A 72,089-nucleotide genomic window follows, 5' to 3' on the forward strand; every position below is an offset into this window, starting at 1 on the left:
GTAAATCTCCTGGGCTCTGGGGTTGGTGTGTCTTCCTCTTCAATGAACTGCTGTTTCAGTTGAGTGAGGTCCTCGGCAGTAAGCTCCTCTCCATGAGATGCCAGCAGCTCTGTGACATCCTCAGCCTCCACCTCCAAATCAAGCTGGTTACTCAACTCAACAACATTCTTGATGACAACCTCAACTGAATCCTCAAAGCCATGGAAATCATTCACAAACTGGGGACAGAAATTTTTCCAAACACCATTCAAGTTCATCTGCTTAACTTCATCCCTAGAATCAGAAATGTTTTTTTACAGCAGCAAGAACATTGTAAGATTTCCAAAAGTCATTGAGAGTCAACTCCTTATCCTTCTCCGTTGCCCTAAAAGCCATAGCAAATGTCCTTCGGAGGTAGTAGGCCTTGAAAGAGGCAAGGACACCTTGGCCCATCGGCTGTAAAATGGAGGTGGTGCTCGGTGGAAGGTAAACCACCTTGACATTTGGATGAAAGTCATTCAAATCAGCAGGGTGACAAGGGGCATTGTCCAGCACTAGCAACACCTTAAAGGGCAGCCCCCTTGAAGCACAGTAGTCCTTGACTTCTGGCACAAAATGGTTGGTAAATCAGTCCTCAAATACTCTGAGTGTCACCCATGCCTTGTTGTTAGATTTCCAGATGACAGGTAGTAGACCCTTCCATATGCCCTCGATTGCCCTTGGATTCTCGGCCGGACACACCAAGGGCTTCAGCTTGAAGTCACCAGCAGCATTAGCCCCAAGTAGCAAACTCAATCTCTCCTTGCTGGCTTTATGGCCTGATTCTGTCTTCTCTTTCTTGGCAATGTACTTACATGTAGGCATATGCTTCCAGAACAAGCCTGTCTCATGCACATTAAACACTTGTTTATCACGGTAACCCCCCTCCGTAATTATCTCAGCCAACACACTAGGAAAATCAACTGCTGCTTTGGCATCACCACTAGCAGCTTCCCCTGGCACCTTAAGATTATGCAAATTAGCACGAGCTTTAAAATGCATAAACCAACTTTGCTAGCCACAAACTCCTCACTTTCACTCCCTTCCCCCTTTTCATTTTTCAAGGCCTCAAACAATCTTTTAGCCTTCTCCTGAGTCAACATCAGGCTAACTGGGATATGCCGTTGATGCTGCTCATCCAGCCAAAGCACTAATAATCTTTCCATCTCAATAATGAGACCACTATGCTGCTCTGTAACCACAGTTGATTTCATAGGACCAGATCCTTTTGCATGTTCAAGTACACGCTTTTGATCGCTGATGACCCTCGAGACAGTCATGTGACTTAAGCCAAGCAACTGGCCAATGTTCCTCGGTGTTTCGCCCTTTTCCGAGCGTCTTATTATGTCTCCTTTCACTTCCATTGTGAGGGCTTTTCTTCTTTTTGTAGCACTGCCATCAGAAGAATCTGCCTTATGCTTAGGAGCCATAAGGCAGGGCAAAAAGTGTTCAAAATAACAATACAAACAAAAGAGAGTGAATGAAGCACAATCCAAAACGGCTTATCAACGGCGACTGAATGACAGCGTCTTCCTTGTATAGAGCCTCATGATGACTTATTCATCCACTCCACTGCAACTAGTTCCCGGGCGAACTTTGTGCAAACGCCTTACATCCAATGACAGAACTTTTTATTTTATATAAATAAATTGCAAATGGCAACATAACCACAAAACAACATATGTCAAGTCGGAAGTAACTTGAGGACTGTCGAGAGAGAGAGAGAGAGAGAGAGAGAGAGAGAGAGAGGGAGGGAGACATCTATTTTTTGTTCCATTAATTTTATACATTCTTTGATTAACTCTTGTAATTGATGTGACCAGGGTTGGAACTTGCAATCTTCCATTATTGAAATTATTCACTGACCCACTTAGCTGTTTGGCCTCGGTCAGACATATGTGACATTTTAAGTAACAACCCAATAATAATGTACCTGAGAATAGTTAGATACAAAAACCATCAGGATAACTAAGATAGTGGTGGAAGTCTAGAATACCATTCATGGGATTTCAAAAGTGTCTTTTTTTCCAAGGAAATATTTAAAGTAAGCTATATCAATGTCAGACTGTATTATTGCATCAATTATTTTATATGCCGAGAATGAAGCACTGATAAGGTCAGTAGGAACTTGGTATCAGCAAGGCAGGCATGATGGGAAACAACAAAAGTGTATTTTTTAATGTCCATTTTAAATAAATTCTACTTAAATCCATCTTTAGAAAAGGTTTAATCTTGATGCTTCCTAGGAATATGTCCATTTCCTCCAGGTTGTCCAGTTTGTTGGAATAGAGTTGTTTGTTGTATTTTTAACAATCCTTTGTATCTCAGCGGGGTCTGTTGTTATTTCACCTCTTTCATTTCTGATTTTGTTTATTTGGGTCCTCTCTCTTTGCTTCTTGGTGAGCCTGGCTAGAGGTCCATCAATCTTGTTTATCCTTTCAAAGAACCAGTTCTTGGTTTTGTTGATCTTTTGTATTGTTTCTTTGGTCTCTATGTCATTTATCTCCACTCTGATCTTTGTTATTTCCTTCCTTCTGGTTACAATGGGCTTTTCTTGTTGCTCTTTTTCTAGCTCTTTGAGTTGTAGGGTTAGGTAATTTATTACCATTGTTTCTTGTTTTTTGCAGTAGGCTTGTAGAGCTATGAACTTCCCTCTCAAGACTGCTTTCACTGTGTCCCATAGATTTTGGATTGTTGTGTTTTCATTGTCATTTGTTGCCATGATGTTTTTTATTTCTTCCTTGATCTCTCTGGTGACCCAGTCCTTGTTTAATAGCATGCTCTTTAGTCTCCATGTGTTTGATTTCTTTGGATTGTATTTATTGTAATTTATTTCCAGTTTTATGCTTCTGTGATCTGAGAAGATGCTTGATATAATTTCTATCTTCTTGAATTTGAAGAGACTTTGCCTGTGACCCAGCATATGGTCTATCTTTGAAAATGACCCATGTGCAATTGAGAAGAATGTATATTCTGTGGCTTTGGGGTGAAATGTTCTGAAGATGTCAATTAATTCCATCTGGTCTAGTGAGTCATTTAGGATTGCTGTTTCTTTGCTGATTTTTTGTTTAGAGGATTTGTCCAATGGTGATATTGGGGAATTAAAGTCTCCTACTATGATTGTATTGCTACTAATCTCTCCCTTGATATCCTCCAGGAGTTTTTTTATGTATTTGGGTGCTCCTATATTGGGAGCGTATATGTTTACCAGAATTATTTCTTCTTGTTGGATTTCTCCCTTTAGTATTATGAAGTGGCCTTCCTTATCTCTTGTTATGGCATTTACTTTGAGGTCTATTTTGTCAGATATAAGTATTGCTACCCCAGCTTGTTTTTCATTTCCATTTTCCTGAAAGATATTTTTCCATCCCTTCACTTTCAATCTGTGTGAGTCTCTTGTTCTGAGGTGGGTCTCTTGTAGACAGCATATATATGGGTCGTGTTTTTTTATCCATTCAGCTACTCAATGTCTTTGGATTGGAGCATTTAGTCTGTTTACATTTAAAGTTATTACTGAAAGGTATTTGTTTGTAGTCATATCTATTTTTGTGTCTGTATTCCTTCTTACCTGTTTATTTCTTCTTTTTACAGTATTCCCTTTAGCAATTCTTACATTGCTGGTTTGGTGGTGACAAACTCCCTGAGCCTTTATTTGTCTGCAAAGCTCCTGATTTCCCCTTCAATTTTGATTGATAGTCTTGCTGGATATAGTATTCTTGGATTCAGTCCTTTGCTTTGCAACACTTTGTATACCTCCTTCCATTCTCTTCTAGCTTGTTGTGTTTCTGTTGAGTAATCATTTGACAATCTGATGGGTGTTCCTTTGTAGGTAACTCTCTGTCTCTCTCTTGCCGCCTTTAGGATTCTCTCTTTATCATTTATATTTGCCATTGAAATTATGACATGTCTTGGTGTGGGTCTTTTGGGGTTGATCCTGCTTGGGACTCTCTGTACTTGCATAACTTTTATCTTTCCCATATCCGGGAAGTTTTCTGTCATTATTTCTTCGAATAGATTTTCTAATCCCTGCTGCTCTTCTTGTCCTTCTGGCAGCCCTATTATACGCATGTTACTTCGTTTCATGTTGTCCCGAAGCTCCCTTAGGCTTTCCTCCTGCTTTTTAATTTTTTTCTCCAATTGCTGTTCAGATTGAGCTTGTTTCTGTACCTGATCTTCTAACTCACTAATTCGGTCCTCTGCTTCTTGTAGTCTACTGTTGAAACTTTCCATGGTATTTTTTATTGTAGCTATATCACTTTTCATTTCTTCCTGATTCTTGCATAAGTTGTTGATTTTCTCATCCATCCGATATATAAATTCCATGACCATTACTCTGAACTCCTTTTCGGTCATGTTGCAAGCTTCAGTTTCACTAATTTCCTTTCTTGGCGACTCCACATTTTCTTTCCTCTGTGAGTTATTTCGTTTCCCAATTCTGGCTATTACCAGAAAGCTCAAGCTTCCATTTGCGTGGACCTGGGCCGTGTGCTGTGGGGACTTCGCTCCACCCTAGTTTCACTGAAGTGCTCTGACACTAGGATGTGTGGCTGCCTTTGGTTGGTGGGAACCAGACTTGCCCAGGATCATGAATGTATATTTTAAATCAATTACACTTACATCAAAGTTTAAAAAATAATTGAAACTTGCACTTCCCATTATTTTACTATTTTATCATGAAAGTTCTTGAGTATATTTGTATCTAATGCATCAGCATGTTTGTAATAATATATAATGATGTGCTCCTGAAATATCCTAGCAGGCCCATGTTCAGTGCCAACATTTTGTCATTTTGAAACTAATCATGATGAGAGTATTTACCACCAGGAATAAATGCTGGAGAATGTTAGCAACATAGATTTAACTTATAAGTGTATCATGCAATTGGGCATTAAGTTGTGCATAAGATAAAATGTGAGAAAAACAATTTTCCTTCCAGTATTCAAAACATATTGTATAGTTCCAAATGGAAAATAAACCAATTGAGTCCTTAAGGAATGGGTGAAGTGAATGGAGATGACTTAGATGCTGAACTGTGCTCCCATTGGTTAAATCCTAAATTCATTTGAAAAATTGAAAAAGTGAGAGCTCAGCTCGCCTTTGAGCCTGGCGACTTCCCATTGATCAGACCTAGGACTTGCCTCACAGCATGGTCCCCAAATGCCAGACCTAGTTCCCACCTCAAAGAAAGAAACCTAAACTGGCTCCAGCCCCCAAGCAGGAGAAGAAGCCGACCCCTCCGGACGTGCTGAGGGTGAAAAAGAACAGCAATAAGCGATTGAACATATTGAAGAGGTACAAAACGAAATAGACAACTCAATGAACAAGCCAGTGAGGAGATTTTGAAAGTAGAACAGAAATATAACAAACTCCGCCATTTTTTCAGAAGAGGTCAGAATTGATCGCCAAAATCCCAGATTTGGGGGTAACAACATTTGTCAACCATCCACAAGTGTCTGCACTGCTTGGGGAAGGGAATGAAGAGGTGCTGCATTATTTGACAAGAGTTGAAGTGAGAGAATTTGAAGATATTAAATCAGGTTACAGAATAGATTTTTATTGTGATGAAAATCCTTACTTCGAAAATAAAGTTGTCTCCAAAGAGTTTCATCTGAATGAGAGTGGTGATCCATCTTCAATGTCCACTGAAATCAAATGGAAATCTGGAAAGGATTTGATGAAATATTCAAGTCAAACACAGAATAAAGCCAGAAGGAAGAGACAGCATGAGGAACCAGAGAGCTTCTTGACCTGGTTTACTGACCATTCTGATACAGGTGCAGATGAGTTAGGAGAAATCATCAAAGATGACATTTGGCCAAATCCTTTAGAGTACTACTTGGTTCCTGACAGGAATGATGAAGAAGGGCAAGGAGAAGAAGATGATGATGCATGCAAGAATTCATACACTGGGCCTCTAGATATATATATATATATATATATATATATATATATATATATATACACATATATATATATACACATATATACACACATATACATATACATATTATTAAAGCTTGTTTTAAATCAAGTACACATATATCAAACTTTTAAAAATATTTAAAACTTATGTTTACAATAATTCAGCTGTTTAAGTGTGAATGTTCTTGTGCACATTCATTGCCCCTGTATCAGTATGCTAAAAATCTATTCATATGAAAAGCTAAGCAACTGCCCAAAGTCCTCACAGGTAGCTATGACTTGCATTGACCACCAGGGTGCAGACGCTCAACACAGGAGCTGCCCAGTGAGTTGTGGTTACCTGACAGCAGTGGTTCACAGGTAACGCACCCCATAACCAGAGAGGAGGGACCCTGATTCTGGGTTGTGTCACCCAAGAACTGCCCTCTCGAAATCCAGGACACTTCGGGGGATGTCGGAGAGCCTGTTTAAGCCAACTCTCCACAGGCCAGGCCCTCGTTTTGAAAGGGAGGAGAGGAACAGCAATCATCTACCTCCTGCACGACCACTCCAGGGGATTCAGGAAGGCATGTGCCCTGCCATGGAATCAAACCAGTGGCCTAGGGACCCCACCCATTACACAGATTCCCTTCAAGCCTCGGCAGTGCCAGCCAAGGAGGGACTGTGAGAGGTTGGCACTAGTGAGTGTGGGGCCGATCTCACCAAGTCCCGCCTCACCAGAGACTTCCAGCTTAATTTAATTTCAATGTGCACGCATCCATATACCTGGTCACTAGTAAAATATAATGATGTACTACTGAAATATCTTACGTCCATATGCAATGCCATCATTTTGACAGTTGAATGTGGTGAAATTGTCAACTACTGCTAACCTAGACTTCAATTAATGTATTATTAAATGCTTAGACTTAAAGAATACTGGTGGAGGATGTTAACAATGGAGATTAAACTTTAAGTGTATGGTACAAGTGGGCTATAAATAGTACATAGGGTAAAAATTGAGAAAAAGTATATTGTTTTTAGAATTCAAAAGCAAGAATTTCATATGGCAAAGAAGTCACTAGAGTCATTGAGGAATGAGTGAAATTCAAACATATGTCTTAGAGGCTGCACTATCCTCCTATTGGTTAGGATAATAAATTAACTTTACAGTATACAAAATCCTGAGCAGACATTTTAACAAAGGAGATAAAGACAATGTAAAGAAATGCATAAGAAATGATCACCGCCGAAACCGGTTTGGCTCAGTGGATAGAGCGTCGGCCTGCGGACTCAAGGGTCCCGGGTTCGATTCCGGTCAAGGGCATGTACCTTGGTTGCGGGCACATCCCCAGTAGGAGGTGTGCAAGAGGCAGCTGATCGATGTTTCTCTCTCATCGATGTTTCTAACTCTCTGTCCCTCTCTCTTCCTCTCTGTAAAAAAATCAATAAAATATATTAAAAAAAAAAGAAATGATCACCATCAAATATTTTTACAGAAATGGAATGAAAACAAAAGCAAGTTAACAATACTCGCTGATAGGGCTCGTATTTAAAAAGATGAACCTTCACATGTGTTGGCAGGGTTGCAGAAAAATAGAATTTTCATTACTGTGGGTGGGTTGGGAGGCAAACTGATTGACCATTTTAGATCACAGTTCCCCAGATGTTAAAATATAACATATTCACTGACACTGGAACAGTTTGGTAAGTAACACATATACCTGCAGAAAGAACTCAACACAATATTCCCAACTCTTTTATTTATAAAACCCCAAATATGGAAATCACTGAATCCATAGGCAGCTCAATAGTTAAAGTGGTTACCCATAGAATACAATATTTCCTGGAAATAAATATTTACATAAACATTAGTGTCGAATCTCAAAATATCTGTGTAGCCTGAAAAAAGCCAGTGTTTCTTAAAGAGAATACACCTTTTAATACCAATAAAATTATGAAAAATATGAATGACTCTATTGTACAGGAAGGTCAATCAATGCCTGCATGGAGGGCTGGGAGGATGAAAGATTACAAAAGGACTGGAGGTAAATACAGGGTGTGGCAAAGTAGGTTTAACGTTGTTGCTACTGAAAATAATACAATAATTAATAAAGAAGAACACAAAATATAAACTCTCCATGGCCACTGTGCCTCATTTTCTTGGGTGTGATCACATTAACGGAAAGCCACTAGTTTGATTCCAGGTCAGGGCACATGCCCAGGTTGTGGGCTGGATCCCCAGAGTTGGGCATGCAGGAGGCAACTGATCAATGATTCTCTCTCATTGTTCTCTCTCTCTTTCTCTCTCTCTCTCTGAAATCATAAAATTATATCATATAAAAAACTATTGCCATCAAATTCAATAGGAATGCTGACTACATTCAAAAGACATCCTGGGACAGATTGCAGGATTATCCTTCCTCTACCTTTGACTTCTTGCCTGTTGAGCAACTACATTATGTGAACACCCTAGAGGGGCCAGGGAATACACAATACCATTAGATTATTCTGCCAATGACGTCAGCTACAAGAATCAGTTTTGGAGGTCCTGAGAATGTCTACACATAAACGCCACACAAGCCACAGGCCCCAGAACATCTGTGGCCTTATGTTTAGAAGAGGCACTTATCATCTAATTTGCTGCAGGTTTTCCCACTCACTATTGAAACAGTGTTTCTGTCCTAATTGTGGTTCCACCTTAGAGACTAACGACAAATCACACCAGCCGATGAAATGTCATACTTCCTGGCACATGTCTCCTTTGCAGTACATGGAGAGCAGGTTCCCTAAACATTGCTGAGGCTTATGTAATACATACTGTGAACAGATAACATGATTCATATTGGTCACAGAAGCAGAGCAAAGGTCTCATTTTCAGACTGACCTTTGCCCTCACCAATAATCGAGGCACTAGGCTGAAAATTAAATGCACAAAGTCACGTGGTCTTTCTTTTCAGGCCATCGGCCTCAATAAGTAAATATTGGACAAAATGTGATTTCCAGACATTATGTTGTCCCATTCAAACCACATACACTTTTGGATAAATACAATATCTATTCATCTCTACATGCTGAAAGATCACATTTGTGTTTGCAAATCATCTGTGGCAGGGAATAAAACCAAAATTAAAGGTACAAATGTAAAAATACCTTTAAAAGACTCTAAACTAGAGCAGAGGAGAACAATGGGTTTGCAGGTTGGTGAATAAGAATCCCCCCAAAAGTATCAAAACATAATATGCGTACCACTATGTCCCTGAAAGAGGTGGCACTTCTTAGCTGAGAAGGGGTACTCTGGATGAATCCGGGGTCGGGTCCATTTTCTCGTCACAGAGAAATGAATGAAGATACTGCCAAGAGCTTGGAGGAACCATAATTACTTCCAGCAGAAGTGAGAACAAAGAATACATTCCCCTGAGCACCCAGGGGTGGTGACCGATGCGCACTCCTCAGGTGAGTCAGGTGTTAGAGGTGAAATCTCTTCAGCGACAAAGAGACAGTGACATCCTTTGGGTGGCAGGTCTGGGCATGTTAGCAAGTACAATGCAGATCCTTCAAGTCTCACTTGTACCTCAAATTTATGAGGAATCCAGCAGAGTGTATGTTCCCATAAAAGCGGTTTACATTCATGGAAAGGGTACATACTGTGAACAGAGAACATGATTCATAATAGTCACAGAAGCAGAGCAAAGGTCTCCTCTTCAGACTGACCTTTGCCCTCACCAAAAATCGAGGCACTAGGCTGAAAATTAAATGCACAAAGTCACGTGGCCTTTCCTTTATGGCCACGGGCCGAAATAAATAATGAGCCAACATTGGACAGAAAGTGATTTCCGGACATTATGTTGTCTCTTTCAAACCACATACACTTTTGGATAAACACAATATCTATTCATCTCTACATGCTGAAAGATCACATTTGTGTTTGCAAATCATCTGTGGCAATGAATAAAACCAAAATTAAAGGTACAAATGTAAAAATACCTTTAAAAAGATTCTAAACTAGAGCACAGGAGAACAAGGGGTTTGCAGGTTGGTGAATAACAATCCCCCCAAATTTATCAAAGCATAATGTGAGTACCACTATGACTCTGAAACAGGTGGCACTTCTTAGCTGAGAAGGGGTGCTTGGGATGAATCCTGGGTCAGGTCCATTTTTTCGTCACAGAAAAATGAATGAAGATACTGCCAAAAGCGTGGAGGAACCATAATTACTTCCAGCAGAAGTGAGAACACAGAATACGTTCCCCTGGGAACCCAGGGGTGGTGACCTATGCACACTCCTCAGGTGAGTCAGGTGTTAGAGGTGAAATCTCTTCAGCGACAAAGAGACAGTGACATCATTTGGGTGGTAGGTCTGGGCATGTTAGCAAGTACAATGCAGCTCCTTCAAGTCTCACTTGTACCTCAAATTTATGAGGAATCTAGCAGAGTGTATGTTCCCATAAAAGGTGTTTACATTCATGGAAAGAGTCTCATAGAGCCCCTTAAGTGTTCTTATAATAAGTGAGAAAAATAAACCATCCCTGCACATTTATGGCTTTTTTCCAGTATGAACTCTGCGGTGTTTAGTGAGGGAAGCCCTTTCACTGAAATGCTTCCCACATTCACTACACTCATATGGCTTTTCTCCAGTGTGAACTCTGTGGTGTATAGTGAGGTGAGACCTTCGACTGAAATGCTTCCCACACTCACTACACTCATATGGCTTTTCTCCAGTGTGAACTCTGTGGTGTTTAGTGAGGGTAGCCCTTTCCCTGAAATGCTTTCCACATTCACTACACTCATATGGCTTTTCTCCAGTGTGAACTCTGTGGTGTCCTGTGAGATTAGACCATCGACTGAAATGCTTACCACATTCACTACACTCATATGGCTTTTCTCCAGTGTGAACTCTGTGGTGTTTAATGAGGGAAGCCCTTTCCCTGAAATACTTCCCACATTCACTACACTCATATGGCTTTTCTCTAGTGTGAACTCTTTGGTGTCTACTGAAGTCAGACCTTTGACTGAAGGACTTCCCACATTCACTACACACATATGGCTTTCCTCCAGTGTGAACTCTGTGGTGTCTACTGAAATCAGACCTTTGACTGAAGGACTTCCCACATTCACTACACACATATGGCTTTTCTCCAGTGTGAACTCTGTGGTGTCTAGTGAAGTAAGCCCTTTGACTGAAGGACTTCCCACAGTCACTGCACTTATATCACTTTTCTCTAATGTGAACTCTGTTGTGTTTAATGAGAGCACGGCTTTCTCTGAAGATCATCCCACAATACATACACTCACAGGGCTTTTCTACAGTGTGAACTCTCCCATGTTGTAGGTGGTTAAAGTTTTGTCTGAAACACTTTCCCACATTTATTAGACTCATTAATCATATCTCCAGAGCAGAGACCTTTCTGAGAAGCAACTTTCTGTTTCTGGCTGGCAGCTGTTTCACATTCAACCCACTGGTGATGTCTTCTTCCACGGAGACATTCCTGTGAACTCTCATTGTTACTCTGTGGCTCCTTAGTGTTAAGAGTGGCCTGGTGTTGGAGAAGTCGAGTGGTGGCTGGGGAGTCCACCCCAGCCTCAGTACTAGCTTCAGGCACCCCAGAGAAGTAGAACCAGCAAGTTGTCACAGGCGAAGCACTCTCCATATCTTCTTTCCAGGGCTTCTCTCCACAAGCATCCTTCTGCTGCTGGTGAGGGTTTACACTGAAACACAAGTCTCTCACACATACATCACTTAAGAACACATTCTTCTCAAAGTATGCCACTTGTAACTCAGTCAGGTGCAAAATATCTTTTAACACTGAGAAGCACGGCTTACACAGCTGGGTCCTCTGGGTGGCTGCAGCTTTCTTGGAAGCCCTGACCTGAGAGTCTCCTACAGATACACTGTGCTCAGAATAGGCCTTCACATCATCCATTTTATGCCATGCACCTGAAAACAGAGGAATGATGTGGAAATGAATGTTGACTGTGGTGACAGAGGGAAGTCCCATTATAAAACTGTGTTGCACAAAAAAAAAACAACACACACACAAAAAAAAACAAAACACTGTGTTGCACATAATACATGGGAATCATTCAACTGGCTGAAAATAAAGGACCTGAAAGATGAAATAATAAGATGCACCTGTGAAGTTCTTGACCACTGAAGATCACAAAACAAGAGAGACTTCAATAGAAATAGAGCAAAATCATGGCAAGCACCACATGGAAGAGAAGCGGACTGTCCAGCTCATTCTGCTGCTAACAGCATTCAGTAGATCTTCTCTGCTGGTGACATGGGCAAGCTGTGCAGAAGGTTGGTTACATCTCATTCCAAGTAAAATTCAATAAACAAGTAGCTGGTGTTAGAGGGGTATTTAAGCATGTATGTGCTCCTTATAGCACTTGCATAGGTCCATGTTTTAGTATACTGAAGAAAGAGATGTACAGAGGAATAGGTGATGTAAAAAGGACACAAAGGTGAAGGTAGACAATGCTAGGATGTCACTGATGAAATGACAAGTCAGTAAAGTGTCAAGTGTGGAAAAGAAAGGAATAAATGAGGTGTGGCCATTAGAACCTGCACCAAACACTGTTGTACAGGAGCAGGTTCCCGGTATAATCTGAACACCATCCTGACATCATACCACCCCCCAGTTGCCACTCAGCCAGGCTAAGCATCCTCTAGCACCATCCTGTATGTTAACCCTGGAGAAACCCTGCGTTCTCCCTGCACCTCCTTTTCTAGAAGTATGTACAAACTAAATATTCTGAGTATCAATGAAATGACAACAGAGGTGAGCAGCCATCACTTGCCCATAGCATTCAGCTTGCAATAGCATCCAGGGAAGGTAATATTGCAAACAATAATTGGAGGGTCTTACAAGAACAGCCCATGGTTCATGTATGTAAAGAAGATAACTGACATAGGGTCTTTATCGACAGGAAAGGTGCAGAAGTGGAAGCCATGGATCTGGATAGAGTCACCCTCCCTGGAGTGGAAGAGCAGGAGGGACCCATTAAGCGGTCTGTAAGACTGCTGACACCCAGACACTTCCTGCAGTTTCTGAGGCAACTGGTGTTAGGGAGGTTTATAGAGTCTATTGCTCAGGGCTCTCTGCACAGCTCAGCACTGGCAGCCACAGCCCATTTGACAAGACAGTGGGGGAAATTACCTGAGCCCATGGTCTGGCTTTGAGAGAGAGAGAGTGCTAAGTCTGGGAATAAATAGAGTGGGCATCACCTCAGGACACGAGGAGAGATGTGAAGGTCTTACCTATGAATGATACAAGGGCAAACACTTCCAGCATCACATCACAGTACAGACGACTCTGAGCTTCATCAAGGATCTCCCACTCTTCCTGAGGGAAGGCAATGGCCACGTCCTCAAAGTTCATATCCTGTCATAATGGGCACAGGACATCCCATGATAAGATTCTTTCTTGAGATTCCAAGTTTGCCATACTACCCACCCTGTACATGCATATGCTCCCCTACTCCCCACATCAGAGAAGAAAGCAGCCCTTGGTCCCATTAAAGTCAATCTCTCCTTATATTCTTACTGATGCTGTGTCTTCCCACAACAATAAAGGCAGATGAACAGATACAAGTTACCTGTGCTCTCATCCTCAAATAGGAGTCACACTGCCCCCTTTCAATAATAGTTGGTATCAGGAACATAGGGTAGGAGGAGATGTTGCACATAGTGGAAATGTGATGGATTTGACTCTGGTCTTGTCAGGCAATACCCATGTTGTCCTCCAAATTGTCCCTCCAAGACACCAAACAACATAATAATGCCCATTTCACTTCTGACTCCAATCCCACTTTGCTGAGGCCATCACTCTGCATTACCCGCTGCCCATAGTTCTGTGATCCACACTTGTCTCACACAGCTTCATTCCCAAAGCACAACTTCAAAGGTAACACAAATAAGCCATGACGAGGATAGAGTGTTTTCTAATCAGTTTCTTAATCCAAATTCTAGTTCACCACCTCTGTAATACATTTCTCTCTCACCCTTCTCTCTTCTCCTTGCCTCATGCCGGTGGGAATATGAAGTGCCGGTGACACTGATGTATGCTGTCTCATTCCTAGTGTTCACTGGGTCAGCCCTCAACAAGAAATGGCAGGTGGGCACATATATGGCCTCTAAGCTCTACATTTGTCATGTAGCATCACAGAAACCCATCTTGTTAGAAATTATCCTAAAATGCCCCATATCATATCATATCATAAAGACACCATCAGAAATGGACTCCCTTTTCATTCATTGGTACGTCATTGTTAGTGTCCGGCCGCTTTGCTGTTAGTCCCAGGGACCACACTGATGTCATCATTCCCGGTGTGTGACTGTGCAGCTCAGCCCGGGTTCCCCACCTGCCACACTGACATAGAGGGCACCTCCCATACTGTTCTCTGGGTCACTGCATGCTCTGCCCTCAAGAGAACCTTGGCTGCTTGTCCTCACAGGTCCCTAGGCTGTGCTGGTGTTCAGATGTGTGTGGACTGACTAGGTGATTAAAACATATATACTTATTTCAAAGAGAGACCTTCCGGATATCCTTCTGTCTAAAGCCTGTGGCTTGGCTGTCCTGTAAACCATCCCCAAACGACTCTCAGCCCTTTGCCCAGCTGGCCCTCACCCATGCACTAAGCGCCTATCTATACTAAAAAAAAGGTATTATGCTAATTAGACTAGGAGACATTCCAGACATCCTTCCAGACAAAACCATGGTGGCGGGGAAAAGGCAGAGGCGGTTAGGGGTGATCAGGCAAGGAAGGGAGGGCATTTGCAGGTGATCAGGCCAGCAGGGGGGTCAGTTGGCCAGCGGCGGGGGCAGTTTGGGGCAAGCAGGCTGGCAGGGGACAGTTGGGGGCATACAGGTCGGCAGGGGGACAGTTGGGGGCAAGCAGTCCGGGAGGGGGCATTTGGAGGCAAGCAGGCGAGCAGGGGTGGAAGCTGGTGATTAGCTGGCTGGTGGGAGGGGGTGGTTGGGGGTAAACAGGCTGGCAGGGAGGGCCAGTTGAGGGCGAGGCCAGCGTGGCGGGATAGTTGGGAGCGAGCAGGTCAGCATGCAGAGTGGTTAGGGGCGATCAGGCAGGCAGGCAGGTGAGCGGTTAGGAGCCAGGGGTCCTGGATTACGAGAGGGATATCGTACTGCCGGTTTAGGCCTGATCCCACAGGGGATCCCAGATTGGAGAGGGTGCAGGCCAGGCAAAGGGACATTCCCCGCCCCCCATGCAAAAAATTCATGTATATATGAAATATATGTATTCATGAAATTCACTAGTATATACTGAGTGGCCTCTATACACTGAGTGGCCAGGTAATTATGACCTCTGAATGCATAATAATCTGGCCACCAAGTATATATCCTATAAAATAAAAGGTTAATATGCAAATTGTCACCTCGACCAGGAGTTCAACCAGCAGGCATGCGGGACAACTGCCCATGTCCCCTCCCCCTGGTCAGGCTGGCCGGGCCCCTGACGTTGATTCAGGAGAAGGCTAAAAGTATGTTTGAGGCCAAACACTGTTGTATACTATCATTCCTAACCATCACTGTGTCACCCCCAACTACAAAAGCCAGGTGGGTACATAAAGGTCATCCAAGCCCTGAACATGGCAGGCAGCACCAAAACATCACCCTTTCCAGGCATTATCCAAAAATTAACCTTATTTTATCGTCCAGACTCCACCAGAAATGGACTCTCCCTACTTTCACTCTTATGTCAATGTCACGGTGCTCTCACCATGCAGTCACACTCCCTCTCCAAGTGCTCATCACTCTTTCTACCACACCTCTCTCACACCTGCACTGCTACAGTCCCGCCCCCTGTAATCATCTCCTCACCCTCTTACTTATTATTCAGCATGTGTGGTCAAGAGAATGCTTGCCAAATTCAAACAGGATCAAGTATTGCCCAGACTCTGATAGTCCACACTCATAGAGGCATCCTGGAATCCTGCTCTGAAGGCCTCTCTCCATGACTGTTTTTCCCTTAAATCTAACCTATGAAGAACCACAGTCAGATCTCAGGTACTCAGACCTCCCCTCCCCTGGTGCTGCAGGGTTCAATGGGGTCAGGCTGAAAGAACGCTGTGAGCAGAGAGGAGTCTGGGAGGCACAGAGGCCCCACTCGGCCTGATGGTGCTTAAAAAGCTTCAGACACACTCTGCACAGCAAGGACGCTACCTCCCAGGCTTCCCCCTACTCACCACGAGTGGGCTGAAGCCTGTGAGTCCTGGAAGAAACTGAAGAGGTCAAAATGCCCGCCAGGAGGAGGAAGACGGAAGTCCCGCCCTAACCGGATGCACTGACACAAAGTGTCCTTTAGCTCCGCCTACCTTGTCACATTCCTTTCTGGGTAATGTAGTTTTTTCAAATGCCAAGGGGAGGGGTAGCATCCCAGCCAATGACATTGGTGAATAAAGGTGATGTGGTTCAGCAAGTGGCCCTGAGGAAGGACAAGAAGGGGCCAGAGGCCTGGTTAACTGGAACAGACGGGCAGACCTCCCAGGATAGGTGTGTGGGGAGAACCGGGAGAGATCCCCCTAAGAATATATGCACAGGCGAAAATGATAAGTGCCTCTTCTGAACATAAGGCCACAAATGTTCTGGAGCCTGTGACTTGTGTGGCCTTTATGTACAGATATTCTCAGGACCTCCAAAACTGTTTCGTGCAGCTGACGTCATTGGCAGAATAATCTAATGGTATTGTGTATTCCCTGGCCCCTCTAGGGTGTTCACATAATGTAGTTGCTCAACAGGCAAGAAGTCAAAGGTAGAGGAAGGATAACCCTGCAATCTGTCCCAAGATGTCTTTTGTATGTAGTCAGCATTCCTACTGAATTTGATGGCAATAGTTTTTTTTTTTTTTTAATATATATACTTTTGTGATTTCAGAGAGAGAGATCAATGAGAGAGAATCATTGATCAGCTGCCTCCTGCATGCCTAACTCTGGGGATCCAGCCCACAACCTGGGCATGTGCCCTGACCTGGAATCAAACTAGTGGCTTTCCGTTAATGTGATCACGCCCAAGAAAATGAGGCACATTGGCGATGGAGAGTTTATATTTTGTGTTCTTCTTTATAAATTATTGTATTATTTTCTGTAGCAACAACTTTAAACCTACTTTGCCACACCCTGTATTTACCTCCAGTCCTTTTGTAATCTTTCATCCTCCCAGCCCTGCATGCAGGCATTGATTTACCTTGCTGTACAATAGAGTCGTTCATAGTTAATTTTTACCCTATGTACTATTTATAGCCCACTTGTACCATACACTTAAAAGTTTAATCTGCATTAACATCCTACACCAGTGTTCTTTAAGTCTAAGCATTTAATAATACATTAAGTGAAGTCTAGGTTAGCAGTAGTTGACAATTTCACCACATTCAAACTGTCAAAATGATGGCATTGAACATGGACATAAGATATTTCAGTAGTACATCATTGTATTTTACTAGTGACCAGGTACATGGATGTATGCACATTGAAATTAAATTAATCCGAAAGTGTGTGGTGGGGCAGGACTGGTGAGATCGGCCCCACACTCCCTGTGCCAACCTCTCACAGTCCCTCCTTGGCCAATGGTGCTGAGGCTTGAATGGCATTTGTGTAATGTGTGAGGTCCCTCAGCCACTGGTTTGATTCCAGGGCAGGGCACATGCATGCCTTCCTGAATCCCCTGGAGTGGTCGTGCAGGAGGTAGATTATTGCTGTTTCTCTCCTCCCTTTCAAAACGAGGGCTGGGCCTGTGGAGATTGGGCTAAAAAAGGCTCTCCGACATCCCCCGGGGTGTCCTGGATTTCGAGAGGGCAGTTCTTGGGTGACACAACCCAGAATCACGCTCCCTCCTCTCTGGTTCTGGGGTGCATTACTTGTGAACCAGTGCTGTCAGGTAACCTCAACTCACTGGGCAGCTCCTGTGTTGAGCGTCTGCCACCTGGTTGTCATTGCAGGTCACAGCTTCCTGTCAGGAAGTTGGGCGGTTGCTTAGCCTTTCATATAAATAGATTTTTAGCATACTGATACAGTAGCAATGAATGTGCTCAAGAACATTCATAAATAAACAGCTGAATAATTGGAAACTGGTAAGTTTTACACATTTTTTTAAAGTTTGATATATGTGTACTTGATTTAAAACAAGTTTTAATATATATAATTTATATATATAAAACTTAAAATATATATAAAACTTTATATATATATATATATATATACACACACACACACAACTAGAGGCCCAGTGTATGAATTCGTGCATGGGTGGGGTGCCTCAGGGTGGCCTGCAAGGATTGGGCTGAAACCTGCAGTTCAAAGCAGCCTCCTGCTGCTCCTGCCTGCAACTCCCACTTGTCCAGGTTCCAGTGTACCTCCTGCGGGCTCGCACCCAGTCAGTCCTGATCAGGAGAGGCTTGCTCTTCTGCAGCAGCACTCGCCAGCTGGGAGCCCTGTGTCTGGCACCTGTCCCGAGGGGGTGGTTGGGAGCATTTACGCCATGGACCCTTGGTGGGCGCTGGGACACTCTTGTTATGCCGGGATCCAGATCCGTCCCTCTGATGTTCACGGTGGTTGTTGGGAGCCACCTGGCAGGTGCTTTCCCTCCTGTATGCATGCTAACCAATGCCTGTGGTTAACTCTGTAATGGAGGTACATACACTTGACCGGAGTCAACCAGCAACCCTTCAGTCCTAGAGCCAACACACTATCCACTGAGCCAAACCAAGGAGGGCTAAAATGTACATTTTAAAAACATGCCCTTTTGATGTTTCTATTCATGCCTGCATTCCTGAAACCGAGTTCCTCCTGCCCTCCTTAGTGCTTCTTTCTTGGCAGATAAAATAACTGATGCATGGACACATTCTGCCTTTGAAATAGGTTATTTGAAATCTATCCATATGAGGAAAATACTTATGAAACTCCATGAATCCTATTCCAGCCTTCCATCATTATCTACCATGATGGTGGTTCTTGTATCTATTTACGTGCAGGTACATTAGTAGGTTACTTAACGTAAAATCCCAGATATGTCAGGCCGTGCCCAGATAGCTCAGTTGGTCAGAGCTTCATCTCAATAACACCAAGAGAGAGAAAAAGATGGCGACCAGCAGGGAGGTAGGGAGAGAGAGAGCGTGAGTGAGGAACCCATAGAGGAGAGTGTAGACGTGTGTGGTGTGTGTGTGTGTATGAGCTAGGGTCAGTTAGATTCTGCAGGTCTTCCAAGGGGCTCCCTAACCGGGCAGTCCTAGACGGCGGAGCCCTGCGCACAAAGCTGACACTTCTTGGCGGCTGGTGCGGACGCGGAGACCATGCCATCTTGAGAAACAGAGCTGCCTGAGACTCGGATCCTGGCTTCTGACACAAACCAGGACCCTGCAGCCACTGGGGACAGAGAACTGCTATCACAGCTTCAGACCAACAAACAACAAGAATCCAGGCTTCCTGGCAGATTTCCGTGAGTCAAAGAGCCTATCCCCCTCCCCGCAGGCGCGCAGATAGCACCATAGTAACTGATAGACCCGCCCCTCGCCCAAGGTGCAGAGCTTTGCACAGGGACGCGCTCCCCCTTAGGGAATTTGGCGAGCGGGACAAAAGAAGCTCCCCTTCAGGGAAATCTGACAGTGTACACAGAGGGCTCCCCTTTGGGGAATTTGGGGGAATTTGGCTTTCTGGTCACAGCTACCCTTCGGGGAATCTTAGAACACGCACAGAGGGGCTCCCCTTTGGGGAATCTGGCCCGCAGGATGGACTCCGCTCCCCTTCGGGGACTCTGGGAGAGTGCAGGGAGGCAGCTCACCTTCAGGAATTTGAGAGTGTGTGGAGCCCTAGCCTGTTTGGCTCAGTAGAGAGAGCAAACACAGGACACAGCTCCACTTCAGGGAATTTGGCATGCCGGACACAGCTGCCTGGGATCCCTGACTCACAGCGCATTCACACTAAGAGCCAGCGACCCCAATTGTTGGTGCATGCACACACAGGGACCTTGATTCTCAACGAAAAACCGCACAAGGCAACAGAGACTCTGACACTCGATTCTTGGTGCAGACACAGGGAAACTCTGACTCCTGGCACATACTAAGGATCTCATTTTCGGCACATACCAACAGTGTGGTGCAGACAGGGCCCCTGATTCTAAGTGTGCACACGAGACCACACGGAACACCGGGGGCACTGACCCTGGGCAAGTCTGGTCCCACCAACCAAAGGCAGCCAAACGTCCTAGTGTCAGAGCACTTCAGTGAAACTCGGGTGGAGCGAAGTCCCCACAGCACACAGCCCAGGTCCACACAAACGGAAGCTTGAGCTATCTGGTGATAGCCAGAATGGGGAAACGAAATAACTCACAGAGGAAAGAAAATGTGGAGTCGCCAAGAAAGGAAATTAGTGAAACTGAAGCTTGCAACATGACCGAAAAGGAGTTCAGAGTTATGGTCGTGGAATTTATACATCGGATGGATGAGAAAAATCAACAACTTATGCAAGAATCAGGAAGAAATGAAAAGTGATATAGCTACAATCAAAAACACCATGGAAAGTTTCAACAGTAGACTACAAGAAGCAGAGGACCGAATTAGTGAGTTAGAAGATCAGGTACAGAAACAAGCTCAATCTGAACAGCAATTGGAGAAAAAAATTAAAAAGCAGGAGGAAAACCTAAGGGAGCTTCGGGACAACATGAAATGAAGTAACATGCGTATAATAGGGCTGCCAGAAGGACAAGAAGAGCAGCAGGGATTAGAAAATCTATTTGAAGAAATAATGACAGAAAACTTCCCGGATATGGGAAAGATAAAAGTTACGCAAGTACAGAGAGTCCCAAGCAGGATCAACCCCAAAAGACCCACACCAAGACATGTCATAATTTCAATGGCAAATATAAATGATAAAGAGAGAATCTTAAAGGCAGCAAGAGAGAGACAGAGAGTTACCTACAAAGGAACACCCATCAGATTGTCAAATGATTACTCATCAGAAACACAACAAGCTAGAAGAGAATGGAAGGAGGTATACAAAGTGTTGCAAAGCAAAGGACTGAATCCAAGAATACTATATCCAGCAAAGCTATCAATCAAAATTGAAGGGGAAATCAGGGGCTTTGAAGACAAAAAAAAAAAGGCTCAGGGAGTTTATCAACACCAAACCAGCAATGCAAGAAATGCTAAAGGGAATACTGTAAAAAGAAGAAATAAACAGTTAAGAAGGAACACAGACACAAAAATAGATATGACTACAAACAAATACCTTTCAAGAATAACTTTAAATGTAAACGGACTAAATGCTCCAATCAAAAGACATCAAGTGGCTGAATGGATAAAAAAAACACGACCCATATATATGCTGTCTACAAGAAACCCACCTCAGAACAAGAGACTCACACAGATTGAAAGTGAAGGGATGGAAAAATATCTTTCAGGCAAATGGAAATGAAAAACAAGCTGGGGTAGCAATACTTATATCTGACAAAATAGACCTCAAAGTAAATGCCATAACAAGAGATAAGGAAGTCCACTTCATAATACGAAAGGGAGAAATCCAACAAGAAGAAATAATTCTGGTAAACATATACGCACCCAATATAGGAGCACCCAAATACATAAAAAAAGCTCCTGGAGGATATCAAGGGACAGATTAATAGCAATACAATCATAGTAGGACACTATCACCAGTGGACAAATCCTCTAAACAAAAAAATAGCAAAGACACATCAATTCTACATGACTCACTAGACCAGATGGAATTAATTGACATCTTCAGAACATTTCACCCCAAAGCCACAGAATATACATTCTTCTCAAGTGCACATGGGTCATTTTCAAAGATAGACCATATGCTGGATAACAGGCAAAGTCTCTTCAAATTCAAGAAGATAGAAATTATATCAAGCATCTTCTCAGATCACAGTGGCATAAAACTGGAAATCAACTACAATAAATTCAATCCAAAGAAATCAAACACATGGAGACTAAAGAGCATGCTATTAAACAAGGACTGGGTCACCAGAGAGATCAAGGAAGAAATAAAAAACATCATGGCAACAAATGACAATGAAAACACAACAATCCAAAATCTATGGGACACAGCGAAAGCAGTCTTGAGAGGGAAGTTCATAGCTCTACAAGCCTACTGCAAAAAACAAGAAACAATGGTAATAAATTACCTAACCCTACAACTCAAAGACTTAGAAAAAGAGCAGCAAGAAAAGCCCAATGTAACTAGAAGGAAGGAAATAATAAAGATCAGAGCAGAGATAAACGACATAGAGACCAAAGAAACAATACAAAAGATCAACAAAACCAAGAGCTGGTTCTCTGAAAGGATAAACAAGATTGATGAATCTCTAGCCAGGCTCACCAAGAAGCAAAGAGAGAGGACCCAAATAAACAAAATCAGAAAAGAAAGAGGTGAAATAACTACAGACCCGCTGAAGTACAAATGATTGTTAAAAATACTACGAACAACTCTATTCCAACAAACTGGACAACCTGGAGGAAATGGACATATTCCTAGAAAAATATAACCTTCCAAAAATCAATCAGGAAGAATCTAAACAGCTCAATAGGCCAGTAACTATGGACGAAATTGAAGCAGTTATCAAAAAGCTTCCACCAAACAAAAGCCCGGGGCCTGACGGCTTCACAGGAGAGTTTTACCAAACTTTCAAGGAAGAACTAAAACCTATCCTCCTCACACTATTCCAAAAAATTCAAGAGGAAGGAACACTTCCAAGCTCCTTCTATGAAGCCAGCATCACCCTAATACCAAAACCAGATAAAGACAACACAATGAAAGAGAATTACAGACCAATATCCCTTATGAACATAGATGCCTAAATCCTCAACAAAATTCTAGCAAATCAGCTCCAGCAGTACATCAGAAAGATCATATACCATGACCAAGTAGCATTTATCCCAGAAATGCAAGGATGGTACAATATCCACAAATCAATAAACATGATACATCACATAAACAAATTGAGAGATAAAAGTCACCTCATCATATCAATTGATGCAGAAAAAGCATTTGACCAAATCCAACACCCTTTTTTGATAAAAACTTTCAAGAAGGTGGGAATACAAGGATCATACCTCAACATAATAAAAGCGATATATGATAAACCCACAGCAAACATCATACTCAATGGACAAAAACTAAAAACATTTCCCCTAAGAACAGGAACAAGACAGGAATGCCCACTCTCACCACTCCTGTTTGACATAGTACTGGAATTATTAGCCATTGCAATTAGACAAGAAGAAGAAATAAAAGGCATCCAAATTGGAAAAGGACAAGTAAAGCTGTCTTTATTTGCAGACGACATGATATTTTTTTTTCATATAAAACCCGAAAGACTCCATCAAAAAACTAATAGACTTAATAAGTGAATTCGGCAATGTAGCAGGATACAAAATTAACGTCAAGAAATCTATGGCCTTTCTATACACCAATAGTGATCTTACAGAAAGAGAGACTAAAAAGGCAATCCCATTTACCATCACACCAAAAATATTATGATACCTAGGAATAAACTTAACTAAGGAGGTAAAAGACCTATACGCGGAAAACTACAGGACACTGAAAAAAGAGATAGAGGAAGACGTAAACAGATGGAAGAACATACCATGTTCATGGATTGGTAGAATCAACATCATTAAAATGTCAATACTACCCAAAGCAATCTATAGATTCAATGCACTCCACATTAAAATACCAACAGCATATTTCACACACCTTGAAAGAACTCTCCAAAAATTCATCTGGAATAAAAAAAGACCCTGAATAGCCACAGCAATCCTGAAAAAGAAGAATAAAGGAAGAGGGATCTCAATACCAGATTTCAAGCTGTATTACAAAGACACTATTCTCAAAACAGCCTGGTACTGGCACAAGAACAGACATATAGATCAATGGAACAGAATAGAGAATCCAGATATTGACCCAAACCACTATGCTCAATTAATATTTGACAAAGGAGACATGAACATACAATGGAATCAAGACAGTCTCTTCAATAAATGGTGTTGGGAAAATTAGACAGATACATGCAAAAAAATGAAGCTAGATCACCAACTTACACCATACACAAAAATAAACTCAAAATGGATACAGGACTTAAACATAAGACGGGAAACCATAAAAATACTAGAGGAATCCACAGGCAGCAAAATCTCAGACACATGCCGAAAGAACTTCTTCACTGATACTGCCCCTAGGGCAATGGAAGCTAAAGAGAAAATAAACAAATGGGACTACAACAAAATAAAAAGCTTTTTTACAGCAAAAGAAACTATCAACAAAACAACAAGAAAGCCCACTGTATGGGAGAACATATTTGCAAATGGTATCACTGATAAAGGTTTAATCTCCAACATCTATAGGCAGCTTATACAACTTAACAAAAGGAAGACAAATGATCCAATAAAAAAATGGGCAATGGACCTAAATAGAATCTTTTCAAAATAAGACAGAAGGAAGGCCAAGAGACACATGAAAACATGCTCAAAGTCACTAATTATCCGAGAATGCAAAACAACAATGCGGTATCATCTCACACTTGTCAGAATGGCTATCATCAACACATCAACAAACGACAAGTGTTGGCGAGGATGCGGATAAAAAGGAACCCTCGTGCACTGCTGGTGGGAATGCAGACTGGTGCAGCCCCTGTGGAGAACAGTATGGAGTTTCCTCAAAAAACTGAAAATGGAACTCCCATTTGACCTAGTAATCCCACTCCTAGGAATATATCCTAAGAAACTGGGAACACCAATAAGAAAGGATATATGCACCCCATATGTTCATAGCAGCACAATTTACAATAGCTAAGATCTGGAAACAGCCTAGGTGCCCATCAGCAGATGACTGGATCAGAAAACTATTGTACAGTGGAATACTATGCTGCCATAAAAAAGTAGGAATTCTTACCATTTGCAGCAACCTGGATGGAATTGGAGAACATTAGGCTGAGTGAAATAAACCAGTCAATGAAAGAAAAATACCACATGATCTCACTCATTTATGGATAATAAAGAACATTATAAACTGTTGAACAAAAAGATAGATACAGAGGCAGTAAAGCATCAAACAGTCTGTCAAGTTACTGCAGGAAGGTTAGGGAGAGGTGGGGAAGATAAGAGATCAACTGAAGGACTTGTATGCATGCATATAAGAATAACCAATGGACGCAAAACTCTGGGGGGGAGAGAGCATATGTGGGAGTGGGGTGGGGGTGGGGCAATGGTAATATCTGTACACATATAATACCTTAATAAAAATAAATAAATTAATTAATTTAAAAAATAAAAAATAAAGTAAATTTATTATCCTAACCAATAGGAGGATAGTGCAGCCTCTAAGACATACGTTTGAATTTCACTCATTCCTCAATGACTCTAGTGACTTCTTTGCCATATGGAATTCTTGCTTTTGAATTCTAAAAACAAAATAGTTTTTCTCAATTTTTACCCTATGTACTATTTAAAGCCCACTTGTACCATACACTTAACAGTTTAATCTGCATTGTTAACATCCTCCACCAATGTCCTTTAAGTCTAAGCATTTAATAATACATTAAGTGAAGTCGAGGTTAGCAGTAGTTGACAATTTCACCACATTCAAACTGTCAAAATGATGACATTGAACATGGACATAAGATATTTCAGTAGTACATCATTATATTTTACTAGTGACCAGGTACATGGATGCGTGCACATTGAAATGAAATTAATCCAAAAGTGTCTGTTGGGGCAGGACTTGGTGAGATGGGCCCCACACTCCCTAGTGCCAACCTCTCGCAGTCCCGCCTTGGCCGGCGGTGCCGATGCTTGAAGGGCATTTGTGTAATGGGTGGGGTCCCTCAGCCAGTGGTCTGATTCTAGGGCAGGGCACATGCCTTCCTGAATCCCCTGGAGTGGTCATGCAGGAGGTAGATGATTGCTGTTTCTCTCCTTATCCCTTTCAAAACGAGGGCCTGGCCTGTGGAGATTGGGCTCAAACAGGCTCTCCAACATCCCCCGAGGTGTCCTGGATTTCGAGAGGGCAGTTGCTGGGAGACACAACCCAGAATCAGGCTCCCTCCTCTCTGGTTCTTTGGGGCATTACTTGTGAACCACTGCTGTCAAGTAATCACAACTCACTGGGCAGAACCTGTGTTGAGCGTCTGCCCCCTGTTGGTCATTGCAGGTCATAGCTTCCTGTCAGGAAACTGGGCGATTGCTTAGCCTTTGATATAAATAGATTTTTAGCATACTGATACAGTAGAAATGAATGTGCTCAAGAACATTCATAATTAAACAGCTGAATTATTGGAATCTGGTAAGTTTTAATTATTTTTTAAATTTTGATGTAAGTGTAATTGATTTAAAACATACATTCAAAACTATATTTTTATTGATCTCAGTGAAGAAGGGAGGGGGGATAGAGAGAGAAAGATGAATGAGAGAGAATCACTGATAGGCTGCCTCCTGCATGCACCACAATATGAATCCAGTCCACCACCTGAGCATGTGTCCTGACCAGGAATTGAACAGTGACCTGCAGGGTCATAGGTTCACACTCACCCACTGAACCACGCTTGCCTGGCTCTCCTAAGATTTTCAGTGATCCCACGCAACCTGCAACCAGGGTAGCAATGAGCAGTGGCAGCTCGTCCTGGCCTAACCCCTGAATCTGCGTTCAAGGCCTCCTTTACTCTGAATGCCCTGTGAGCTAACAGCAGCCTCGCTTTGGTTCATTTATTTCCCACAATGTTTCTAGAGAGTCAAAGGAGCCAGCTGTTTCCTGTTCTATCTCTCTGCTGCTTCCTGTTCTATAATAAAGCCTATGTTTTTTCATTATCCCCAGTTTCAGTTAATGTGCCCTCAAAATCTTCTGAACTTGGGCAGGGAAATCTTTTCAAACATGAAGTAATGAACTCTAACACTACAGACCAAGGTGAGGCCGACCTGCTCCAGCTGCTTCCTGTTCCTGAACACAGGTACGCCTGGGACATCTTCTACACAACAGACCAAGGCATGATTTTGCTTAGAGGACCTGGGAGAAAACGTGATGGTCTTCATTCAAATTGGTGTTGTTGAATCAAATCAATTTTATTTTTTAAAATATATTTTATTGATTTTTTACAGAGAGCAAGGGAGAGGGATAGAGAGCTAGAAACATCGATGAGAGAGAAACATCGATCAGCTGCCTCCTGCACACCCCCCATTGGGGATGTGCCCGCAACCAAGGTACATGCCCTTGACCGGAATCTAACCTGGGACCTTGCAGTTCGCAGGCTGATGCTCTATCCACTGAGCCAAACTGGTTTCAGCAAATCAATTTTAATACTATTCTTTTTCTATTGATTTTTTAGAGAGAGAAGGAGACAGAGAAACATCAATGATGAGAGAGAATCATTGATCAGCTGTCTCCTGCATGCCCCCTACAGGGATGGAGCTCATCACCCTAGGCAAGTGCCCTGATTTGGAATTCAACTGAGATACCTTGTTTCATGGTTCCATGCCCAACCACTGAGCCATGCCATGTGGGCAAACTATCTTTTTTATTGTTGGCTCTATTACAAATAGACCCAATTTCCCCATCCTCATTCCCCTTTGCCTCCCTCTACCCTGCCCGCACCATTTCTAGGCACTCGGCACATTATTGTCTATGTCCATGGACTATGCATATATGTATACACTTTTTTATTGCTGCTTTTCACTTTACTTTGCACAAAATGAATACAACCAATTGACTAAGCAGCTCCAGATCTGTTAGTGTTCATTAATCAAGAAGTAAACGATGTCAGAAGCAACACTTTTCAATTCCTTACATACACTTATTGTAAAGACAACAAACTGCTAACATATGTGACACAGGCTGGTTTCGACACATAGAAAGCCTAAGCAAGAAGGGTGAGTACTGAATATCCACATGGTCAGACCAGGAGCCATGCTCCAGGAGCTAGACTACACTTAGCCTGTTATTCACGCTGCCCGCATATACATTTGCCCTGTGAGGTTCACTGTTCCTTGTCAGACTGAAAAACAAGCGGCTCCTTCCATTTTCAGGCTCATCATTTCCAAGGTGGACAATCCACACACAGAAATCCAGGCATCTCCAATATGCTCGCTCAGCTGTATTTTACATGACACCTCCACCAGCCAGGCTCCAATTCAAATTCTGTACAGGAAGTTCCCATTGTCGTCAAAGAACTCTCGCCCCCTCTGTGCTACCTTGCTGCTGAAGTTCTGCTCACCCAGTTCTCTTGCCTTCAATGCTGCCAGCTCCTTCGCACTTGGCAATCCACCACTGTCAGTGCCTCTGGCGTCCTCACAACCACTGGTGGAGTACTTCTGCAGCTCTCTGTGCTGACCTTGGGCTGCAGCAACAGGCACAAAGCTTTCCTTCTCCAGGCTCTGGACTCCTTTATTCCTTCCCTTCTGTCTCCTTGGTGTGTTTGTACTCTGAGTATTTGGTTCTGTCACCCTTAAAGCTGTGCTTTGACCGTGACCTCGGGATGAGGTTTCAGCTCCTGACACAGGGCGGCCTGCAGAAAGCAGCTCCCAGGCATCCCCAGGGCCTGGAAGCTGGCGGAGCGAGTGGGCAAGCCCAGCTTTCTGAAGGACCTTTTGATCCTGCTTCTGTTTCTTCTCCAATGTGGGCACAAACTTGCTTTTTAAAACCTTCTGATCACATCAGAGCTAACATCCAAGCCTTCAGCCAATCTGGGAACTGACCAGAACTCTGGAAATTATTCACGTAAATACTGGATCTGCTCCTGGGCTTCCCTGGTCAGAGTCCTGGGCGGGGCCCCTCACTGCTCCATTTGCCTCTGTTAACGAAAAAAACCATTGAAACCTGTAAAGAATTTTAGTGAGTTTATTTGAGCCAAACTGTCGACATATGCCGGGAAGCAGAACCTCAATGAATTGAGATTATGCTCCGAAGAATGGTGGGTTACATCTGTATTTATGCATTGCCATCAAAGGAGGGACATAGGTGGGCTACATGAAATTCATTGGATAAAGTCAAATGGTGGGAAACCCCTGGGATTGGACAAAAAGTAAAATGATGGACACATACTTAGGTGGGTACAGGAACAATTAACATGATAATGAAGGAATTTGAGGCATCTGTCCTGGCGCCTACCACATTTGGTTGTGCCCCAGGGGCTCCAGCAAAAGAAGGAAGTTACAAGTTACCCAGACATCTCACAGATATGTTATCTTAGAGGCAAAAAGGCAAATGGGCTCAGTAAAGAAGATCCAAGTTGATCTTTGTCAGGGAAGATAGCAGCCTAGGAATGACTGCCCACTATAACCTGTTTGTAGTTAAATATTTAATTTTCAGACCATCTTTTGTGGTTATTTTAGGTCTCTGAGTTTTCAAGACTGCCACACAGGCCTCCCCTGAGCTTGTCAGGTTAGCAGGTGGCTTCTTTCGTTCACACCTCTGAATTTTCTAGAACAGGATGGCTTTTTTTCTGTGGTCTCTGGGCTCTGGGGGAGAGAACCAATGGCAGAAGCTATGCGTGGGAGCAACATGGGTGGTTGAAGCGTCTCGGCTACATCAGGGAGTGCCCAGGCCTCGTCTCTTTGTTCATTGCCCCGGGAAATCTAACACCCACAACAGCAGCCCCTGAGCAAGGCGAGCTCTCTAAATGAGCGATGAAATACGTCCCTGGTGAAGGGACCGTGGTCCCAAAGGAGCCGAGCACCTGCCCCTGTGCTTCTGATGAGGGAAGAAGCAAGGCCCTGCTTCAGGCTGAGGGCCCAGGAAGGAGCCGGTACTGTTACAGAAAACTGGAGAAGAACCAAGCAATACTTAGAGAGATGGAGTTACATTTATTATGCGCGGGTCCAGAGGAAAATGTCTCTCAAATTCTAGGTCCTATCATGGAGGAATTTTCTCTATTTATATGTTCCCTAACCAGGAATAGAACCAGGACCTCATGGATTACAGATAAGTGCTCAACCATAGAGCAACACCAGCTGGGCTATATTATATATATTTTAAAAATTTAATATGTCTTTTTGATCGTTGATAGTATTACAGATGTCTCCCATTTTCGCCTGTTGCATATATTCTTCGGGGGATCTCTCCCGGTTCTCCCCACACCCCTCTCCTGGGAGGTCTGCCCATCGGTTCCAGTTAACCAGGTCTCTGGCCCCATCTTGTCCTTCCCCAGGGCCACTTGCTGAACCACACCACCTTTATTCACCAATGTCACTGGCTGGGATGCTAGCCCTCCTCTTGGTGTTTGAGAAAACTACATTACCCAGAAAGGAATGCGACCACATAGGCGGAGCTAAAGGACACTGTGTCAGTGCATCCGGTTAGGGCGGGACTTCCGCCTTCCCCCTCCTGGCTTGCATTTTGACCTCTTCAGTTTCTTCCGGGACTCACAGGCTTCAGCCCACTCGCGGTGAGTAGGAGGAGGCCAGGAGGCAGCGTCCTTGCTGTGCAGGGTGTGTCTGAGCTTGTTGAGCACCATCAGGCCGGTGGGGCCTCCGCGCCTCCGCGCCTCCTCTCTGCTTGCAGCGTTCCCGCAGCCTGACCCCATTGAATCTCCCAGCCTGGGGGAGTGGCGCCTCTCATTTACTGCAGCCCAGGAAGCCGCATCCAGAACAGTGAGTCGCTCCAGGGTGACACAGGGTGTAAAGGGGGGAAGAGGGCCACAGGCTGCAATGCCACTCCGTAAGGACACGGGGGTGGGGCTGAGCCTGGAGGCTTAGGAAAACCCGGGCCTGTTTGGGATCTAAAGGCAACAGAGAGATGAGGTGTGGATTTTGCACGAGGAGTTTTACTTTGACTCTCAGAACGCTGGGACCATAGATGATTGTGCAAGAAAGAGGGCCGTTTTCTGAGGCAGCGTTCTAACCTTTCCTAACATTGCTCAGAGGAAGAACAGACTAGAAGACAGAGGACAGCAGCTGTGGACAGGAAGGGGAAGTCCTGTAAATGGTCAGGGAACTGGAAGAGTGAGCACTGAGGACTGAGCCCTGAGATCATACAGGCATCTGGAGGGCACCTGGCTGGGTAAGAGTGCTGAGCAGCCTGAGCCCATAGAGGCTGGTGGTTGCCAGGCTCTCAACAGACCATTTATTTCCATGAATTCTTTCTAATGCGGAATCGATCAGGTGTACGGGTCTGTGGAGCTTATTTCAGGGCCTCGCACACCTGCGGCCTCTGATAGAGTGGAGTGCTGCGCCTACCCAGCTGCTCTGATAGCTATTGGACCTGGGGACTTGGAACAGACACTAGGCCCAGATTCCTAAGGCCAGGGATAGGGCTGCTTGAAGTGGATCTTTATTCTGTCAACCAGTGTAATGAGTGGGGGGTCCTCCAGGGCATAGGTTCCAGAATGTGCCAAGGCTTGGAGTGAAGAGTGAGCTGATTCAGGAACTGAGAGGTATGTTTTGGGGATTATATATATATGATGTAGAAAGGACGGGAGAGAGAGACAGCGATGAGCAAAAAAGAAGGATCAGTTGCTGCCTGCACAAACCGTACTGTGAGTCCAGCCCATAACCCAGTCATGTGACCTCACCAGTGCATGGACTATGCTCAACCATGTCAGACATCAGCCAGGAATGTAGATCACTTTAGTACAGGGAATCAAGGTCAGGATGGGACAGTGTGAGCCTGAGTGCTAGCTTTCCTGCTGGGGCCACTGCTTGTGGGAGGTGGGTCACAGCACAGCCTAGTGACGGAGTTCTCCTGTAGAGTGTCGGGGAGAGAGAGGTTTTGCAGTGGCCAAGGTCTTTAAAAGATGAGAATACCTGAGATTAATTGGAGGCTGAAGAGTAATTCAAACAAGATGAGATTGGGTTGGTACATATTTATTTCTCTAAACCCTCACCAGGATATTGTTGTGATCCTCAGTGTGGCCTGGCTGGGGGAGTAACAATCAGTCTTATGGATTAGCTTAGCGGCTTGAATGGTCATCTCTGAGACTCACAAGGCATGGGCCAGCGCAGCTGGGACTTGAGTAACAGTTATGTGGAGAGATGTTGGCTGTGACTGGTGAAAGGACATCGAGTGCAGCACCAGGGGAGGTGGGCTCTTGGTATCTGAGATCTGACTGTGGTTCTTCATAGGTTAGATTTAAGGGAAAAACAGTCATAGAGAGAGGCCTTCACAACAGGACTCCAGGCTGCCTCTATGAGTGGGGACTATCAGAGTCTGGGCAGTACTTGATCCTGTTTGAATTTGGCAAGCATTCTCTTGACCACACATGCTGAATAATAAGTAAGAGGGTGAGGAGAGGATCACAGGGGGCGGGACTGTAGCAGTGCAGGTGTGAGAGAGGTGTGGCAGAAAGAGTGATGAGCACTTGGACAGGGAGTGTGACTTCATGGCCAGAGCACCGTGACATTGACATAAAAGTGAAAGTAGGGAGAGTCCATTTCTGGTGGAGTCTGGATGATAAAATAAGGGTGATTTTTGGATAATGCCTGGAAAGAGTGATGTTTTGGTGCTACCTGCCATGTTCAGGGCTTGGATGACATTTACGTACCCACCTGCCTTTTATAGTTGGGGGTGACACAATGATGGTTTGGAATGAGATAGTATACATCAGTGTTCCCCAGGCTTGAAATTCTCCATGGGCATGAGTAAGGGAGAAAGGTAACAGAGAAATGGATTATGGGGTTGGTAATCTATAAATTTGGAAAATAAGGTAATTAAGAAACAACCTGTCCTTGCCAATGCAAATTTGTGTTACCTTTGAAGTTGTGCCTCTGGGAAAGAAGCAGTGTGAGAGAAGTGTTGTTCAAAGAACTATGTGCAGCAGGTAATACAAAGCTATGGCCTCAGCATTCTGGGAGTGTTGTTGTAAGAGTGAAGTGTAATGATATCTTTTTGGTGTCTTTGAGGAACAGTCTGAGGGATTACACAGGTATTGCCTGATAAGACCAGTATCAAATCACTCACACTCCCTGTATGGCTGAAATCTCTTCCTACCCTATGTTCTTGACACCCACTCTACTGTCAATAGGAACTGTGGTGTACATGTGAATCCCAGAGCTCAGTTATCTTCTATCTGCTCAACTGCCTTTATTGTGGGAAGATAAAATATCAGTAGAAATATAACATGACAGTGACTTTCATGGGATGAAGGCCTGGTATCTTCTCTGGTGTGTGGAGTGGGGAGAGCAGATTGATGTGGAGGGTGGCAATATGACAGAGTTGGAACCTTGGGAGTGAATCTGATCTTGGGCTGTACTGTCTCCATTATGACGGTATATGAACGTTGAGGATGTGGCCATTTTCTTCTCTCAGGAGGAATGGGGGCTCCTTGATGAACCTCAGAGACTTCTCTGTTGTGATGTGATGCTGGAAGTTTTTGCATTTGTATCATCTGTAGGTAAGACCTTCACATTCTCCCAGTGTCCTGGGATGATGTTCTCTCTTCCTTTATTCCTCTGATGTAGCTTTCACTCTTCTACAGCCAGAGCATGGGCTCTGCTCATTTCCCCCACTGTCCTGTCAGATGTGCTGTGGCTGCCATGGGTGAGGTCTGTGGAGAGCCCTGAGCGAAGGACTCCACAAACATTGCCTCAGACAGTGCAGGATGTGTCTGGGAGTCAGGAGTCTTACAGACAGCTTAATGGGTCCCACCTGCTATTCCTCTCCCTGGCAGGGTGACTATGTCCAGATCCATGGCTTCCATTTCTACCTCCTTCCTCGAGGCAAAGGTCCTTGGTGACTTCTGTGCCAGGTTATGGTCTGTACTTCCATGAACCTTGAGCTGCTCTTAAAAGATCACACTTCCGTTGTTTGTAATATTATCTTCCTTAAATACGATTGGAAGCCAAATGTCTGTAGGCCAGTGCTGGCTGCACATCCCTGTCATATTTCATTAATACTTGTAATATTTCTTTTGTACATATTTGCAGAGAGGAATATGCAAGATGAACCCTGATTTTTTTTACAGGGTGAACATGCAGGATGGTCTCAGAAGAGGCCTGGTCCTGTTGAGTTGCAAATATGGGCTGGATATGGTATAAGGGTGGTATTTAGATGATCCCAAGCACCTGCTCATTTTCAACAGTGTTTAGGTGCAAGTACCATGGGCAATAGCACATTTCTTCCTTTTCTCTGCCATACATGACACTGTGCTGACTTATCATTTCACCTGTGACCTCCTGGCCTTTGACTACCTTCTCCTGTGTGGCCTTTTTGCATCACCTGTTCCTCTGCATTGCTCCGTCTTCAGTATTCTCTAACATTGACCTGCACATGTGTTATGAGATGTACATACGAGCTTAAATTGTTCTTAAATAGTTCTTTAACACCAGCTACTAATGTATTGAATACTAGAGGCCTGGTGTATGAAATTGTTCATGGGGTCCCTAGGCCTGGCCAGGGATCAAGGTCAATCAGATTTCCTGCCTCCCCACCTCCTCCATCCCTCACTGCACGCGTACTGCCAGGGCATGGTTCCCCCCACCTGCCCGCCTCCTCCTTCCCTCGCCCCCTCAGCACCCTGCTGCTGCCATTAGTCACCTATCATATTCCGCACCATCCTCTGGTGGTCAGCACACATCATTGAGAGCGATTGTTCTCCTGGTTTAACTCCCGAGGGAACACTTTGCATATTACTCTTGTATATATAGAGATATAGATATAGAGATAAAGATATATATATATATATATATATATATATATATATATATATATATATATACACAGAGAGAGGGAGAGAGAGAGATTACTTGCAATGAGACATAATCACATTTCAGCACAGCTTTCCATGTCACCAGCAGACAAACCATGTGAACACTGTTAGCAGAAGAATGAGCTGACAATCCTGCTTCTCTTCCATGTGGTGCTTGCCATGTGTGTGTCATTTCGTTTGAGGTCTTCCTTGTTTTGTGATCTTCAGTAGCCTGACCTTTATGACGTGAATTATAAGTGTAAAAAATGTGGAAAATCTTTTAGAGAAATCTTTAACCTCATTCATCATAGAAGAGTTTACACTGTAGAAAAGCCATATGAGTGTAGTGATCATGGGATGTCCATCATCCTGAGGTCCAAACTCATTCCACAACTAAGTCCACACTGGAGAAAAGCTGTATGAGTGTTGTGATTGCACGATGTCCTTCAATCAAAGCAGTACCATCACTCCACACCAGAGAGTTCACACTGGTGAAAACCTTAGGAGTGTAGTGAATGTGGGAAAGCTTTTACCCACAATAATCACCTCCTTATCCACAGGAGAGTTCACACTGGAGAAAAACCATGAGCATAATGACTGTGGGAAGTCATTTACACACAGGTTTACCCCCATTCAACACCACAGAGTTCACAGTGGAGAAAAGCCCTAAGAGTGTAGTGACTGTAGGAAGTTCTTTAGGCAACACAGTAACTTCACTCAATACCAGAGAGTTCACAGTGGTGCAAAACCTTATGAGTGTAGTGAATGTGGGAAATCTTTTACCTGCAATAATCACCTCCTTATCCACAAGAGAGTTCACACTGGAGAAAAGCTATATGCGTGTACTGATTATGGGAAGTTTGTAATCTTTATTAATATCCATGGTGTAAATACTCGCATCCTTGTGAGGTTCAAACAGCCAAAATGATGATTTTTGATCATGGACATGATAATATATTTCAGTAGTACATCATTATATTTTATTTTCAATATACTGATTCAGTAACACAAAATATGTTCAAAACTTTTCACAATAAAATAGTAAAATTATTGGGAAGCATCAAGATTAAACCTTTTCTAAAGATTGATTTAAGTAGAATTTATTTAAAATGGACATTAAAAAAAAATACATTTTGGTGTTTCCCTGCATGCCTGCATTGCTGATACCAAGTTCCTAGTGACCTTATCAGTGCTTCATTCTCGGCCTATAAAATAATTGATGCAATAATACAGTCTGACAGTGATATAGCTTACTTTAAATATTTCCCTGTAAAAAAGATACTTTTGAAATCCCATGAATGCTATTCTAGCCTTCCACCACTATCTAAGTCAGTGATAGTGAACCTATGACATGCGTGTCAGCACTGACACGCTTAGCCATGCCGAGGATGAAACATTTGCTGCTCCTGAGGATGAAACATTTGCGACTAGAGTCTTGGAGTTAGTTTTTTCCTCAAAGTGACACACTATCCAAGTTATGCTCAGTTTTTTGGCGAAGTTTGACACACCAAGCTCAAAAGGTTGCCCATCACTGATCTAAGTCATCATGATGGTTTTGGTATCTATCTATTCTCAGGTACATTATTGGGTTGTTACTTAAAATGTCACATATGTGTGACTGAGGCCAAACATCTAAGTGGGTCAGCGAACAATTTTAATAACGGAAGGTTGCAAGTTTCAACCCTGGTCACATCCATTACAAGAGTTAATCAAAGAATGTATAAAATTAATGGGACAAAAAATAGATGCCTCTCTCTCTCTCTTTTTCTCTCTCCAGACAGTCCTCTTGTTACTTCAGACTCGAAATACGTTGTTTTGTGGTTACGTCGCCATCTGCTATTTATTTATATAAAAAAAAGTTCTGTCATTTGATGTAAGGCGTTTGCACGCAGTTCTCCCCGGAACCAGTTGGCCAGCGGAGTGGATGAATAAGTCACCACGCGGCGCTACACAAGGAAGACGCTGTCATTCAGTCGCCGTTTATAAGCCGTTTTGGATTGTGCTTCATTCGCTCTCTTTTGTTTGTATTGTTATTTTGAACACTTTTTGCCCTTTCTTATGGCTCCTAAGCATAAGGCAGATTCTTCTGATGGCAGTGCTACAAAAAGAAGGAAAGCCCTCACAATGGAAGTGAAAGTAGACATGATAAGATGCTCAGAAAAGGGCGAAACACCTAAGAACATCGACCGGTTGCTTGGCCAAAGTCCCACAACTGTCTCGACAATCATCAATGATCAAAAGCGTGTACTTGAACATGTGAAAGGATCTGCTCCTATGAAATCAACTGTGGTTACAGAGCAGCGTAGTGGTCTCATTATTGAGATGGAAAGATTATTAGTGCTTTGGCTGGAAGAGCAGCATCAACGGCGTATCCCAGTTAGCCTGATGTTGATTCAGGAGAAGGCTAAAAGATTGTTTGAGGCCTTGAAAAAAGAAAAGGGGGAAGAGAATGAAAGTGAAGAGTTTGTGGCTAGCAAAGGTTGGTTTATGCGTTTTAAGGCTCGTGCTAATTTGCATAATCTTAAGCTGCCAAGGGAAGCTGCTAGTGATGATGCCAAAGCAGCAGGTGATTTTCCTAGTGCATTGGCTGAGATAATTAGGGAGGGGGGTTACTGTGATAAACAAGTGTTTAATGTGCATGAGACAGGCTTGTTCTGGAAGCGTATGCCTACACGTACGTACATTGGCAAGGAGGAGAAGACAGCATCAGGCCATAAGGCCAGCAAGGAGAGATTGACTTTGCTACTTGGGGCTAATGCTGCTGGTGACTTCAAGCTAAAGCCCTTGGTGTGTCTGACTGAGAATCCAAGGGCAATCAAGGGCATCTGGAAGGGTCTACTACCTGTCATCTGGAAATCTAACAACAAGGCATGGGTGACACTTAGCGTATTTGAGGACTGGTTCACCAACCATTTTGTGCCAGAAGTCAAGGACTACTGTGCTTCAAGGGGGCTTCCCTTTAAGGTGTTGCTAGTGCTGGACAGTGCCCCTTGTCACTCTGCTGATTTAAATGACATTCACCCAAATGTCAAGGTGGTTTACCTTCCACCTAACACCACCTCCCTTTTACAGCCTATGGACCAAGGTGTCATTGCCTCTTTCAAGGCCTACTACCTCCGAAGGACATTTGCTATGGCTTTTAGGGCAACGGAGAAGGATAAAGAGTTGACTCTCAATGACTTTTGGAAATCTTACAATGTTCTTGCCGCTGTAAAAAACATTTCTGATTCTTGGGATGAAGTTAAGCAGACGAACTTGAATAGTGTTTGGAAAAAATTGTGTCCCCAGTTTGTGAATGATTTCCATGGCTTTGAGGATTCCATGGAGGTTGTCATCAAGAATGTTGTTGAGTTGAGTAAGCAGCTTGATTTGGAGGTGGAGGCTGAGGATGTCACAGAGCTGCTGGCATCTCATGGAGAGGAGCTTACTGCCGAGGACCTCACTCAACTGAAACAGCAGTTCGTTGAAAAGGAAGATACACCAACCCCAGTGCCCAGGAGATTTATAAGCAAGGAATTAGCGGGGGCCTTTGCCATGATAGAGGATGCCTTGGCAAGGTTTGAGGCTCAGGACCCCAACAGTGACAGGTACACTAAGGTTGCCAGAGGGGTCATGGATAGCCTGCGGTGTTACAAGGAGATTTGGGAGGACAAGAAGAAGATATCCATCCAGACTAGCCTCAAACATTATTTTAAGAAGGTGGAGAGGTCTGCAACAGATCCTGTACCCTCTACCTCATATGCGTCTCCAGACTCACCTGACTCAGTATCTCCAGCACATTCTGCAGGTTCTGCCTCTCCAGACTCACCTGCCCCAGTATCACATGCATCTTCTGCAGGTTCTGCCTCTCCAGACTCACCTGACCCAGGATCTCCAGCACCTTCTGAAGGTTCTGCCTCTCCAGACTCACCTGACCCAGGATCTCCAGCATCTTCTGAAGGTTCTGCCTCTCCGGACTCACCTGACCCAGGATCTCCAGCACCTTCTGCAGGTTCTGCCTCTCCGGACTCACCTGACCCTGTATTACATGCATCTTCTACAGATTCTGCCTCTCAAACCTGCTCCCCACAGCAGCCTAGTTTATGCCTGTCTTTCCCCACTTTGCAACGTCCAGTGTGCAAGCCAACAACAGTAGTAAAGGTAAGGATAATCCAGTATTTACCCTTATATGTACGTATGTGCTTTCTGCTTTTTATTATTTATTTACCACTTGGGGCCCAGTGCACAAAATTCGTGAACGGGCAGAGGGGGTGTCCTTCAGCCCAGCCTGCCCCCTCTCACATACTGGAAGCACTCAGGGTATGTCCTACATCTGCTTAGGTCCGCTCCCTTTATGGAGGCAACTGGGCTGATCAGGGGAAGGCACCAGCCACATCATCCCACTGCTGCAGCCACCGCCATTCACCGCAACCACCAAGGAGTTTTCATCAACAGGGACTCCAGTCCCTTCATTATGAAAAAATGACAACTTTCTTTAGGTATTTTCAAGATGTGTCTTTCATAGAATATGACATTTTGTTCTTTTTTTTTTTTTTGATCCTCACCTGAGGATACGTTTCCATTGATTTTTAGAGAATGTGGAAGACAAAGGGAGAGACAGAGAGAAACATCAAAGTGAAAGGAAAACTTTGATTGGTTGCCTCCTGCATGAGCCCTGACCTGGGCCCTGGCCAGGGAGGAGCCTGCAACCTAGGTACATGCCCTTGATCAGAATTGAACCCAGACCCTGCTGTTGGTAGGCCAATGCATTATTCACTGAGCCAATCCAGCTAGGGCAGGATATGACATTTCTTAGCCCTCCAGCAGCGGACCTTTTTTTTTTTTTTTCTCCAGGAGGATAGTGGAAAAACCCTAGATCCCCTTTTTAGATTCTTATTACCCAAGTTACTAAGAATATTACCAGTGGCATACAGGGAGCTTAGCCAATGAGCAATCAGAAAAGGTACATATATCAAATAGATTAGAAACTCAGTTCACACCGATCTCCGGCTCTGCCCCTGCTGGGACCTAAAGTCTTGGGCCTGGGCAGGTGCTCTCCAGCACCCTCCAATCACTGGCTCTGCCCCTGCCCAGGCCTAAAGCCTATGGGGCCCTCCAGCTCCCTCCAATCACTGGCTCCCTTTCACTCTGATCACTGGCTCCCTCTCGCTCCATTCTCTGGCTTCCTCTCCCTCTGGTGGCTGGCTCTCTCTCCCTCCGATGGCTGGTTGCCTCTCCCTCCGATGGCTGGCTCCCTCTTCCTCTGATGGCTGGCTCCCTCTCGCTCCAATGGCTGGCTCCCTCTCTCTCTGATTGCTGGCTCTCGTTGGCTTCCTCTCGCTTCGATCGCTGACTCCCTCTCCCTCCTATGGCTGGTTTGCTCTCCCTCCGATGCTGGCTCCCCCTGGCTGTGATCGCTGGCTACCTCTCTCTCCCATTGCTGGGTCCCTCTCGCTCTGATGGCTGGATCCTTCTCTCTCCAATCACTGGCTCCCTCTCACTCCGATTGCTGGCTCCATCTCCCTCCTATGGCTGGCTCCCTCTCCCTCCTATGGCTGGCTCCCTCTCCCTCCTATGGCTGGCTCGCTCTCCCTCCTATGGCTGGCTCCCTCTCCCTCCTATGGCTGGCTCGCTCTCCCTCCTATGGCTGGCTCCCTCTCCCTCCGATCGCTGCCTCCCACTGGCTCTGATCACTGGCTCCCTCTCTCTCTCTCCGATCGCTGGCTCCCTCTTGCTCTGATGGCTGGCTCCCTCTCTCTCCAATCACTGGCTCCCTCTCGCTCCGATGGCTGGCTCGCTCTCGCTTCGATAGCTTGCTCTGATCACTGGATCCCTCTCTCTCTAATGGCTTGCTCACTCTCCTTCCGATCCCTCTGATGGCTGGCTCCCTCTCTCTCCAATGGCTGGCTCCCTCTCGCTCCGATGGCTGGCTCCCTCTTGCTCAGATTGCTGGCTCCCTCTCGCTCCTATGGCTGGCTCCATCTCGCTCAGATTGCTGGCTCCCTCTCCCTCCTATGCCTGGCTCACTCTCCCTCCTATGGCTGGCTCCCTCTCACTCAGATTGCTGGCTCCCTCTCCCTCCTATGGCTGGCTCCCTCTCGCTCAGATTGCTGGCTCCCGCTGGCTCTGATTCCTGGCTCCCTCTCGCTCTGGGTGCTGAGGATGTTCCCTGTTCCCGGATGAAGAGTGCTGAGTGTCTACTTATGTAAATTAGCTGCCATCTTAGTTGGGTTAATTTTCCTACTCATTCTGATTGGCTCTGGGAGTATCGAAGGTACGGTCAATTTACATGTTTGTCTATTATTAGGTAAGATAAGTAATGTTCAGGAATTATTTTCCTTTTAAGTTTTTTTTACTGTTTCACTTCATTTCTGCTGTGTATGTGTGCCATGTGAGTGACATAGGTGCTTATGTAGGTGGGTTTTGACTTACAGCAAAAATTGCATTATGTCGCGCCATAGGAACAGATCTCCAACGTAAACCAAAGTCCTACTATATATATATATATATATATATATATATATATATATATATATATATATATCAATTACAACAATGTATAAAATTAATGGAACAAAAAATAGCTCTCTCTCTCTGTCTCTCTCTAAATATATATATATATATATATATATATATATATATATATATACACACACACACACACACACACAAAATAGACAGATTATTATGATCTCTGAATGCATAATAATCTGGCCACTCAGTGTGTATATATATAAAACCCCTGGTGAATGAATTCATTCATGGGTGGGGTCTGGCCAGCCTGACCAGGAGAAGGTGACATGGGCAGTTGGCCAGCCTGCCTGCTGGTTGAACTCCTGGTCGAAGTGACAATTTGCATATTAACCTTTTATTATATAGGATATATACTGAGTGGCCAGATTATTATGCATTCAGAGATCATAATTACCTGGCTACTCAGTGTATATATATATACTAGTGGCCCAGTGCATGAAATTCGTGCTTGGGGGCAGGGTGGAATGTCCCTCAGCCTGGCCTGCACCCTCTCCAATCTGGGATCCCCTGTGGGATCAGGCCTAAACTGGCAGTAGGATATCTCTCTTGCAATCCAGGACTGCTGACTCCTAAACACTCACCTGCCTGCCTGCCTGATCGCCCCTAACCACTCTGCTTGCTAACCTGCTCACTCCCAACTATCCCGCCCCGCTGGCCTTTTTGCCCTCAACTGGCCCTCCCTGCCGGCCTGTTCACCCCCAACTGCCCCACCCCCGCCAGGCTGCTCACACCCAACTTCCCCACCTGCTGGCCTGCTTGCCCCCAACTGTCCCCCTGATTGCCCCCAACTGTCCCCCTGCCAGCCTGCTTGCCCCAACTGCCCCCAGCCGCCAGCCTACTTGCCCCCAACTGGCCCCCCTTGCTAGCCTGATCACCTGCAAATGCCCTTTCCTCCTGGCCTGATCACCCCGAACCACCTCTGCCTTAGCCCCGCCACCATGGCCTTGTCTGGAAAAATGTCCAGAATGTCTCCTGGTCTAATTAGCATACTACCTTTTTATTAGTATAGATAGGGGCTTGGTGCATGGGTGAGGGCCAGCTGGTCTGCGCTGAAGGAGGTCCTGGTTCAGGGTAGGGGTCCACTTGGGGAGCGGGGATGGCCTGGGTGAGGCGTCTGGGGTGGTTTGTAAGCCGGTCATGTCCACAATGGAGTGGGGGTCCCCACTTGGGGTGATGCCAGCCTGGGTGAGGAACTGGGGCAGTATGCAGGCTGGCTTCTCAGAGCCTGGACTCCCACGCCCCCATCGGGTTAAGGGTCTAAGATGGCGGCCGTGGCCGGGCTGGGATAGGGGCTGAGGGCAATTGCAGGCTGGTCACGCCCCCATTGGGTTGAGGGTACCTGCTGGGGGTGTGGTCGACCTGAGCCAGGGGCTGAGGGCCGTTTGTGGGTTGTTTTTAGGCTAGCCAAACCCCCAGCTTTGTCGAGAAGGACATCCGGATGATCTCCAGGTTGTATTAGCATATTACTCTTTTATTAGTATACTAGGGGTCCGGTGCAAGAAATTCGTGCATGGGGGGCGGCAGGGAGGGTGTCCCTCAGCCTGGCCTGCACCCTCTGCAATCTGGGACCCCTAATTGGATAACCAGCAGTTGGACATCCCTCTCACAATTCAGAACTGCTGGCTCCTAACCGCTCATCTGCCTGCCTGATTGCCCCTAACTGCTTCTGCCTGCCAGCCTAACTGCTCCCCTGCTGGCTTGATTGCCCCTAACCACCTCTTCCTCAGCCCACACCCGGTTCACAGGATTCCCTCCTCCAGCTGACCTCAGGCACCCGGGATCTGGGCTTCCCTCCCTCTGGTCAGCCATAGACGCCCAGGCTGGCTGCAGCCTCAGGGGATGGCGGACAGGTGGCTTCGCTTGTGCTGCAACCGAAAGTGCTAGCGGCCAGGACCGCAGGGTAGGAGGCTTCTCCGTCACCTAGGCCACAACCAGCCGCAGGTACTGGTGCCCAGGACCGCGGGGTGGGTGGCTTCTCCATCTCCCAGGCCAAAGCCAGCTGCAGGTACTGGTGCCCGGGACTGCGGGGTGGGCGGCTTCTCCATCTACCAGGCTGTAGCCAGCTGCAGGTGCTGGCGCCTGGACTGCAGGTGGGCAGCTTCTCCATCTTCCCTGGGATGCAGTGTGGGCGACTTCTCCAGCTGGCTGCGGCCTGGGATAATAGGGCAGGCGGCTTCTTCATCTCCCGGGCTACAGCCTGCCTCAGGTACTGGCACCCGGTTTCTCCATATCCCCAAGGACGTGTGGCGGGTGGACATGGGGTGGGCGGCTTCTCCAGCTGGCTGTAGCCTGGGATCACGGGGCACGTGGCTTCTTCATCTACCAGGTCCCATCCAGCCTCAGGTGCTGGGGCCCTGTTTCTCAGTCTCCCTCAGGACGTGGGGCAGGCGGACATGAGGCTTCTGGTGCTGGCTGCGGCCTGGGATCACGGGGAAGGCGGCTTCTTGGTCTCCGTGGCTGCAGCCAGCCTCAGGTGCTGGGACCGGTTTCTCAGTCTCACCCAGGATTTGGGGCAGGTGGACATGGAGTGGGCGGCTTCTCCAGCTGGCTGTAGCCTGGGATCCCGGGGCAGGCGGCTTCTTCGTCTCCCGGGCCACACCCAGCCTCAGGCGCTGGGGCCCCGTTTCTCAGGCTCCCCCAGGACATGGGGCAGGCGGACGTGAGGCTTCTGAGGCTGGCTGCAGCCTGGGATCACGGGGTAGGCAGCTTCTTGGTCTCTGGCTGCAGCCAGCCTCAGGCGCTGACGCCTGACTTCTCCAACTCTCACAGGCCAGGAGCGGCTGGGGTGCGGGGCTGCCACCATGTTTTTAGTTTAATTTGCATACTCCCTCTGATTGGCTGTGGGTGTATTGAAGGTATGGTCGATTTACATGTCTATTATTAGGTAAGATATACTGAGTGGCCAGATTATTATGATCTCTGAACGCATAATAATCAGGCCACACATTGTGTGTGTGTGTGTGTGTGTGTGTGTGTGTGTGTGTGTGTGTGTGTGTATGTGTATTAGAGGTCCGGTGCATGAATTATGAATTCGTGCATAGGTGATGGGTGGGGTCTGGCCGGCCTGGCCAGCGGGTGGGGACATGGCGGTTGGTTGGCCTGCCTGCTGGTCGAACTTTAGGTCGAGGGGACAATTTACATATTAGCCTTTTATTATGTACAATGTACACTGAGTGGCCAGATTATTATGTGTTCAGAGATCATAATAATCTGGCCACTCAGTGTGTGTGTGTGTGTGTGTGTGTGTGTGTGTGTGTGTGTGTGTATATGTGTGTTTGTGTGTGTGTGTTATTGGACGTGTGTGTGTGTGTGTGTGTGTGTGTGTGTGTGTGTGTGTATTAGTGGACCAGTGCATGAGTTTCATGCACTGGAGGTAGGGGGTGTCCCTCAGCCTGGCCTGCACCCTCTCCAATCTGGGACCCCTTAGGGGATGTCAGTTGGACATCCCTCTCACAATCCAGGACCGCTAGCTCCTAACTGCTCACCTGCCTGCCTTCCTGATCGCCCCTAACCATTCTGATGTCAGCCTGCTCGAGCCCAACTGCCCCACGCTGCTGGCCTTCTAGCCCCCTACTGCCCACCTTGCTGGTCTCATCGCCCCCAACTGTCTGCCCGCCAGCCTGCTCGCCCTAACTACCCCCCTCCTGGCCTGGACCCCCAACTGGCGCCCCCTGCCTGCCTGATCACTCCCAAATGCCCACCCCTCCTGGCCTGATCACCCCCAAAGGCCCACCCCTCCTGGCCTGATCACCCCTAACTACCTCTGCCTTGGACCCGTCACCATGGCTTTGTCCTGAAGGACATCCAGCATGTCTCCCTGTCTAATTAGCATAGTACCTTTTTGTTAGTATTGATAGAGGTCTGATGCACAAGTGGGGGCAGGCTGGTGTGCCCTGAAGGGGTCCGGATCAGGGTGGGGTCCCCTTGGGAGGGCAGGGCTGGCCTGGGTAAGAGGTTGGGGAAGTTTGCATGCCAGCCATGACCCCATCATGGTGGGGGTCCCCACTGGGAGCGGTGCCTGCCTGGGTGAGGAACTGGAGTAGGATGCAGGCCAGCCATGCCCCCATCAAGATGAGGGTCCCCTATTGGGGGCATTGCCAGCCTGGGCGAGGGGCTGAGGGCTGTTTGCAGGCTGGCCACGCCACCATTGGGGTGAGGGGACCCGCTGGGGTGTGTGTCCGGCCTGGGAAAAGGGCTGAGAGTCATTTCGTGGTGGTTTATAGGACAGCCAAGCCCCAGGCTTTATCCAGAAGGATATCCGGAAGGTCTCCCAGTTGAATTAGCACACATCTGAACACCAGCACAGCCTAGGGACCTGTGAGGACAAGCAGCCAAGGTTCTCTTGAGGACAGAGGATGCAGTGACCCAGAGAACAGTATGGGAGGTGCCATCTATGTCAGTGTGGCAGGTGGGGTACCCGGGCCGAGCTGCACAATCACACACAAGGGATGATGACATCAGTGTGGTCCCTGGGACTAAAAGCAAAGTGGCCAGACACTAACAATGACATACAAATGAATGAAAAGGTAGTCCATTTCTGATAGTGTCTTTATGATATGATATGGGGAATTTTAGGATAATTTCTAACAGGATGGGTTGCTGTGATGCTACATGACAAGTGTAGAGCTTAGAGGCCATATATGTGCCCACCTGCCATTTCTTTTTTTATTTTTTTAAATATATTTTATTGATTTTTTATAGAGAGGAAGGGAGAGGGACAGAGAGCTAGAAACATCGATGAGAGAGAAACATCGACCAGCTGCCTCCTGCACACCGCCTACCGGGGATGTGCCCGCAACCAATGTACATGCCCTTGACCGGAATCGAACCTGGGACCTTTCAGTCCTCAGACCAACGCTCTATCCACTGAGCCAAACCGGTTTCGGCCCACCTGCCATTTCTTGTTGAGGGCTGACCCAGTGAACACTAGGAATGAGATAGCATATATCAGTGTCACCTGCACTTGAAAATCCCCACCGTCATGAGGAAAGGAGAAGAGAGAAGGGTGAGAGAGAAATGTATTACAGAGGTGGTGAACTAGAATTTTGGGAAAGAACCTCATTAGAAAACACCCTGTCCTCGCCATGGCTCTTTTGTGTTACCAGTGAAGTTGTCCCTTTGGGAATGAAGCTGTGTGAGACAAGTGTGGATCAAAGAACTATGGGCAGCGGGTAATGCAGAGTGATGGCCTCAGCAAACTGGGATTGGAGTCAGAAGTGCAATGGGCATTACTATGTTGTTTGGTGTCTTGGAGGGACAATTTGGAGGACAACATGGTTATTGCCTGTCAAGACCAGAGTCAAATCCATTACATTCCCATTATGTGCAACATCTCCTCCTACCCTATGTTCCTGATACCAACTATTATTGAAAGGGGGCAGTGTGACTCCTATTTGAGGATGAGAGCACAGGTAACTTGTATCTGTTCATCTGCCTTTATTGTTGTGGGAAGACACAGCATCAGTAAGAATATAAGGAGGGATTGACTTTAATGGGACCAAGGGCTGCTTTCTTCTCTGATGTGGGGAGTGGGGGAGCATATGCATGTGCATGGTGGGTAGTATGGCAGACTTGGAATCTCAAGAGAGAATCTTCTCATGGGATGTTCTGTGCCCATTATGACAGGATATGAACTTTGAGGACGTGGCCATTGCCTTCTCTCAGGAGGAGTGGGAGATCCTTGATGAGGCTCAGAGACGTCTGTACTGTGATGCGATGCTGGAAGTGTTTGCACTTGTATCATTCATAGGTAAGACCTTCACATCTCTCCTAGTGTCCTGAGGTGATGCCCACTCGTTATTTATTCTCCAGACTTTGCACTCTCTCTCTCTCAAAGCCAGACCATGGGCTCAGCTAATTTCCCCCACTGTCTCGTCAAATGGGCTGTGGCTGCCAGTGCTGAGCTCTGCAGAGAGCCCTGAGCAATAGACTCCATAAACCTCCCAAACACCAGTTGCCTCACAAACTGCAGGACGTGTCTGGGTGTCAGCGGTCTTAGAGACCGCTTAATGGGTCCCTCCTGCTCTTTCACTCCAGGGAGGGTGACTCTATCCCGATCCAGGGCTTCCAATTCTGCACCTTTCTTGTCTATAAAGACCCGGTGTCAGTTTTCTTTTTTACATACATGAACCAGGGACTGTTCTTGTAAGACCCTCCAATTATTGTTTGTAATATTACATTCCCTGGATACTATTGCAAGCTGAATGCTATGGGCAAGTGATGGCTGCTCACCTCTGTTCTTTTCATTGATACTCAGAATATTTAGTTTGTACATACTTCTAGAAAAGGAGATGCAGGGAGAAGCCTAGGTTTCTCCAGGGTGAGCGTACAGGAAGGCATAGAGGATGCTTAGCCCGGCTGAGTGGCAACTGGGGGCAGGTAGGACGTAAGGATGGTGTTCAGATTATACCGGGAACCTGCTCCTGTACAACAGTGTTTGTGCAGGTTCCAATGGCCACACCTCATTTGTACCTTTCTTTTCCACACTTGATACTTTGCTGACTTGTCATTTCATCGGTGACTTCCTAGGATTGTCTACCTTCGACTTTGTGTCCTTTTTACATCACCTATTCCCCTGCACATTTCTATCTGAAGTATACTACAACATGGACCTATGCAAGTGTTATAAGGAGCACATACATGCTTAAATATCCCTCAAACACCAGCTACATGTTTATTGAATTTTACTTGTAACCAACCTTCTGCACAGCTTGCCCATGTCACCAGCAGAGAAGACCTACTGAATGCTGTTAGCAGCAGAATGAGCTGGACAGTCCGCTTCTCTTCCGTGTGGTGCTTGCCATGTTTTTGCTCTATTTCTGTTGAAGTCTCTTGTTTTGTGATCTTCAGTGGTCAAGAACTTCACAGTTGCATCTTATTAGTTCATCTTTCAGGTCTTTTATTTTTAGCCAATTGCATGAGACCAATGTATTATGTGCAACACAGTTTTATATTGGGACTTCCTTCTGTCACCAGAGTCAACATTCACTTCGGCATCATTCCTCTGTTTTCAGGTCCTTGGCATAAAATGGATGATGGAGAGGCCTATTCTGAGCACAGTGTATCTGTAGGAGACTCTCAGGTCAGGGCTTCCAAGACAGCTGCAGCCACCCACAGGACCCATCTGTGTAAACCGTGCTTCTCAGTGTTAAAAGATATTTTGCACCTGACTGAGTTACAGGTGGCATACTTTGAGAAGAATGTGTTGTTAAGTGATGCATGTGTGAGAGACTTGTGTTTCAGTGCAAACCCTCACCAGCAGCAGAAGGATGCCTGTGGAGAGAAGCCCTGGAAAGAAGATATGGAGAGTGCTTCGCTTGTGACAACTTGCTTGTTCTACTTCTCTGGGATGCCTGGAGCTAGTACTGAGGTTGGAGTGGACTCCACAGCTACCACAGGGCTTCTTCAGCACCAGGACACTCTGAACACTGAGGAGCCACACGGTAACAATGAGATTTCACATGAATGTCTCAGTGGAAAAAGACATCACCAGTGGGTTGAATGTGAAAGTGCTGCCAGCCAGAAACAAAAAGTTGCTTATCAGAAAGGTCTCTGCTCTGGAGATATGATTAATGAGTTTAATAAATGTGGGAAAGTGTTCAGACAAATCTTTAACAACCTACAACATGGGAGAGTACACACTGTAGAAAAGCCCTGTGAGTGTACTGATTGTGGGAAGGTCTTCAGTGAAAGCCCTGCTCTCATTAAACACAACAGAGTACACATTAGAAAAAATTGTTATACGTGTAGTGAATGTGGGAAGTCCTTCAGTCAAAGGTCTGACTTCACTAGACACCATAGAGTTCACACTGGAGAAAAGCCATATGAGTGTAGGGAATGTGGGAAGTATTTCCGGGAAAAGGCTTCCCTCACTAAACACCACAGAGTTCACACTGGAGAAAAACCATATGAGTGTAGTGAATGTGGGAAGCATTTCAGTGAAAGGGCTTCCCTCACTATACACCACAGAGTTCACACTGGAGAAAAGCCATATGAGTGTAGAGAATGTGGGAAGCATTTCAGTGAAAGGTCTCACCTCACTACACACCACAGAGTTCACAGTGGAGAAAAGCCATATGAGTGTAGAGAATGTGGGAAGCATTTCAGTGAAAGGTCTCACCTCACTAGACACCACAAGGTTCACAGTGGAGAAAAGCCATTTGTGTGTAGTGAATGTGGGAGTCATTTCAGTGAAAGGGCTGACCTAACTAGACACCACAGAGTTCACACTGGAGAAAAGCCATATGAGTGTAGTGAATGTGGGAGGCATTTCAGTCAAAGGTGTCACCTCACTAAACACCACAGAGTTCACACTCGAGAAAAGCCATATCAGTGTAGTGAATGTGGGAAGCATTTCAGTGTAAGGTCTCACCTCACTGTACACCACAGAGTTCACACTGGAGAAAAGCCATAAATGTGCAGGAAATGGTTTATTTTTCTCACTTATAAGAACACTTAAGGGGCTCTATGAGACCCTTTACATCAATGTAAACCCTTGTTATGGGAACATACACTCTGCTAGATTCCTCATAAATATGAGGTACAAGTGAGACTTGAAGGAGCTGCATTATACTTGCTAACATGCCCAGACCTACCACCCAAATGATGTCACTGTCTCTTTGTAGCTGAAGAGATTTCACCTCTAACACCGGACTACCTGAGGAGTGTGCATCAGTCACCACCCCTGGGTGCTCAGGGGAATGTATTCTGTGTTATCACTTGTGCTGGAAGTAATTATGGTTCCTTCAGCTCTTGGCAGTATCTTCATTCATTTCTCTGTGACTAGAAAATGGACCTGACCCAGGATTCATCTAGAGCAACCCTTCTCAGCTAAGAAGTGCCACCTGTCTCAGCGACATAGTCGTACTCACATTATGCTTTGAAAACTTGGGGAGGTTTTTATTTACCAACCTGCAAACCCCTTGTTCTCCTGTGCTCTAGTTTAGAATATTTTTAATGGTATTTTTACATTTGTACCTTTAATATTGGTTTAATCACTGCCATAGATGATTGCAAACACAAATGTGATCTTTCAGAATGAAGAGATGAATAGATACTGTGTTTATCCAAAAGTGTATGTGGTTTGAAAGAGAGAACATAATGTCCGGAAATCACTTTTTGTCCAATATTGGCTTATTACTTATTGCGGCCCGTGGCCTTAAAGGAAAGGTCACTTGACTTTGTGCATTTAATTTTCAGCCTACTGCCTTGATTATTGGTGAGGACGAAGGTCAATCTGAAGATGAGACCTTTGCTCTGCTTCTGTGACCAATGTGAATCATGTTCTCTGTTCACAGTATGTACTACATCAGCCTCAGCAATGTTTAGGGAACCTGCTCTCCATGTACTGCAAAGGAGACATGTTCCAGGAAGTATAACATTTCATAGGCTGGTGTCATTTGTTGTAAGTGTCTGAGGTGGATCCACAATGAAGACAGAAACACTATTTCAATAGTGAGTGGGGAAGCCTGTAGGAAATCCTTCCTATCTAATAAAAGAGTAATATGCAGATTGACCGTCACTCCAACACACAAGATGTCTGCCCCCATGTGGACACAAGATGGCTACCACAAGATGGCCAGCAGGGGAGGGCAGTTGGGAGGGACCAGGCCTGCAAGGGAGGGCAGTTGTGGGCGATCAGGCCAGCAGGGGAGGGCAGTTGGGAGGGACCAGGCCTGCAAGGGAGGGCAGTTGGGGGCGATCAAGCCTGCAGGGGAGGGCAGTTAGGGGTGACCAAGCCGGCAGAGGAAGGAAGTTGGGGGTGACCGGGCCTGCAGGGAAGGGCAGTTGGGGGGACCTGGGCCTGCAGTGAAGGGCCGTTGGGAGGGACCCAGGCCTGCAGGGGAGAGCAGTTGGGGGTGACCAGGCCTGCAGGGGAGGGCAGTTAGGGGTGACCAGGCCTGCAGGGGAGGACAGTTAGGGGCAAACAGGCTGGCAGGGGAGCAGTTAGGCATCAATCAGGCTGGCAGGAGAGTGGTTAGGGGGTGATCAGGCTGGCAGGCAGAAGTGCTTAGGGGCAATCAGGAAGGCATGCAGGCGAGCAGTTGGGAGCCAGCAGTCCTGGATTGTGAGAGGGATGTCCGACTGCCCATTTAGGCCCGATCCCATCGAGATCGGGCCTAAACGGGCAGTCGGACATCCCTCCAATGGTCCCAGATTGGAGAGGATGCAGGCCTGGCTGAGGGACACCGCCCCCTGACCCCCGTGCACGAATTTTGTGCACCAGGCCTCTAGTTAGATGATAAGTGCCTCTTCTGAACATAAGGCAACAAATGTTCTGGGTCCTGTGGCTTGTGTGGCCTTTATGTGCAGACATTCTCAGGACCTCCAAAACTGTTTCGTGTAGCTACGTCATTGGCAGAATAATATAATGGTGTTGTGTATTCCCTGGCCCCTCTAGGGTATTCACATAATGTAGTTGATCAAAAGGCAAGAAGGCAAAGGTAGAGGAAGGATAACCCTGAAATCTGTCCCAGGATGTCTTGTATGTAGTCAGCATTCCTATTGAATTTGATGGCAATAGTTTGTTTTTTATTATATACTCTTATGGTTTCAGAGAAAGAGAGAAAGGGAGAGAGATCAATGAGAGAGAATCATTGATCAGCTCCCTCCTGCATGCCCAACTCTGGGGATCCAGCCCACAACCTGGGCATGTGCCCTGACCTGGAATCAAACCAGTGGCTTTCCGTTAATGTGATCATGCCCAAGAAAATGAGGCACAGTGGCCATGGAGAGTTGATATTTTGTGTTCTTCTTTATTAATTATTGTATTATTTTCAGTAGCAACAACTTTAAACCTACTTAGCCACACACTGTATTTACCTCCAGTTCTTTTGTAATCTTTCTGCCTCCAAGCCCACCATGCAGGCACTGATTTACCTTCCTGTACAATAGAGACATTCATATTTTTCATAATTTTATTGGTACTAAAAGGTGTATTCTCTTTAAGAAACAGTGGCTTCCTTCATGCTACAGAGATTTGTTGAGATTCGACACTAATGTTTATGTAAATATTTATTTCCAGGAAATATTGTATTCTATGGGTAACCACTTTAGCTATTGAGCTGCCTGTGGTTTCAGTGATTTCTACTTTGGGGTTTTATAAATAAAATAGTTGGGAATATTGTGTTGAGTTCTTTTTGCAGGTGTATGTTTCACTTACCAACTGTTCCAGTGTCAGTGAATATGTTATATTTTAACATCTGGGGAACTGTGATCTAAAATGGTCAATCACTTTGCCTCCCGACCCACCCACAGTAATGAAAATTCCATTTTTCTGCAACCCTGCCAGCACATGTGAAGGTTAATCTTTTAAAATACCAGCCTTATCAGCGAGTATTGTTAACTTGCTTTTGTTTTCATTCCATTTTTGTAAAATTGTTTGATGGTGATCATTTCTTATGCATTTCTTTACATTGTCTTTATTTCCTTTGTTAAAATGTCTGCTCAGGATTTTTGTCTACTTTAAAGTTAATTTATTGAAATCAAGATGGCGGCATAGGTTAAGCACCTAACCTGCAGCCTGGCACAACAATTTCAAGAATACAACTAAAGTTCAAAACGGACATCATCCAGAACCACAGGAAAGCTGGCTGACTGAAATGTCCACAACTAGAAGGAAAGAGAAAACCACAGGAAAATCAGAGGAGCCGTAGGAGCCTGAGGTATGGAGACACGGGCAGAGACATGGGTGCGCGCGCGAGCGAGGAAGACAGAGCCGCAGAAGACAGGGCGGCTGACGGCCTGGCCGGCGTTCTCTAGCAGGAAGGAGATAAAAGATCCAGATTGCGCTGAACCCCAACTCGGACTGCACTGAATCCCAGTCCCGGGCGAGACCCTGGGAAGCCAGGTGCATGCTGGGGGAATCTGGGCTGTGGGGCGGAAGCACAGAGGAGCCGCGAAAGGCAGAGCTCCGGAGGTGCGCACGCAAATGCGCACAGAGGACGGACTGTTGTCCATGCCGCTGAATTGCCCTGGCGGGGAGGAGACAGGGGCTCCGGACCCTGCTGAACCCCAGTTCGGGCTGCGCTGGGCCCCAGTTATGGGCGAGACCCTGCGAAGCCAGGCTCATGCTGGGGGAACCTGGACTGTGAGGCGGAGATGCAGGAGAACAGCGAAGGGCAGAGCACCGGAGGCGTGCGGGAATGCGTGCAGAGGACGGACTGTTTAGTGTGCCGCTGAATTGCCCTGGCGGGGAGGAGACAGGGGCTACGGATCGTGCAGAACCCCAGTTCCGGCTGCACCGGGCCCCGGCACCGGGCGATACCCTGGGAAGCCAGGCTCATGCTGGGGGAACCTGGGCTGTGAGGCGGAGACGCTGGGGAGTGGCAAAGGGCAGAGCACCGGAGGCGTGCACGGGAATGCGCACAGAGGATGGTCTGTTGACTGTGCCGCTGGATTGCCCTGGTGGGGAGGAGACAAAGGAGCCAGACTGCTCTGAGCCCCAGTTCCGACTACACTGAAACCCATTTCCGGGCGAGAATCTGGGAATCCAGATTCATTGGGGGAGAGACTAGACTGTTTGGCGGCGGGCGAAGCTCCAGGGCGCTTTTCTCTCAGAGGTGTTTGCAGGGAGTACAGAGGGACACTGAGACACAGGAACCTCATAGGGCAGGGCTGACGGGAAGCCAAGGCTATAGGCTCCACCCTGAAACTCCGCCCCATCCAAGCTGATCACAGAGGCTTTTACAATTTTGCAAGTCTAGTTGAATAAGGCTGTCTCCCTGCGTAGACACAGCTGATCCTCACAGCCAATTGGACTGGAGGGCAAATCCTCCCAGTGTACCAACAACAATCAAGGCTTAACAACACCAAGACTTTGCACTCAGCCCACAAAGGGGGGTACCAAGAGCGACCACCTAGGGAGATTGGGGAAGGTGAGCTACTGGCCCCTATAGGTCACTGAGCACACAATGCCACTCCATCAACATAGGGAGGCAGCCAAAAGATGGAGACACCGAAGGAGGTCATGAATAGAAGGGATGAAGGAAAGTAAACTAATGGATGACACAGTGTTCAGAACCACATTTATAAGGTTACTTAAGAATCTTCTGGAGGACCAAGATGGCGGCATAGGGCAGATGCATGATTGTTGCCTACCACAACAATTTTGAGACTGCAACTGGAGGGCAGAGCATACACCATCCGGAACAATGGCTGGAGGAGTTGCTGGGAGGGGGTTGATCGATGGGAGTTGGGATCGGGAAGACGGGGCCCCACTGGGTCCCAGATCCGGGTGCGCTCGCCCGGCGACTGGTCGACGCTGCAGGCCCGAGTGCCACCACAGCGGCCTTAGACCGGCCCGCCGCCGTGCATCGGGCCCACTGGAGCTTCGCCGAGCCCGCCACCTGGCGAGTTCCACAGCGGCCGCCCGGGAGCTCTGAGAGGATGGCCGAAGGAATTGCTGAGAGGGAATTGACCAACAGGAATTGGGATCGAGAAGACAAGGCCCCGCTGGGTCCCGGGCCCAGGTGAGGCCACGCGCCCCTGGATCCGGGTGAGGCCACCCCCTGGGTCCAGGTGAGGCTGAGTCCCAGGTACGGGCAAGGCTGCGTGCCCCTGGGTCCAGGTTAGGCCATGCACCCCTGGGTCCGGGGGAGGCCACGCGCCCCTGTGTCCGGGTGAGGCTGGTCCCGGGTCCGGGTGAGGCCGCGCCCCTGGGTCCAGGAGAGGCCACGCGCCCCTGGGTCCGGGTGAGGCTGGGTTCCGGGTCTGGGTGAGGCCACGTGCCCCTGGGTCCAGGTGAGGCCACATGCCCCTGGGTCCGGGTGTGGCTGAATCCCGGATCCGGGTGAGGCCGTGCGCCCCTGGATCCAGGTGAGGCCGCGCCCCTGGGCCCGGGAGAGGCCACGCACCCCTGGGTCCGTGTGAGGCCACATGCCCCTGGGTCCGGGTGAGGCTGGATCCCGGGACCGGGTGAGGCCGCGTGCCCCTGAGTCCAGGTGAAGCCGCGCCCCTGGGTCCGGGTGAGACCAAACCAGAGGGAGTCGGACCTGCATTACCACCATTGGTCCACCACCCAGAGCTGAAAAGTCAGTGCCAACATGTACACATAAGGAACTGGTGGACACTGAAAATGGGTCTCAAAAGAACTGTTGGTCCAGAAAGAAACTTACTACTGACTGATTCATTTGCCTGTCAGCATAACTATTATTGCTCGTCTCACATTCGGTTCTTATAAGTATATTTCTAGTAACACATGATCTCACTCATCTAGGGGAAATGATGAACAACATAGACTGATGAACAAGAACACACCCAAAAATAAGGAGGCATCGATCGGACTGTCGGGCCTCAGAGGGAGGGTAGGGGAGGGTGAGGCTAGCGGGGAGAGATCAACCAAAGGACTTGTGTGCATGCATACAAGCCTAACCAATGGTTAAGGACAACAGGGGGGTGGGGTGGGGGATGGGAATAGGGGGATGAGGACAAATATGTGACACCTTAATCAATAAAGAAATAAAAAAAAAAGAACCAAAAAATAAAAAAATAAAGTTAATTTATTATCCTAACCAATAGGAGGATAGTGCAGCCTCTAAGAAATATGTTTGAATTTCACTCATTCCTCAATGACTCTAGTGACTTCTTTGCCATATGGAATTCTTGCTTTTGAATTCTAAAAACAATATTTTTTTTATCAATTTTTACCCTATGTACTATTTATAGCCCACTTGTACCATACACTTAAAAGTTTCATCTGCATTGTTAACATCCTGCACGAGTGTTCTTTAAGTCTAAGGATTTAGTAATACAGTAAGTGAAGTCTAGGTTAGCAGTACTTGACAATTTCACCACATTCAAACTGTCAAAATGATGGCATTGCACATGGACATAAGATATTTCAGTAGTACATCATTATTTTTTACTAGTGACGGTGTACATGAATGCGTGCACATTGAAATGAAATTAATCCAAAAGTGTGTGGTGAGGCGGGACTTGGTGAGATCGGCCCCACACTCCCTAGTGCCAACCTCTCACAGTCCCTCCTTGGCTGGCGGCACCTGGGGCTTGAAGAACATCTGTGTAATGGGTGGGGTCCCTCAGCCACTGGTTTGATTCCAGGGCAGGGCACATGCCTTCCTGAATCCCCTGGAGTGGTCGTGCAGGAGGTAGATGATTGCTGTTTCTCTCCTCCCTTTCAAAACGAGTGCTGGGCCTGTGGAGATTGGGCTGAAACAGGCTCTCTGCCGTCCCCCAAGGTGTCCTGGATTTCGAGAGGGCAGTTCTTGGGTGACACAACCCAGGATCAGGCTCCCTCCTCTTTGGTTCTGGGGTGCGTTACCTGTAAACCACTGCTGTCAAGTAACCATAACTCACTGGGCAACTCCTGTGTTGAGCGTCTGAACCTTGGTGATCATTGCAGGTCATAGGTACCTGTGAGGGCATTGAGCGGTTGCTTAGCCTTTCATATAAATAAATTTTTAGCATACTGATACAGTAGCAATGAATGTGCTCAAGAACATTCATAATTAAACAGCTGAATTATTGGAAACGTAAGTTTTAAACATTTTTCAAAGTTTGATATATATGTAACTGATTTAAAACAAGCTTTAATATATATATATATATATATATATATATATATATATTGATTTAAAACAAGCTTTAATATATATATACACATATATGTATATATATGTGTATATATATTGACATATATACATATATATGTATATATATGTGTATATATATATATATTAAACCTTGTTTTAAATCAGTTTTAAATCTATCTATCTATCTATATATATATATATATATATATATATATATATATATATATATATATATAGAGAGAGAGAGAGAGAGAGAGAGAGGGAGGGAGGGAGGAGAGGCCCAGTGTATGAATTCGTGCATGCATCATCATCTTCTTCTTCCCCTTCTTCATCATCCATGGCAGGAACCAAGTAGTACTGTAAAGGATTTGGCCAAATGTCATCTTTGATGACTTCCCGTAACTCATCTGCACCTGCATCAGAATGGTCAGTAATCCAGGTACAGAAGCTCTCTGGTTCCTCATGCTGTCTCTTCCTGCTGGCTTTATTCTGTGTTTGACTTGAACGTTTCGTCAAATGCTTTCCAGATTTCCATTTGATGTCAGTGGACTTTGAAGATGGATCACCACTCTCATTCAGATGAAACTCTTTAGAGAGAACTTTATATTCTAAGTAAGGATTTTCATCCCAATAAAAATCTATTCTCTAACCCGATTTAATATCTTCAAATAGTCTCACTTCAACTCTTGTCAAATAATGCAGCGCCTCTTCATTCTCTTCCCAATCAGTGCAGACACTTGTGGATGGTTGACAAATGTTGTTACCCCAAAATTTGGGACTTTGGCGGTCAATTCTGACCTCTTCTGAAAAAATGGTTGGCGGAGTTTGTTATATTTCTGTTCTGCTTTCAAAATCTCCTCACTGGCTTGTTCATTAAGTCTGTCTATATCATTTTGTACTTCATCAATATGTCCAATCGCTTCTTGCTGTTCTTTTTCTCCCTTCGGCACTACCAGAGGGGTCTGCTTCTTCTCCTGCTTGGGGGCTGGAGCCAGTTTCGGTTTCTTTGTTTGAGGTGGGAGCTAGGACTGGCGTTTGGGGGCCATGCTGTGAGGCAAGTCCTAGGATCTGATCAATGGGAAGTCGCCAGGCTCAAAGGCGTGCTGATCTCTCAGTTTTTCAATTTTTCAAATGAATTTAGGATTTAACCAATAGGAGGGCAGTTCAGCATCTAAGACATCTCTATTCACCCATTCCTTAAGGACTAAATTGGTTTCTTTTCCATTTGGAACTGTACAGTATGTTTTGAATACTGGAAGGAAAATTGTTTTTCTCACATTTTATGCACAATTTAATGCCCACTTGCATGATACACTTTTAAGTTCAATCTATGTTGCTAACATTCTCCACCATTTATTCCTGGTGGTAAATACTCTCATCATAATTAGTTTAAATGACAAAATGTTGGCACTGAACATGGGCCTGCTAGGATATCTCAGTAGCACATCATTATATTTTATTACAAACATGCTGATGCATTAGGTACAAATATACTCCAGAACATTCATGATAAAATAGTAAAATAATGGGAAGCGGCAAGTTTTAATTATTTTTTAAACTTTGATGTAAGTGTAATTGATTTAAAATATACATTCAACACTATATTTTTATTGATTTCAGTGAGGAAGGGAGGGGGGATAGAGAGAGAGATAAAGATGAATGATGAGAGAGAATCACTGATAGGCTGCACCTGCATGCACCACAATATGAATCCAGTCCACCACCTGAGCATGTGTCCTGACCAGGAATTGATCAGTGACCTGCAGGGTCATAGGTTAACACTCAACCACTGAACCACCCTTGCCCGGCTCTTCTAAGATTGTCAGGGATCCCACACAACCTGCAACCAGGGTAGCAATGAGCAGTGGCAGCTCATCCTTGCCTAACCCCTGAGTCTGCGCTCAAGGCCTCCTTTCCTCTGAATGCCCAGTGAGCTCACAGCAGCCTCGCTTTGGCTCATTTATTTCCCACAATGTTTCTAGACAGTCAAGGGAGCCTGCTGTTTCCTGTTCTATCTCTCTGCTGCTTCCTGTTCTATCCTAAGGCCTACATTTTTTCATTATCCCCAGTTTCAATTAATGTACCCTCAAAATCTTCTGAACTTGTGCAGTGAAATCTTTTTGAACATGAAGCAATGAACTCTAACACTACAGACCAAGGTGAGGCCGACCTGCTCCAGGCTGCTTCCTGTACATGAACACAGGTATGCCTGGGACATCTACAAAACAGACCAAGGCATGATTTTGCTTAGAGGACTTGGGAGAAAACGTGATGGTTTTCACTCAAATTGGTGTTGTTCAATCAAATCAATTTTAACACTCTTCTTTCTTTATTGATTTTTTAGAGAGAGAGGGATACAGAGAAACATCAATGATGAGAGAGAATCATTGATCAGTTGTCTCCTGCATGCCCCCTACTGGGATGGAGCTCCCCAACCTAGGCAAGTGCCCTGACGTGGAATCCAACTAGAGATACCTTGTTTCATGGGTCCATGCCCAACCACTGAGCTATGCCATGTGAGCAAACTACGTTTTTTATTGTTGGCTCTATTACAAATAGACCCAATTTTCCCATGCTCATCCCCCATTGCTTCCCTCTACCCTGCCGCCCCCATTTCTAAGCACTCAGCACATTATTGTCTATGTCCATGGACTATGCATATATGTATATACTGATTTCTTTGCTACATTTAACTTTACTTTGCACAAAATGAATGCAACCAATTGACTAAGCAGCTCCAGAACTGTTAGTGTTCATTAATCAACGAGTAAACGATGTCAGAAGGAACCCTTTTCAATTCCTCCCATACACATATTGTAAAGACAATAAACTCCTAACACATGTGACACAGGCTGGTTTGGACACATAGAAAGCCTAAGCAAGCAGGGTGAGTACTGAATATCCACATGGTCAAACCAGGAGCCATGCTCTGGGAGCTAGACTACACCTAGCCTGTTATTCACGCTGCCCGCATATACATCTGCCCTGTGAAGTTCACTGTCCCTTGTCAGACTGAAATCCAAGCGGCTCCTTCCATTTTCAGGCTCATCATTTCCAAGGTGGACAATCCACACACAGAAATCCAGGCATCTCCAATATGCTCGCTCAGCTGTATTTTACATGACACCTCCACCAGCCAGGCTCCAATTCAAATTCTGTACAAGAAGTTCCCATTGTCGTCAAAGAACTCTCGCCCCCTCTGCGCTACCTTGCTGCTGAAGTCCTGCTTACCCAGTTCTCTTGCCTTCAATGCTTCCAGTTCCTTTGCACTTGGCAATCCATCACTGTCAGTGCCTCTGGCGCCCTCACAACCACTGGTGGAGTACTTCTGCAGCTCTCTGTGCTGACCTTGGGCTGCAGCAACAGGCACAAAGCTTTCCTTCTCCAGGCTCTGGACTCCTTTATTCCTTCCCTTCTGTCTCCTCAGGGTGTTTGTACTCTGAGTATTCGGTTCTGTCGCCCTCAAAGCTGTGCTGTGAAAAAATATAGATAAATAAATAAATAAATAAATAATAAAAAAAAGCTGTGCTGTGACTGTGGCCTTGGGATGAGGCTTCAGCTCCTGACACAGTGCGGCCTGCAGAAATCAGCTCCCAGGCATCCCCAGGGCCTGGAAGCTGGTGGAGCGAGTGGGCAAGCCCAGCTTTCTGAAGGACCTTTTGATCCTGCTTCTGTTTCATCTCCAATGTGGGCACAAACTTGCTTTTTAAAACCCTTCTGATCGCATCGGAGCTAACATCCAAGCCTTCAGCCAATCTGGGAACTGACCAGGACTCTGGTAATTCTTCATGTAAATCGCGGATCTGCTCCCTGGCTTCATGTTCAGAGTCCTGGGCGGGGCCCCTCGGGGCTCCATTTCCCTCTGAATTTTCTGGAACAGGGTGGCTTTTTCTGTTGTCTCAGGGCGCTGGGGGAGAGAACCTAAGGCAGAAGCCATGCGTGGGAGCAACATAGGTGGTTGAAGCGTCTCAGCTGAATCAGGGGGCGCCCAGCCCTCGTCTCTTTGTTCATGAAAGATGAAACAGAGGGCTGGAGACCCGGACACAGGCTTTATTAGAGAAGACCCCTGCCGGGCTGCCTCCCAAAGGAAGAGAGCACGTGTGCAGAGGTGAAGGCGCCTTTTGAGGGGAGGAAAGGGAAGGGATGGGGCTTAGGGTACTCGGCACATGCTGATTGGTGGTTTCATGTAAGGCACATGATTAGGGACTTAGGATTCGGGGTTTAGGGTATTTGGCAGGTGCTGATTGGTGGTTCAATGTACAGTCCATATAAGGTTCCTGGTTAGGTGCTCAGGAGTGTTTGGGCTGCAGGTGGAATTTACGACATTCTCCATCCATCAGTTGGGGAAAGGGAGGATCTATCAGTTCACTGCCCCGAAATCTAACACTCACAACAACAGCTTTCTAAACGGGCGATGAAATACGTCCCTGGTGAAGGGAGCGTGGTCCCAAAGGAGCCGAACATCTGCCCCTGCGCCTCTGATGAGGGAAGAAGCAAGGCCCTGCTTCAGTCTGAGGGCCCAGGAAGGAGCCGGTACTGTTACCGAAAACTGGAGAAGAACCAAGCTGCAGGCGCTAACCAGTCCGATCAGGGACTGGTCAGGCAGCTTCGGGCGCTAACCCATGCCGCCTGGCCTGGTCCGTGATTTGTGATCGGGGCTTGCAGTGTGCCGCCGCCAAGCCCGATGGGGGACTTGGTCAGGCGGCTGCAGGCGCTAACCCACTCCGCCTGCCCTGGTCCGTGATCGGTGATCAGGGCTTACAGTGTGCTGCCGCCAAGGCCGATCAGGGACTTGGTCAGATGGCTGCAGGCGCTAACCAGTCCCCGATGGAGGCCTGTGGTTGGATCCCTCTATGAACTCTGATGAGGCGTATCCTCAGGACGGAGCCCTCCATGACCTCTGCTTGAGTCCGGGCCTGTAGTTGGAGCCCTGCATGACCTCTGACTGAGGCTGGGCCTGTGGTTGGAATGCTCTTTGACCTGTGCCTGAGGCCGATCCTGTAGATGGAGCCCTCCATGACCTCTGCCTGAGGCTGGGCCTGTGGATGGAGCCCACTATGACTTCTGACTGACGATGGGCATGCGGATGGAGCACTCTACGACCTCTGATTGAGGCTGGGCCTGTGAATGTAGACCTCTATGACCGCTGACTGAGGCTGGGCCTGTGGATGGAACCATCAAAGACCTCTGACTTAGGCTGGTCCTATGGTTGGAACCCTCCATGACCTCTGCCAGAAGCCAGGCCTGTGGTCACAGCCCTCAATGACCTCTTACTGAGGCTGGGCCTGTGGACGGAGCCATCCATGACCTCTTACTGAAGCTGGGTCTGTGGATGGATTTCTCCATGACCTCTGCCTGAGGCTGGGCCTGTAGATGGAGCACTGCCTGAGGCCAATCAAGTGGTTGAATCCCTCCATGACCTCTCTCTGAGGCTTGGCCTGTGGATGGAGCTCCTATTGCCCTCTGTCTGAGGATGTACCGGTGGATGGATCTGTCTATGACCTCTGACTAAGGCTGGGCCTGTGGTTGGAGCACTCAATGACCTCTGACTGAAGCTGGGCCTGTGGATGGAACACTCTATGACCTCTGACTAATGCTTGTCCTATGAATGGAGACCTCTATGACCTGTGACTGAGACCGGGCCAGTTGTTGGAGACCTCCATGACCTCTGTATTACATCAGATTGAGGCTGGGCCTGTGGACAGAGCCGTCCATGACCTCTGCCTGAGGCTGGGACTGTGGATGGAGCCATCCATGACCTCTTACTGAGGCTAGGGCTGTGGATGGAGACCTCTATTACCTCTGCCTGAGGCTGGGCCTGTGGATGGAGCCCTCTATGACCTCTGACTGAGGCCTGGCCTTTGGATGGAGCACTCTATGACCTATGACTGAGGCTGGGCAAGTGGTTGGAGCCCTTAATGAACTCTGTCTGAGGCTGGGCCTGGGGATGGAGCCCCTATTGCACTCTGACTGAGGATGTACCAGTGGATGGATCCGTCTATGATGTCTGACTGAGGCTGGGCCTGTGGATGGAGCCCTCCATGACCTCTAACTGAAGCTGGTCCTATGGATGGAGCCCTCTATGAGCTCTGACTAAGGCTTGGCTTTTGGACATAGCCCTCTATAACCTCTGATTGAGGCTGGGCCTGTGCACAAACCTCATTATGTCCTCTGCCTTAGGCTGGCCCTGAGGATGGAGCTCTCCATGACCACTGACTGAGGCCTATCCTCTGGACATAACCCTCCATGACCTCTGCCTTAGGCCAGGCCTGTAGAAGGAGCCATCCATGACCTCTGACTGAGGTTGAGCCTGTGGTTGGAAAACTCTTTGACCTCTGCCTGAGGCCAATCCTGTGGATAGACCCCTCCTGACGCTGGGCCTGTGAACAGAAACCTCTATGATCTCTGACTTAGGCCGGGCCTGTGGATGGAGCCCACTATGACCTCTGACTGACGTTGAGCCAACCGATGGAGCCCTCTATGACCTCTGACTGAGGCCTGGCCTTTGGATGGAGCCTTCTATGACCTCTGACTGAGGCCGGGAGAGTGGTTGGAGCCCTCCATGACCTCTGTCAGAAGCTGGGCCTGTGGATGGAGCCCCTATTGACCTCTGACTGTGGTTGTACCTGTGGATGGAGCCCTCTATGACCACAGACTAAGGCTGGGCCTGTGGACGGAGCCCTCCATGTCCTCTGACTGAGGCTGGGACTGTAGATGGAGCCCTCCATGATCTCTGCCTGAGGCCGGGCCTGTGGAGGGAGCCCGCTATGGCCTCTGACTAAGGCTTGGCTTGTGGACATAGCCCTCTATAACCTCTGATTGAGGCTGGGCCTGTGGACGGAGCTCTCCATGACCTCTGCCTAAGGCTGGCCCTGTGAATGGAGCCCTTCATGTCCTGTGACTGAGGCTGGGCCTGTAGATGGAGCCCTCTATGACCGCTGCCTAAGGCTGGCACTGTGGTTGAAGCCCTCTATGACCTCTGACTGAGGACTATCCTCTGGACGGAACCCTCCATGACCACTGCCTTAGGCCAGGCCTGTAGATGGAGCCCTCCATGACCTGTAACTGAGGCTGGGCCTGTGGTTGGAACACTCTTTGACCTCTGCCTGAGGCCAGTCATGTGGATGGACCCCTCCATGACCTCTGCCTGAGGCCGGGCCATTGGTTGGAGCCCTCCATGACCTCTGTCTGAGGCTGAACCTGTGGATGGAGCCCCTATTGACCTCTGACTGAGGCTGTTCCTGTGTATGGATCCCTCTATGACCCCTGGCTTAGCCGGCGTTTGTGGACGGAGCCCTCCATAACCTCTACCTGAGGCCAGGCCTATGGTTGGAGCCCTCTATGACCTCTGACTGAGGCTGGGTATGTGGACGGAGCACTCAATGACCTCTGATTGAGGCTGGTCCTGTGGTTGCAGCCATCCATGACCTCAGACTGAAGCTGGGCCTGTGGACAGATCCTTCTGGATGGAGCCCACCATGACCTCTGACTGAGGCTGTACTTGTGGATGGAGCCCTCTATGGGCCAGGTTATATGGGCCTGTGGTTGGAACACTCTTTGACCTCTGCCTGAGGCCAGTCATGTGGATGGACCCCTCCATGACCTCTGTCTGAGGCTGAACCTGTGGATGGAGCCCCTATTGACCTCTGACTGAGGCTGTTCCTGTGTATGGATCCCTCTATGATCAGTCACAGGTCATGGAGGGCTCCATCTACAGGCCTGGCCTAAGGCAGTGGTCATGGAGGGTTCCGTCCAGAGGATAGGCCTCAGTCAGAGGTCATAGAGGGCTTCAACCACAGTGCCAGCCTTAGGCAGCGGTCATAGAGGGCTCCATCTACAGGCCCAGCCTCAGTCACAGGACATGAAGGGCTCCATTCACAGGGCCAGGCTTTGGCAGAGGTCATGGAGAGCTCCGTCCACAGGCCCAGCCTCAATCAGAGGTTATAGAGGGCTATGTCCACCATGACCTCTGACTGAGGCTGTACTTCTGGATGGAACTGTGGATGGAGCCCACCATGACCTCTGACTGAGGCTGTACTTGTGGATGGAGCCCTCTAGGACCTCTGACTGAGTCTGTACCTGTGGTTGGGGCCCTCCATGACCTCTGACTGAGGCTGGATCTGTGGACTGAACCCTCCATGACCTCTGCCTGAGGCCAGGCCTGTGGATGGAGCCCTCCATGACCTCTACCTGAGGCCTGGCCTGTGGATGGAGCCCTCTATAACCTCTGACTGAGGCTGGGCCTGTAGACAGAGCCCTCTATGACCTCTGCCTGAGGCTGGGAATGTGGATGGAGCTCTCCATGACATCGGGTAGCCTGGGCCTATGGACGGAGTCCTCTATGACTTCTGCCTGAGGCTGGGATTGTGGACGGAGCCCTAAATGACTTCTGCTTGAGGCTGGGCCTGTGGATGGAGCCCTCCATGACCTCTTACTGAGGCTGGTGCTGTGGATGCAGTCCTCTATGACCTCTGCATGAGGCTAGGCCTGTGGATGGAGCCCTATATGACCTCTGACTGAGGCCTGGCCTTTGGATTGAGCCTTCTATGACCTCTGACTAAGGCCGGACCAGTTGTTGGAGCCCTCCTGGACCTCTGTCGGAGGCTGGGCCTCTGGAAGGAGCCCCTATTGACCTCTGACTGTGGCTGTACCTGTGGATGGAGCCCTCTATGACCTCTGACTGAGGCCTAGCCTTTTTGCGGAGACCTCTATGACCTCAGACTGAGGACGGGCATGTGGTTGGAGCCCTCCATGACTTCTGTCTAAGGCTGGGCCTGTGGATGGAGCTCCTATTGCCCTCTGACTGAGGCTTGTCCTGTGAATGCAGCCCTCTATGACCTCTGACTGAGGCTGGGCCTGTGGATGGAGCCCTGTATGACCTCTGACTGATGATGGGCATGTGGAAGGAGCCCTCAATGACCTCTGAATGAGGCAGGTCCTGTGGTCGGAAACATCCATGACCTGTGACTGAAGCTGGGCCTGAGGACGGAGCCTTCTATGACCTCTGCCTGATACTGGGTCTGTGGATGGAGCCCTCCATGTCCTCTGACTGAGGCCGGGCCTGTGCATGGAGCCCGCTATGGCCTCTGACTAAGGCTTGGCTTGTGGACGTAGCCCTCTATAACCTCTGATTGAGGCTGGTCCTGTGGACAAAGACCATTATGACCCTTGCCTGAGGCTTGGCCTGTGGATCGACCCCTCTCTGACCTCTGCCAGATGCCTGGCCTGTGGATGGAACAGTCTATGACCTCTGACTGAGGCCGGGACAGTGCGTGGAGCCCTCCATGACCTCTATCTGAGGCTAGGACTGTGGACAAAGCCTTCTATGACCTCTAATTGAGGCTTGGCTTGTGGACAGCGCCCATTATGACCTCTGCCTGAGGCTGGGACTGTGGATAGAGTCCTCCATGACCTCTGCCTGAGGGCATACTTGTGGATAGAGCCCTCTATGACCTCTAACTGAGTCTGTACCTGTGGTTGGGGCCCTTCATGACCTCTGACTGAGGCTGGATCTGTGTACTGAGCCCTCCATGACCTCTGTCTGAGGCCAGACCTGTGGATGTAGCACTCCATGTCCTCTGCCTGAGTATAGTCCTACGGATAGAACCCTCTATGGCTTCTGCCTGAGGCTGGTAATGTGGATGGAGCTCTCCATGACATCGGATTGAGCCTGGGCCTGTGGACAGAGCCCTCTATGACTTCTGCCTGAGGCTGGGCCTGTGGACGGAGCCCTATATGACTTCTGCTTGAGGATGGGACTGTGGATAGAGCCCTCCATGTCCTCTGACTGAGGCTGGGCCTGTGGATGGAGCCCTCCATGTCCTCTGACTAACGCTGGGCATGTGGACGGAGCCCTTAAGGACCTCTGACTAAGGCTGGTTCTGTGGTTGGAACCATCCATGACCTGTGACTGAAGCTGGGCCTGAGGACGGAGCCTTCTATGACCTCTGCCTGAGACCGGGTCTATGGATGGAGCCCTCCATGTCCTCTGCTTGAAGCTGGGCCTGTGGATGGAGCCCGCTATGGCCTCTGACTAAGACTTGGCTTGTGGACATAGCCCCCTATAACCTCTGATTGAGGCTGGTCCTGTGGACAAAGACCATTATAACCCCTGCCTGAGGCTTGGCCTGTGGAAGGACCCCTCTCTGACCTCTGCCTGATGCCTGGCCTGTGATGTTACACTCTATGACCTCTGACTGAGGCCAGGTCAGTGCGTGGAGCCCTCCATGACCTCTATCCGAGGCTGGGACTGTGGACAGAGCCTTCTATGACCTCTGATTGAGGCTGGGCCTGTGGACAGGGCACTCTATGTCCTCTGATTGAGGTTGTGCCTGTGGACAGAGCCCATTATGACCTCTGCTGGAGCCGGGCCTGTGGTCAGAGACCTCAATGACCTCTTCCTGAAGCTGGGCCTGTGGACAAAGCCCTCTATGACCTCTGCCTGAGGATGGGACTGTGAATCGAGCCCTACATGACATATGATTGAAGCTGGACCTTTGGCCGGAGCCCTCCATGTCCTTTGAATGAGGCTGGTCCTGAGGTTGGAGCCCTCCATGACGTCTGCCTGAAGTTGGGCCCATGGATGGAGCCCTTTATATCCTCTAATTGAGGCTGGTCCTGTGGTTGGAACCCTCCATAACCTCTGACTGAGGCTGGGCTTGTTGACAGAGCCCTCCATGACTTCTACCTGAGGCTGGAACTGTGGATGGAGCCCACCATGTCCTCTGATTGAGGCTGGGCTTGTGGTCAGAATACATTATGACCTATGCCTGAGGCAGGGCCTGTGGATAGAGCCCTCCATGACCTCTTCCTGAGGGCATACCTTTTATTGGAGGCTTTTATGACCCCTGACTGAGTCTGTACCTGTGGTTGGGATCCTCCATGATCTCTGACTGATGCTGTATCTGTGTACTGAGCCCTCCATGACGTCTGCCTGAGGCCAGGCCTTTGGCTAGAGCCCTCCATCACATCTACCTGAGTATAGTCCTATGGATGGAGCCCTCTATGACCTCTGACTGAGGCTTGTCCTGTGCAGGGTACTCTCTATGACCTCTGACTGAGGCTGGGACTGTGGATGGAGCTCTCCGTGTCCTCTGATTGAGGCTGGGCCTGTTAATGGAGTCCTCCATGACCTCTGACTGAGCGTTGACCTGTGGATGGTCCTCTCTATGACCTCTGACTGAGGCTGGGACTGTGGATGGAGCCCTCTGTGTCCTCTGATTGAGGCTGGGCCTGAGGATGGAGCCCTCCATGACATCTGACTGTGGCTGGGCCGTTGGATAGAGCCCTCCATGATCTCTTACTGAGGCTGGGGTTGGAGCCCTCTATGACCTCTGTCTTGAAGGGCCTTTTGATGGAGCCTTCTATGACCTCTGACTGAGGCCAGTCCAGTGGTTGAAATCCTACATGACCTCTGTCTGAGGCTGGGCCTGTGGATGGAGCACCGATTGACCTCTCACTGTGGCTTTCCCTGTGGATGGGACCCTCTATGACCCCTGACATAGGCTGGGCTTGTGATTGGAGACCTCCATGACCTCTGACTGAAGCTGAGCCTGTGAATGGAGCCCTCTAATAGCTCTGACTAAGGCTTGGTCTTTGGATATAGCCCTCTGTAACCTCTGATTGAGGCTGGGCCTGTGGACATAGCCCATTATGACATCTTCCTGAGGCTGGGCCTGTGGACAGAGCTCTCCATGACCTCTGCCTGAAGCTGGCGCTCTGGATGGAGCCCTACATGTCCTCTGACTGAGGCTGGGCCTTTAGATGGCGCCCTCTATGTCCTCTGCCTGATTCCTGGCCTGTTGATGGAGCCCTCTATGACATCTGACTGCGGCCGGGCCAGTGGTTGGAGCTCTCTATTCCCTCTGTCTGAGGCTGGGCCTGTTGACCGAGCCCTCTCTGACATCTGCCTGAAGCTTGGACTGTAGATGGAGCCCTCCATGACATCTGCTTGAAGCTGGGTGTTTGGAAAGAACCCTCTATGACCTCTGCCTAAGGCTGGGACTGTGGATGGAGCCCTCCATGACCTCTGGTTGGAGCCCTTATGACCTCTTACTGAGGCTGGTGTTGTGGTTGGAGCCCTCTATGATCACGGCATGAGGCTAGGCCTGTGGATGGAGCCCTACATGACCACTCACTGAGGCCTGGTTTTTGGATGGAGCCTTCTATGACCACTGACTAAGGCCGGGCCAGTGGTTGGAGCCCTTCATGACCTCTGTTGGAGGCTGGGCCTCTGGAAGGAGCCCCTATTGACCTCTGACTGTGGCTGTACCTGTGGATGGAGCCCTCTATGACCTCTGACTGAGGCCTAGCCTTTTTGCGGAGACCTCTATGACCTCAGACTGAGGACGGGCATGTGGTTGGAGCCCTCCATGACTTCTGTCTAAGGCTGGGCCTGTGGATGGAGCTCCTATTGCCCTCTGACTGAGGCTTGTCCTGTGAATGCAGCCCTCTATGACATCTGACTGAAGCTGGGCCTGTGGATGGAGCCCTGTATGACCTCTGACTGATGATGGGCATGTGGAAGGAGCCCTCAATGACCTCTGAATGAGGCAGGTCCTGTGGTCGGAAACATCCATGACCTGTGACTGAAGCTGGGCCTGAGGACGGAGCCTTCTATGACCTCTGCCTGATACTGGGTCTGTGGATGGAGCCCTCCATGTCCTCTGACTGAGGCCGGGCCTGTGCATGGAGCCCGCTATGGCCTCTGACTAAGGCTTGGCTTGTGGACGTAGCCCTCTATAACCTCTGACTGAGGCTGGTCCTATGGACATAGCCCTCTATAGCCCCTGATTGAGGCTGGGCCAGTAGACAAAGAGCATTATGACCCCTGCCTGAGGCTTGGCCTGTGGATGTAACTCCTCATGACCTCTGACTAAGGTTTGGCCTGTGGTTGGGCCCTCTATGACCTCTGACTAAGGTTTGGCCTGTGCTTGGGCCCTCTATGACCTCTGACTACGGCTTGGACTGTGGATGGACCCCTCTATGTCCTCTGCCTGATTCCTGGCCTGTTGATGGAGCCCTCTATGACATCTGACTGTGGCCGGGCCAGTGGTTGGAGCACTCTATGACCTCTGTCTGAGGCTGGGCCTGTGGACAGAGCCCTTTTGACGTCTGCCTGAGGCTTGGACTGGAGATGGAGCCCTCAATGACATCTGATTGAAGCTGGGTGTTTGGAAGGAGCCCTCTATGACCTCTGCCTAAGGCTGGGACTGTGGATGGAGTCCTCCATGACCTCTTCATGAGGCCGGACCTGTGGTTGGAGCCATCTATGACCTCTTCATGAGGCTGGACCTGTGGTTGGAGCCCTCTATGATTTCTTTCTTTTTTTAAAAAAAAAATATATTTTATTGGTTTTTTACAGAGAGGAAGAGAGAGGTCTAGAGAGTTAGAAACATCGATGAGAGAGAAGCATCGATCAGCTGCCTCTTGCACAACCCCTACTGGGGATGTGCCCGCAACCAAGGTACATGCCCTTGACCGGAATCGAACCTGGGACCTTTGACTCCGCAGGCCGACGCTCTATCCACTGAGCCAAACCGGTTTCGGCCCTCTATGACTTCTGACTGAGGCCTATCCTCTGGACAGAACCCTCCATGACCTCAGCCTTAGGCCGGGCCTGTAGATGGAGCCCTCCGTGACCTGTGACTGAGGCTGGGCCTGTGGTTGGAACACTCTTTGACCTCTGCGTGAGGCTAGTCCTGTGGATGGAGCCCTGTATGGTCTCTGACTGAGGCCAGGTTTGTGGATGGAGCTCACTATGACCTCTGAGTGACGCTGGATCTGTGGATGAAGGCTTCTAAGACCTTTGACTGAGGCTGGACCAGTGGATGGAGCCCTCCATGTCCTCTTCCTGAGGCTGGGCCTGTGGACGGAGCCCTCTATGACCTCTTACGGAGGCCCGGCTATGGATGGAGCCCTGTGTGACCTGTAACTGAGGCCGGGCCAGTGGTTGGAGCCCTCCATGACCTCTGTATTAGGCTGGGCCTGTGGATGAAGGCTTCTAAGACCTCTGACTGAGGCTGTTCCTGTGTATGGAGCCCTCTATGACCTCTGGCTGAGCCTGGAACTGTGGACAGAGCCCTCCATGACCTCTGCCTGAGGCTGGGCCTGTGGTTGGAGGCCTCTATAACCTCCGACTGAGGTTGTGCCTGTAGACAGAGCCCTCTATGTCCTCTGCCTGAGGCTGGGGATGTGGATGGAGCTCTCCTTGACATCGGATTGAGACTGGGCCTGTGGAAGGAGCCCTCTATGACTTCTGCCTGAGGCTAGGCCTGTGGACGGAGCCCTATATGACTTCTGCTTGAGGCTGGGACTGTGGATAGAGCCCTCCATGTCCTCTGACTGAGGCTTGGCCTGTGGATGGAGCCCTCCCTGTCCTCTGACTGAGTCTGGGCCTGTGGACGGAGCCCTCCATGACCTCTTACTGAGGTTGGGCCTCTGGAAGGAGCCCCTAATGACCTCTCACTGAGGCCAGGTCTGTGGATGGAGCCCTCCAACACCTCTGCCTGAGTATAGTCCTACGGCTGGAGCCCTCTATGACTTCTGACGGAGGCCGGGCCAGTGGTTTGAGCCCTCAACTACCTCTTTCTGAGGCTGGGCCTGTGGATGGAGCCCCTCTTGACCTGTGACTAAGGCTGTATCTGTGGATAGAGCCCTCTATGACCTCTGCCTGAGGCTGGGAATGTGGATGGAGCTCTCCATGACCTCTGCCTGAGGCCGTACCTGTTGTTGGAGGCTTCTTTGACCCCTGACTGAGGCCTAGCCTCTGGACGAAGCCCTCCATAACCACTGCCTGAGGCTGTACTTGTGGATGGAGCCGTCTATGACCTCTGACTGAGGCTGTACCTGTGGATGGATCCCTCTATGACCTCTGACTGAGGCTGGCCTGTGGTTGGGGCCCTCCATGACATCTGACTGAGGCTGGATCTGTGTACTGAGCACTCCATGACCTCTATCTTAGGCCAGGCCTATGGATGGAACCCTCTATCACCTCTGCCTGAGTATAGTCCTATGGATGAAGCCCTCTATTACCTCTGACTGAGGCTTGACCTGTGGATGGTGCTCTCTGTGACCTCTCTCTGAGGCTGGGTCTGTGGATGGAGCCCTCCATGACCTCTGACTGTGGCTGGGCTGGGGATGGAGCCCTCTATGACCACTGCCTGAGAAGCGCCTGTGGAAGGAGCCTTCTATGACCTCTGACTGAGGCCGGTCCAGTGGTTGAAGCCCTCCATGACCTCTGTCTGAGGTTGGGCCTGGGCATGGAGCCCCTACTGATCTCTCACTGTGGCTTACCCTGTGGATGGGACCCTCTATGACTCCTGACTTAGGCTGGGCTTGTGATTGGAGACCTCCATGACCTCTGACTGAAGCTGGGCCTGTGGATGGAGCCCTCTATGAGCTCTGACTAAGGCTTGGCCTTTGTACATAGCCCTCTATAACCTCTCATTGAGGCTGGGCCTGTGGACAT

The 72,089-nt window shown here is 47.4% G+C and overlaps 1 protein-coding gene and 2 pseudogenes across 6 annotated transcripts in view; 2 read left to right on the top strand and 1 right to left on the bottom strand.

Annotated features, from left to right (window-relative positions):
- The window catches only part of LOC307095038 (protein SET-like), a 345,435-nt pseudogene extending 338,624 nt beyond the window's left edge, over positions 1–6,811 (top strand). Inside the window, exons 2-3 of the transcript in view lie at positions 5,311–5,909; positions 6,780–6,811. The product of the transcript in view is annotated as a protein SET-like (transcript). The remainder of the gene's footprint in view (positions 1–5,310; positions 5,910–6,779) is intronic.
- A 23,463-nt stretch (positions 6,812–30,274) lies between these two features.
- Positions 30,275–50,617, top strand: LOC307094809 (tigger transposable element-derived protein 1-like). 4 transcript variants are annotated; one of them, XM_079763871.1, is made up of 7 exons: positions 30,275–30,525; positions 33,179–33,263; positions 36,334–38,696; positions 42,469–43,275; positions 43,435–43,542; positions 46,695–46,818; positions 48,083–50,617. In XM_079763871.1, the coding sequence occupies exons 3-4, from the start codon at positions 36,615–36,617 to the stop codon at positions 42,526–42,528; spliced, it is 2,142 nt and encodes a 713-aa protein (XP_079619997.1). In that variant the 5' UTR covers positions 30,275–30,525; positions 33,179–33,263; positions 36,334–36,614; the 3' UTR covers positions 42,529–43,275; positions 43,435–43,542; positions 46,695–46,818; positions 48,083–50,617. The 4 variants fall into 4 exon arrangements, with proteins under 4 accessions (XP_079619997.1, XP_079619998.1, XP_079619995.1 ...); XM_079763872.1 differs by lacking the exon at positions 48,083–50,617 and adding an exon at positions 47,598–47,769; XM_079763869.1 differs by lacking the exons at positions 42,469–43,275; positions 43,435–43,542; positions 46,695–46,818; positions 48,083–50,617 and adding an exon at positions 38,877–39,716.
- Positions 50,618–53,349: 2,732 nt separating this feature from the next.
- On the bottom strand, positions 53,350–57,666 carry LOC307095039 (protein SET-like; annotated as a pseudogene). Its single transcript has 2 exons — positions 56,924–57,666; positions 53,350–53,385 (listed from the first exon to the last, which is right to left on the bottom strand). The product of its transcript is annotated as a protein SET-like (transcript).
- Between the last annotated feature and the right edge of the window lie 14,423 nt (positions 57,667–72,089).

This window comes from Cnephaeus nilssonii (assembly GCF_951640355.1).
Source record: "Cnephaeus nilssonii genome assembly, chromosome: 24".
Lineage (NCBI taxonomy): Eukaryota > Metazoa > Chordata > Mammalia > Chiroptera > Vespertilionidae > Cnephaeus > Cnephaeus nilssonii.

What these genes read in the sequence shown, in the direction of transcription:
- LOC307094809 (XM_079763869.1), top strand. Translation starts at nt 36,615, where the DNA reads ATGGCTCCTAAGCATAAGGCAGATTCTTCTGATGGCAGTGCTACAAAA. An exon ending in AGCCAACAACAGTAGTAAAG is followed by an intron (nt 38,697 to 38,876) that starts GTAAGGATAATC and finishes ACATCTGCTTAG; the next exon opens with GTCCGCTCCCTTTATGGAGG.